At 40.4% G+C, this 72,089-nt stretch overlaps 1 pseudogene; it reads left to right on the forward strand.

Annotated features, from left to right (window-relative positions):
* The first annotated feature begins 756 nt into the window (after nt 1-756).
* On the forward strand, nt 757-59,114 carry LOC100589546 (annotated as a pseudogene).
* Nucleotides 59,115-72,089: the final 12,975 nt, after the last annotated feature.

The following is a 72,089-nucleotide window of genomic DNA, read 5'->3' on the forward strand; positions in this document are numbered from 1 at the left end:
ATCTCATGTAGGAAAAATGGTCCAAGTCTTAGAAATAGACCAAAGTGATTCCTGGTGTCCTTTCAGTGGAGGTCAGGACATTGTTAGCAGACCCTCTGGGATTTTCTAATTCCACAGGGCGTGCACTTTCGATTGCCTGTGTTTGTCTAGGCTATTATACAACTCTGTAGGAATAGGGTTTAAGTTATAGAAAATGGATAATGATGCAAATGTTTCCTGCCCATAGCAATGCAAATGATTCCCGTGCATGACAATGCAAATGAATTTTGTCTGGCAGAGAATATAAATCTCTGCAAATCAAAATCTCATTTTAAGTGGATTTTAATTAATGAGTTAAATAAAATATTTGACACATATATTTTATTTTTGTGATTTTACCTTTTTGAAAATTATGCTTTTGACCCTCAGGAAACAGGATTCCCAGAACACAGTGGACCCTTCCTGCTTGCCTGGTGACTCTATGCATGGTAACTGGAGAGCTTTTTAATAACCTCATTAGCACTATTGACACTTTGAGTACAGAGTGAAACAAAACACCAAGTTTCTCATATCTTATGCCTTTTATTTTGTAACATGAATGCTAGATTTTTTAATATTTATTTCTTTTAAGTTTAATGTTGAGAATGTGAGCTCGTTACTCCAGCCCAAGGAAACAATTGTCATGTCATTTATGTCTTTATCAAAGAACAAACCAGAATCCAAAACCACTCAGAACTCAGAGGACTTTGGTAAGCAGAACCTGCTTTCACTGCCGGGATGGGGGAGAGAGAAGGGAGTACAAGGGTTTCTCTGCGGAAGCACGATCCAGCCGAGGCTGATGCAGGTTTGTGGGAAACTTACACAACTGGGGTGGTAAGCGGTCCTCTCCAGGAAGAGCTGTAACCACAGGAGCATCTCAAACTGGGCCTACCCTATTGATAACAGAATGTCTAAATACCTTGTAGATATAACAGAGCCAAGACTGCAAGTCATATGGCCCAGGCATGTGCAATAGGAAAGATTTGACCTCTGACACCCAAAACCAACAATTCCTCCCCATGGAACCAGGAAGACCAGGACACAACCGGAACCTGAACATCAGAACCATTTCAAAAGCAAGGGAGTCTGACAGCCAGGAAGATCCAGGGCTAAAATCAGCCTCAACGTACCTTGCCAAAAATAGTCGCATTTGAAGCTCTCCAATCAGACCTTACCACACCAAAATCCTTTCCCTTGCCTTCCAATCCCTTGAAACTTGTCCCGGACTCAAATTTGGGAGACAGATTTCAGCCATGCCTCTTGTGTCCTTATTGGTCAGCCTCTCAATAAATCCTTTTTTATCTCAAAAGCTGGTGCCATAGTATGGCTTCTAATCATGTCAAGCAGTGAGCCCATTTGCTCAATAAGAGAATAATGCGAAATTGTCCATTTTTCTTCATACAGTGTTACACATACTTCATTAAAATTACTCTCCTCAAAATAATATAAAATTAAGAACGTAAAATTGCTAGAGCCTCTCCAAGGGCCTTGCAAGGTACCCTGTGAAAGTGAGGGGCCCTGAGCATAAGCTTCTTTGGCTTCCCCATTAAGTTTGTCTGAAGGTCTGCTAAGGTATGCCAATGCAGAGAACGTCCTCAGTACCTAGGAGTGCTGACTTCCTGCCTATCTCACAATTTTTATGTCATTCATTTCTGTGACTCCCACCTCTTTACAAAAGATATGTACAAGCTCCATGCACCTACTTTTTGGGGTTGACCACTTATTCCTATTATTATTATTATTATTATTCAGCCCCATGACTTCCTATATTATTCTTAGAGATCACTTGGGAACCTGATTATCTTGATTTTAACAGAATGAAGTTTTCAAAGCTGTTGACCTTTATAAAAATCTAGTCTCCATGCACCTATTTTTTTGGAATCATTTAAAAATTATTCTGAGCTTACTCTGCTTTCCTTTTTAGAGGCCTCATAGATACAGACAAAGACTCTTTGCTTGGCCAAACTCTACTCAGCCTTCTGAATATTCTTCTAGGCCCATCTGTGCACTTCCATGTAAAATCCAGTTTTCGCAAGACCCCTGCTAATTCAGTTTAGCCAGAATTCACCTTACCCCAGATATTCCCTCTTAGTAGTTTTCCATTTGCTGACCCCTACCCTGCTCCTTGGCTGTAAGGTCCCACTTGCCCATGCTGTACTCAGAGTTGAGCCCAGTCTCTCTCCTTCACTGGAATACCCCATTGCTATGGTCCCTATACCTATTGTGGTGGACCTGAATAAAGTCTGCCTCACTGTGCTATGACAAGTGCCATTAAATAATTTTTTTCTTTAACAATACCTATTTTCAGATGCCTGAAATTTTTTGGGGTTTTTTCCAGAGTAAAACAACAGATGTTGGTGTGGATGTAGAGAAAAAAGAATGCTTATACACTGTTGGTAGAAATGTTAAATCAGTACGACCTCTATGGAAAACAGTATGGAGATTTCTCAAGGAACTAAAAGTAGAACTACCATTCTACCCAGCAACCCCATGATTGGTTATCTACCCAAAGGAAAACAAATCACTATATATAGAGACACCTACACTCATATGTTTATTGCAGCACTATTCACAGTAGCAAAGTCATGGAATCAACCTAAGTGTCCATCAATGGTTAACTGGATAAAGAAAATGTGTATGTGTACACCATGGAATACTAGACAGACATAAAAAAGAATGAAATAATGTCCTTTACAGCAACATGGGTGAACCTGGAGGTCATTATCCTAAGTGAAATAACTCAGAAACAGAAAATCAAATACTGCATGTTCTCACTTATAAGAGGAAGTTAAGCAATGGTATACATGGATATAAAGATGAAAATAATAGATGTTGCAGATCCCAAAAGCAGGGAGAGCAGGAAGGGAGTGAGAATTGGAGAATCACCTATTGTGTACAGTGTTTACTATTTGAGTGATGGGTATACTAGAAGCCCAGACCTCACCATTATGCAATACATCCGTGTGACAAACCTGCACATGTACCCCCTGAATCTAAAATAATATTTCTTAAAGATATACAAAGGTATGAATTTTAAATATTATATGCATGGGTCATCACAGAAAAAGAAAGTGAGTCTTGAAAAGCAGTGAGATTTGAAAGCTTATATATTATCTTAAAAGGGGAAGGGGAGGGAGATATAGGTCACTTGGAGAGTAAATGATATTTAGGAAAGATGAGGGGCCGTAGAAGAAGAGATGGGAGATACGATCGTTTGGGACAATGTTTTTCTGGATTTAGTGTCAACTTCTAGTCTTCTCTGCTGTGAGAAGAGTCAATCTTCTCTGGTTGATAACATTTCCTGGAGAGGGGATCTATGACAATTGAGATCCTTTTGGAAGATCTGTCTTTAAGCAGATAAGGGGAGTTCAGAGAAAGCCTCTCCCTGAATTTGCCGTTTTTGAATGGCTTCAGCTTAAAATAATCAAAGAGTGGCATATTTTTGGGTGGCACATCCTGAATTACTTCATAGTCATGTTTTGGGGGGGCATATTCTGGTCTTTAACAATACAAGGAGGAAAATGCATGAGAAAAACAAAGAAATATCTGGGCTTTGAGAAAGATTTGGAAATAACGACAAATCAAATATCTATTTATTTACTTTACAAGCATTTGTTGATCTCCTTCTTGTGCCAGACAATAAACAAATAATTGCACTGCAGGGTTAATAAGCACAAAACTTATATGCAAAGCTCAGAGGCAGCCTAGAAGTGGGGTTGAGAGAGTAGTGGGTTAGAATGTGGAAAAATGGGTCAAATGGGCTTTGGGAATTATTCCATTAATTATTTAAAGAAGTTCTATAATTTGTTAATTATGTTACACTTGACTTTGGAAAATATATTTGACCAATGCTTATATGGTGCTTAATTGCTGTGTGCCAGTCACTGTTCTAAGTATTCTAACATTGTTAATTCAATTAAATATCCAATGGGATAGTATTGTTATCATTCCCATTTTACATATGAGAAAACTGAGTCTCTAAAGGTTTAGAAAGTATGATTCAGGGCCGGGTGCAGTGGCTCACACCTGTAATCCCAGCACTTTGGGAGGCCAAGGCAGGAGGATCACATGAGATCAGGAGTTGAGACCAGCCTGGCCAACATGGTGAAACCGCATCTTTACTAAAAATACTAAAATTAGCCAGGCATGGTGGCACGTGCCTATAGTCCCAGCTACTCAGGAGGCTGAAGAAGGAGAATCATTTGAACCCAGGAGGCAGCGGTTGCAGTCAGCTGAGATAGCAGCACTGCACTCCAGCCTGAGTGACAGAGTGAGATTCCATCTGAAAGACGAAAGAAAAAGAAAGAAAGAAAGAAAGAGAGAGAGAGAGAGAGAGAGAGAGAGAAAGAAAGAAAGAAAGAAAGAAAGAAAGAAAGAAAGAAAGAAAGGAAGAAGAAGAAGGAAGGAAGGAAGGAAGGAAGGAAGGAAGGAAGGAAGGAAGGAAGGAAGGAAAGAAGGAAAGAAAGAAAGAAAGAAAGAAAGAAGAAAGAAAGAAAGAAGGAGAAAGAAAGAAAGAAAGAGAAAGAAAGAAAGATTCAGACTGTAGGTGGTGGAAACAGGATTTAAACCTAGACATTCTAGTGTCAGGTTTCATGCTTTCACTGATGTGCTGTACTGCTATAAGAGCTTGAGTTTTGGCCGGGCATAATGGCTCACGCCTGTAATCCCAGCACTTTGGGAGGCCGAGGAGGGCGGACCACGAGGTCAGGAGATCAAGACCATCCTGGCTAACACAGTGAAACCCTGTCTCTACTAAAAAAAAAATACAAAAAATTAGCCAGGCGTGGTGCTGGGCGCCTGTAGTACCAGCTACTTGGGAGGCTGAGGCAGGAGAATGGCATGAACCTGGGAGGCAGAGCTTGCAGTGAGCCAAGATCATGGCACTGCACTCCAGCCTGGGTGACACTGCAAGACTGTGTCTCCCAAAAAAAAAAAAAAAAAAAGAGCTTGAGTTTTAACCTAACATATTTCTAGGGAAGTGCTTCTAGAACTTTAATATTCATGCAAATCCCTGAGGATCTTGTTAAAAAGCAGATTTGGTTTCAATAGTCTGGCTTGGGGTCTGATGTCCTGCATTTCTAACAAGCTCCCAAGTGACACCTGGAACACCAGTGTTCCAGGAACCATAATTCGAGTTTCAAGGGTCTAGGATCTACTGTAGTTTTATTTTTCTTTTTTAATAAAATATGCTCATTCATAGATTTTTCTCTCCATGTCTACTCCTGTGATTTCTGGGAAAATTATGCACAAACTTCACATTCTCATCACCACCATGAGTACTTGTGGCTCTAACCAACACCCTCTAGCATCAGCATGTATCTGTATTAAGAATGTGAATGGAGCAAGGGAGCGGAGTGAGGAAGATTGGTTGAGGTTAGGGAAAGCAGGAAGTCAAGAGAGAGGGGACAGAATCAGGAAAGCAGAAGAAAGAATCCTGGGAGCAGAAACACCCAACTCTTTTGGCAAAGCTGTGAGGCATGTGTGTATGTGTGTGTGTGCAACCGCTTCTGAGTTGTTATTCCGAAACAGATTGTCCACTTCCATAAACAAAGTATTGTATACATACCTGTTTCTTAATCCACTGAAAATGCTATTAATAACATCTATGAGGCCCTCGTGACTATCTATGCATCATCACTGGGCATGTATTCATTTCTTCTATGTGGAATACTGGAACTTAAATTGCATTCTCCCTTGACTAAGAGAACTGACTTTTCCACAATGTCTGTTACTTTACAAACTGCAGTTGTTTGAAAGTTTGATAAATGATTCTATAGTATCCTTATCTTGCCTATTAAATAGGTGGCCTCTCTGTTTCCTGGAGTAACACAAAACTTACCTCCATTCTTTGCCTACAAGTAACTTCTAAAGCTTTTGCAGAGAGGAAGAAGTCTTATTTCTTTTGGAGAATTTGAGTCATGGATCGCTCTCTCTAAGAAGCCAGTATAGGCTGGTGGGTTATTTTGCAATTCATGGCAAATTCCATAAATTTAAATCAAAGAAGATAGTCCCAGCTCAGAATAGCATTTTGATCTAAAAAGTGGTTGATTTATATTTGCTCCAAATGATATTGTGATAATATCATAGTAGCTAAGGCTCACAGGTGCTCACTTGGGGCCAGACCTTGCTCTAAGCACTTTGCACATATTAACTTCCTTGTGCCCAAGCATCGTCAGGACTGTTGCCCACGTACTCCCAGTTGTTTGGCATTCTAAAACAGCTAACCATTTCTAGTAATTCCAAATAGGGACACATGTTCTTTGGTTCACAATTACAGTCATTATTATCCAATTTTTTATGTGTACATGGAGGCACAGAGAAGTGAAGCAAATTGCCCAAGATCACACAGCTGGTAAATTTGAGAGCCAGAACTTGAAACTGGGAAGTTGGGATCCAGAGCCACGCTCTTAACCACCATGTTTTGTTGTTTCTCAAGAGTAAACTATGTCGTGAAACTGGAAAACAGTCCTTATCAAAAAGAGAAACGGTGGATGTCATTAATATGTAAGCTGTGCTTCGAAACCAACAAAGGTAAAATATTTAATGAGTCAGCCAAGAGTTTTACTAGTCAGCTGCAGGAAAATGCAGCCATTGTTTTTTGGAAACACAGTAAGAGCAAAGGTACCATGTGCCTGGCCTCAGCCTCTGCCTGGAAGGAAGGGAACTAGGAGGAAGACCAGAGTCAAGTGGAAAACTAGAGGAAGCGCGCCATCTCTGAGAAGCTTCCACCGGGCACAGTGGCTCATGCCTGTAATCCCAGCACTTTGGGAGGCTGAGGCGGGCAGACCACGAGGTCAGGAGTTTGAGAACAGCCTGGCCAACATGGTGAAACCCTGTCTCTACAAAAAATAAAAAGATTAGCCGAGCGTGGTAGCAGGCGCCTGTAATCCTAGCTACTCAGGAGGCTGAGGCAGGAGAATCGCTTGAACCCGGGAGGCGGAGGTTGCAGCGAGCGGAGATCGTGCCACTGCATACCAGCCAGGGTGACAGTGCGAGACTCCCTCTCAAAAAAAAAAAGCAACTTCATAGGGAATGGAGTGGCTGTATTTGAGGAGTCAGGGTGGTTTCTATAAGACAGACAATAAGAGATGGGGATTTGAAACTATAAGAGTTGGATATTTTAGACACTGAAGGAGGCAAGGTCTGCCCTGGGTAATTTGCCAGGATGAAGCCTTCCCTCCATGTAAATCCTCTGCCTCACTGTGGCCATTTCCCTCATAAACTCTTTTGAATTCCTGCCATGCTAGTAAACAGTAGGCATTCAGTTAATATTGTTCAGAGACAGCTGGTTATGGGATTTTGCTTTAGCCACATTTAGTCAGTGGGAGGTAGGGAGACCAAGCCATGAACTCACAAGGGGATAAAAATAGTGCTCATCTTAGCCATCTATTGCTGTGTAATAAATGACTCCACAATATGGGGGCTTAAACACATTCATCATCTCACAGTTTCTGTGGGTCAAGAGTTTGGGTGCAGCTTGGATGTGCATCCCTGGCTCAGGGTCTCTCACCAAGGCTGTAGACAAGGTGTGGGCTTGGGCAAGGATCGATCTGTTTCCGAGTTCACATGCAGCTGTCAGCAACCTCGGTCCTTGGTGACTTTTGCCCAGAGTCCTCAGTTCCTTTCCACATGGGTCTCTCCACAGCACCAGTTTCCCTTAGAGAGAAAGTGGGGCGTGATGAGCACCAAAACAAATCCTGAGCCTTTTTAGGCCTTAATCTCGGAAGAGTCATGCCATCACCTCTCCTCATTCTATTGGCTAGAAGCGAGTCACAGAAGCTAGCCTACACTCAAGGGGCAAGGAGAGCACAAGGGCGTGCTTACCCTTGGGGCACCTTAGACGCAAAGGAAGACAGAAGCAGTGGCACAGATTTGATGAAGGAAAAGTCTCATCCAACAGTAAGATTATGATTTTTGATACAGAATCCTTTCTCTACATATCTAAGCCACAAGAAGTCTGTCAATTAAGTTATACAAATATACCATAAAATGCAGTGACATTTTCTTCCTACAGGCGCCATTTGTTGTCCAATATCTGCAAATGCTGGGCAATTTTCCTCCCTGGATGTACCACATGACAGTCAGCATGCCACGACAGGTGTCCTACTGTTAGGTATGCTACTGGCATTTGGGGCATTTGTGTATATAAGGTGACCATTTATCATCCGTATTGGACAATTTTAGATTGAAGGGACACTCTAAAACTACCACAATCACAGGCAAACCAAAATGTGTAGTCATCCTCCTTTAGGCCAAGCCAATCTTCAAGGAGTCTCTTCTCTCTGCCCTCCTTCTTTTTCTCTTCTTCAGCCTCCATCTCACTCTGGTTGTTTTTCTTCCCTCATTTACTCCACTCTCTACTCTCTGTACCAACCTTTGTCAGACGGATAGATTGCAAAAATTCTCTCTCACTCTGTAGGTTGTCTGTTCACTCTGATGATAGTTTCTTTTGCTGTGCAGAAGTGCTTTAGTTTAATTAGACCCATTTGTCAATTTTTGCTTTGGTTGCAATTGCTTTTGGCGTTTTCGTCATGAAATCTTTGCCTGTGCCTATGTCCTGAATGGTATTGCCTAGATTTTCCTTTAGGGTTTTTATAGTTTTTGGGTTTTATGTTTAAGTTTTTAATCCATCTTAAGTTAATTTTTGTATAAGGCGTAAGGAAGGGGTCCAGTTTCAATTTTCTGCATGTAGCTAGCCAGCTCTCCCAGCATCATTTATTAAATAGGGAATCCTTTCCCCATTGCTTGTTTTTGTCAGGTTTGTCAAAGATCAGATAATTGTAGGTGCGTGGTCTTATTTCTGAGTTCTCTATTCTGTTCCATTGGTCTATGTGTCTGTTTTTGTGCCAGTACCATGAGGTTTTGGTTACTGTAGCTTTGTCATATAGTTTGAAGTCAGGTAGCATGATGCCTCCAGCTTTGTTCTTTTTGCTTATGATATTCTTGGCTATTTGGGCTCTTTTTTGGTTTCAGGTGAATTTCAAAATAGTTTTTTCTAATATTGTGAAGAATGTCAATGGTAGTTTAATGGGAATAGCATTGAATCTATAAATTACTTTGGGTAGTATGGCCATTTTCATGATATTGATTCTTCCTATCCATGAGCATGGAATGGAAAACAAAATGTTAAAAATATATTTCAATTACCACAGATAGACAGATAGCCAGATTGTTGTTAGACAGGTGAAATTAAGGAAACTACATTCACAAACTGAGTTATTCATTAAAATGATGCTGCTGCTTCCTCATTCCAATAATTTGGTTTCCCATTTATTGTTATTCTCTTGTCTTTCTTAGTAAATATCTGTTAACTCATTCTAAGAAAGCATGTATATGAACAGAAGAATATTTTCTTAAAACCAAAAAAGAAATTTCTTACAATCTTAATAGCAATCATTTCTGGATCCCACACAGAGAAGCAATCCACATGGAAAGTAACAGTTAAAGTTTTTTAATGGTCTTGAGAAACCATATGTCTTTTTAACTGTTTAGTCATTCAGGAAAGATGAGCACAAAAGTGTATTTTCTCTTTTTTCTCAACCCATCTAAATTGAATTGGCAACAAATATGAAATCCATTTCTCAGAGCTATTACAGAGTGCATGTACAGTATTATCAAATACAGTCTAGGCTGCTATTAGTTTTGCAGCAAATAAATGTTTCTATCATACAGTCCTTATCAAGAAAATTAAATAAAAGGACTGATAACTGGTGGCTAATATTCTTTCATGAGCCAGCTTTTAAATAGGTCACATTGTTCTTCACTTCATTGGAAACTGAAAATAGCTGCTATATCAGCAATGTTTGTGAAAAATAGCACATTATCTGGAACTGTCTGGGGAGGGGGACAGTGTATTTCTTTATAAATTAGACATCTAGTAGAACCATAAAGTTTTAAAATCTGACAGCGGCTTTATAGCTCATATATTTAAGCCCTTCATTTTCGATGTGAGGAAGCAGACATCCAGAAATATTAAGGGACCAAGTAAAACAACTATTTAGTATCAGAATTATGAGTTCATTAGTTAAAATCTCTATTTCATCTTAAGTACATTTCCTATATTTTTTTCTGAATGAAGACAGTGAGGAAAAAAGCATTTACCCTTAAATTTTTTCTGTAATAAGTATCCTTTATAAGTTTCCAGATTTTATCCCTTGATGAGTCTTAACTGTAATAAAAATCAATGAATCAAAACCAGAAAAATAAGACAGGTAAACAATTTTTATCAGATAAACAACTTTTCTCCCTACTGTCTTTTAAGAGACAGAGAAAGGAATCAGGGAAGGATTCTCTCTACCTGCTCAAAAGGGGACAATATTAGCCTCACTGGTACTGCCTTCCCAGAACCGACAGTCAAGCATACCCAGCCAAAAGCCAGGCTGCAAGAGAGACTTTTGAACAAAAATCAGATTTTTCTCTAGTGCCAGATTGTCTTTGACCTCTCGGCTGCTCATCATTTACTAAATACGTTACAGGTTGTATTTTGTGTATTTCAGGCTTGAAGAGGGCTGAAAGTGAAAGTTTTGTGTCCAGAACACATTAAATCGAGCTCCAATTTAGAACAACGTTTTTCCTGTCTCCTGCTTGCTGCTAAGGGCCATTTTGAAAAACAAGAAAATGAACAGCTGGAAGGCTAAGCAATTAGTATTTTTTTTCTTTATACTTGATCTCTTACATCTCAGCTCAAGGACATACAGGGAGACTCTGAGCTCTGCTAAATTAGTAGCTAGTGAAAGTCCCTTGATAAATTAAAAAGAAATGAATTAATATCAGTGCTTTGCAAGGTGAGGCCTGAAGCACCTCTCTGGCAGAGATAGCTTAGGATGACCCAGTTATGATGATAATGAAGGGCTGGATGGGATGATAGTCCCAACAGAATTTTAAAAAATAGAAGATTGTGTAGAAATGGTAACCCACTTATAAACAACAGGTAACATTCATTGAGCATTAACTGTCTAACAGACAATGTGCTAAACTATCTTCAAACATTATCTCATTTAGCTCATAGCAACCCTGAGAGATAGGTTTGATTAAGTAGTAGCTAAGTAGTAGCATCAGGGATTTGCATTCATTGCAGTCTCACTCCAGAGCTCACACTTTTCACTGCTATGCTATCATTTTGATAAGAAAGACATTTATCAGGCCAGGCGCAGTGGCTCATATCTGTAATCCCAGCAGTTTGGGAGGCAGAAGCCCGTGGATCACTTGAGGCCAGGAGTTTGAGCCCAGCCTGGTCAACGTGGCACAACCCTGTCTCTACCAAAAATACACACACACACACACACACACACACAAAAAAGGCCAGGCTTGGTGATGCGCACCTGTAGTCCCAGCTACTTGGGAGGTTGAGGCACAAGAATTACTGGAGCCGGGAAGGTAGAGGCTGCAGTGAGCCAAGTTCGCACCACTGCACTCCAGCCTGGGTGACAGAGAGAGACTTCATCTCAAAAAAAAGAAAAAAAAAAGACATTTATCAGCTTATGATGTGTTCAACGGTTTGTAATTATGCACAAAATCATTTAAAGACCAGAGTCAAAGAGCTACAGTGACTCCAAAAATATGAAGGAGAAGGCTCACAAAAAATGGGCTGAGACAGAGAGAGAAGCAAGTAGAAAAGCCTATGCGAGGCTGGAGGGATGATTTTGTCAAATGGTTTAGGAGAGGAGAAAGCAACAGCAATAGCCAGCATTTTATTATCATCAGAGACAGGAAAGAGTGAATGTTTCCTTTCCCCAGTGGCCCTAATTTCAGGTAAGTAAGTAGAACGAAACAAACTCACATGGCTGGCTCTCACTGCATGTCAACTTCATTGTTCTGGTATTAGAAAATGTAAGATCAGATTAAGAAGGTCTTAATCAGGTCTTAAGAAAAGGAAGGCTGTAGGGCTTTCCTTCCAGAATTCAAACTATGTGTTTGGGTATGGAAAATCCCCACTCTGGATTTCTGTCTTCTCACTAGAGTGAAGATGCCTGGCCCTTTGGTTTCTAAGAAGGTTCTGAAGATAGGATGATGTAGCTGGGAAAATGGTGAACAAACATTAGGAAAAAATCACTGCCTGAAGTTAAAATGAACCAAATTTTAACCTAAAAAAAAAAAGTCACCTATTTTATTTACATGAAAAGGCCTATTTCAGATAAAAGCAACAGCCTTTTCCCTCAGTTTGTGTTATTCATGTTTAATTTTTGGTTTGCACATCTGAGGAGTTCTAACATTTCATTTCATTTTGTGTAAACAGTTTCCAAACTTGGGTAACAGGGTTTCACTGCGGTGGAAAAGATGGAGCCCCCCACACACATACCATTCATTTGAAGTATTCCCAAGTTCCACTTTCCTCTGCAGAGCAGCTATTTAATTTGTGCAGCGGTGTTTGGACTAAAACATTTTGCCAACACTCGTACCAAATACTGACAGTTTTATTACAAATGACAAAATTAGAAGGCCACGGGTATCGACTTTACACATTTCCAACTTACTTAGCTTAGCATATGATAGTTTTCAGTTTGCTTCAATTCTTTATTTTTATAGGTTGAGAAATAGAAATATACATTGGATTATAAGGTGCCTTCCAGTGATCCCTTTGTTAAGGGAAAAGTTACCACATTGGAAATAGATCCTGTGTTCATTTGTGTATCTTTCTTTAATCATGCATTGTGGCTTTTGCTGACCTAAGAGAAGGCACATGCCTACAAAAGTTCCATCTCCACTACATAAACAGTCGAGTAGTCTTCCAGGGCATTCCTTAAGTCATTAATGACATTGCCCGAACTGAACTGAAGTTATATAATAATATTGGACAACAATATTACTATTTCATTTCTAAAAGCACTTAGCAGATTGGAAATATTTATTAATAATTATAGTTTGACCCAAATGAAATATAATTATTAATTTAAACATACAAAATGTAGAGGGATAAAGTGACAACAAATATGGGTTAAATGCATTCCCTGGGTCAGGAGCTCTACGGATGATCTGGACTCTGGATACAGTGGCTCTTGAGATACTCCTAAAACAACCGCCCCTTCCAGAGTTCACAGTGCAGACAGGAGGATGGCCGTTAAGCCCCCAGTGGCAGATCTGTGTTAAACGTGTCATCCAGGGACCCAATAAGCCAGGCACAGAAAAACAAGTTCTGTATGCGCTCACTTATGTGTGGAATCTAAAAATATGAGTTCACAGAAGCAGAGAGTGGAAAGGTGGTTACCAGGGGCTGGAGGGAGGGAAAATAGGGAGATGTTGGCCAAGGGGCACAAAATTTCAGTTATAAAATGAATAAATTCTGGAGATCTAATGTACAGCATGGTGACTATAGTTAATAATTATGTTTTGTATACTTGAAATTTGCTATGAAATATACATTGGATTATAAGGTGCCTTCCAGTGATCCCTTTGTTAAGGGAAAAGTTACAACATTGGAAATAGATCCTGTGTTCATTTAGAGTAGATCTAAAATGTTCTCACCACACACACACACACACAAAGGTGGTGATGGCTATGTTCGTTAGCTTGATGGTAGTAACCATTTCATAATGTATACATATATCAAAACATCACATTATACCTCTTGCATATATGCAATTTTTATTGTGAAAAAATAATTAAAAAATGAAGTTTGTGAGGAAGAGGAAAAAAAGTGTTGTAATGCAAGAAGCACAGGCATGCACAGGCTGTGTGCATAGTGATGAGAAAGAAGACTCTTAACAGAGAGCTGGAAGAAAGGGAAGGGGGTTCCTGCCTTCACTTGTGATCTGGAGAAGGATTCATGTGTATTACATAGATGCTGGTAACACAACTGAATGTGGTAAGTTCTGTGTGCTTTGATCACAGTTGTGAGAATCAAAGAAAGTTTCTTCTAGGCAGTGATAATTTGAACTAGACCTTAAGAATGGGCAGGACTTCCAGTAGAGCACAGACTCAGATGCAGTAAGAAACAAGGAGTGCTTAGGGCACAGCAGGTAGCACTGTTAGAGAGCAGAGCGCCTGCTGAGCGGTGCGGCTGCCAGGGTAGGTGTACTTGATTTTCAATAGGTATCAGCATTAAAGCAAAGGTACAAGTTCCTCATATGGCTTAGCTGTTTTAACCCATTAATTCAATATGAGAAAACCAGATTATTTTGCTTGCAAAAATCTCTAAAATCAAAGGTCTCCCAAAGGCACAATTAGTACTTGGAAAATGCCAGAAGCAATTCCTGTTCTCTTTAATGTTCCACTTGCCATTGGATGATGTACCAGGCATTCAAAGAGTTCAGTTGTTCTCTTCTGGTTGCCTGGGGTAAAAGAATGTAGGCACCTCTTCTGCCATTTGCTTACAACATTACAAGATGATTATTTTCTATTATAGAAGACAGAGAAGGCCTTGTCATGTATCGTAGCTACACCATACCTCAAGGTGTCTTTATAAGATGTTGTCTCTCTGGGGCAATGATATAGGCACTTTTCTGGCTGCAGATCATTTTAATAAAGTTCGAAATATAAGGCAGGGTGACATTTTACAAACCTTAAAACCCCAAAGTAGCTTTGTTCCAAATGAGCGGGCTTTATCTAAATGCCAGAACTCCAGATAATCCCCTAACTGGTTCAAGGATGGCTTTTCCCAGTTGAAATTATTCTGTTGCCAATAATAGACTTAACAAAAGTTAAACTTTTACATATTCATCATCTTGACAGTTTGCAGATGTTACAAATGTACATTCTTATGTTTTCTCAGTTAAGGTATTGGTCTTTCATATGGCTTCTGTATAAGATCACTTTATTATTTTTCTCTCAAACATATTGGTCTTTTTCAAATATGTACATCCTATAAGACTTCAACACATTTATATGAGATACTGTGAATTGATAAAGGTCATATTAATGCTTTCCTACAATAATTGAATACTTTTTTTTTAAAGCTGGGGGAAGTGGGGTTTTAAAAAAAAAGCAGACTTCTCGCCATTGGCACTTTGTGTGAGCCCATTACAGTTTGCTTTCTTGTAAGAGATTTCTGTAATGCTTTTTGAGTGCTATTAAAACTGACCTCTTCAGTAAATGTCAACTTACTGTCTAAAGGCAACCAAAAGAATTTTAAGTCAAATTATATTTCTACTAAAACTGAGTTTGCTTAGCTTGACTAGTGGAATGTTTTCTTTAAGAATTCTAAGTATTGTGGTAATATTGCAAAGTGAATACTCTCTCAGATTTTTCAAGAAGCTGTTCTAAGAGTGAATCTGTGGCCTCATGTTGTAAATCTGGGAGTAAGTCCCCCTTGTGGGGTCTTAAAGGATATCTCCAACTCTGGAGATCTCTCCTGTCTCCGACTTGGGAAATTACACTCGGATAACATGTGAAATAAAAACATTTGTTCTACTCATAGGTCATAGAGAAGGACACAGGCCACACCATGCCATGCAGGAGGCCATGTGGAAGAAGCACTAAGCCAGCGCTCCATGAAGCAGGTGGGGACACAAGCAAGAGGCATGAGGGAGTATTATTAGTGCTTTTAAATGTCACTAGTTCACAGTCAGAGGAGAACAAAAAGAGGAACTTGTGGCTGAACCAACCTTATCACACTAGTGCACCTGGGCCCTGGGTGGGGTGCTCATGGCCTGTGTGATGTTGAGGCCTGGGGAATATATGAAGTTTTTAAAATTTACAATACAGGCCTCTTTGGTGTAGACTGAAGTCACCAGCAGGGCAGGGGTGGGGAAGAAGTGGACCAGGACAGGGAGATGCACCCTGGAGAAGATGGGAGCTCTCACAGTGTTCTCTGAAGCTGGCAGTTTAGATGGTGGCAGCTAGATGGGCTTGGTGAGTGGTGGTCTGGGTTGTGGGGCCCCATGCATAGCCTCCACGGCCACTGTATTCATGGGCTCATGGAGTCAGCTCTAGAGGTGGTGAAGGATGGCGGAGCTGATGTCAATAGGCAGGGTGATTCTCTCTGCTCAGTCATTCAGCGCCTCTTCCGTGGACACTCTTGTGAGTGTTAACATGGCATAAAAATCTTCCCTTTCAGGCCCACTCCTTCTATCCATCCACATGCATCTATGATCTTCCAGTACTTCCCATGATTGTCATTATTTTCTAACTGTAGGCTGCATCTTCCCTCATTATAAAGTGAGTGACCAAGGTTGCTGCCTGAACCTCTGCCCATTAAGAGGATTTCCTCTCGCCACACTCTGCAAGCCACCTTTGAATGAGGCTGCAGCCCTCATGCACTTTCCATCTGCACCCACAGAGCAAGCCCACCTGCTATAAAGCAATGTGGGCTTTTCCTTCCTCCTGTAGGATCCCCTGTGTAGCTGGCATCATACACAAAAGGAGGGCTGTGCTGCGGGTGCCTTGGGGTCTGGGTAGACTGTCTGTTGGCTTGTGTCCACTAGTGCTGCTCTTATTCAATCCTGGATGTACTCCTTTAAACCAAATTAAAGATAAAAACACATGAAACAGTCTAGGCATGGTGGAACACACCTGTAGTCCACACTACTCATAAGGCTGAGGTGGGAGGATTGCTTGCATCCAAGAGTGTGAGACTGCAGTGTGCACAATCATGCCTGTGAATAGCCTCTGCACTCCAACCTGGGCAACATAGCAAGACTCCATCTCTGAAACACACACGTTCACACACACACACACGCACGCACATAACAAAATGCTCCCAAGTTTTTATTAGACCCAAATGTTTGCTGTTTATTATCAAAAAGATAAGATTTTCTTTTTAATAAAAAGAAAAACAGCTGGGTGCAGTGGCTCACGCCTGTAATCCAAGCAATTTGGGAGGCTGAGGCGGGGCGGGTGAATCGCTTGAGGTCAGGAGTTTAAGACCAGCCTGGCCAACATGGTGAAACCCTGTCTCTGCTAAAGAAAAAAAAAACAAAAACAAAAACAATTAGCTGGGCATGCTGGCAGGTGCCTGTAATCCCAGCTATTCAGGAGGCTGACACAGGAGAATCACTTGATCACTTGAACCCGGGAGGCAGAGGTTGCAGTAAGCCGGGATTGTGTCACTGCATTCCAGCCTGGGCAACAGAACAAGACTCCATTAAAAAAGAAAGAAGAAGAAAGAAAGAAAGAAAGAAAGAAAGAAAGAAAGAAAGAAAGAAAGAAAGAAAGAAAGAAAGAAAGAAAGAAAGAAAGAGAGAGAAAGAAGAAAGAAAGAAAGAAAGAAAGAGAGAGAAAGAGAGAGAGAGAAAGAGAGAAAGAGAGAGAGAAAGAGAGAAAGAGAGAAAGAGAGAAAGAAAGAGAGAAAGAGAGAAAGAGAGAAGAACACATAAAATAAAAGATACATCCAATGAAATTAGGGTAGAAAAGCTCCTGTTTATTGCATACAATCTCTTTTTTTTTTTTTTTTTTTGAGATGGAGTCTTGCTCTGTCGCCCAGCTTGGAGTGCAATGGTGCCATCTCGGCTCACTACAACTTCCACCTCCCAGGTTCAAGTGATTCTCCTGCCTCAGCCTCCCACGTAGCTGGGATTACAAGTGCCCACCATCACGCCCAGCTAATTTTTGTATTTTTAGTAGAGACGGGGTTTTGCCATGTTGGCCAGGCTGGTCTCAAACTCCTGACCTCATAATCCACCCGCCTCAGCTTCCCAAAGTGCTGGGATTACAGGCGTGAACCACTACGCCCAGCCTATTGCATACAATCTCTTTCATCTTTCCTTGCCTCTTACGAGTAGATATTCGTACCTATAAAGAAATCTGAATTCTAATAGAACAGTAAGTGCTGGAGTGCACATGGAGGAACTGATACATTAATCTTGTTGATCACTTCTAAAATCCTGTGTGCTTCACTACTGACTAGGAACTGTAGCCAATTAAATTTAAGCACACATATTTGTTCCTAGTTCAAAAAGAAAACAATGAGCTATGGAAACATTTCCAGTATAATCAAGCATAAATTTGCTGAAATGAACCATGTAGAATTTTTTTTAATAATGCAAAAACAGAGTCGGTGATTTCATAGTAATCAAATCTTTACAGCCTCTAAATTCTGCTCCTGTAATTGTAGGAGAGTAGATGAAGTATACAGAACTATAAATGAAAAGGGAATGAATCTTCCACCAACCACCTTGCTGTTCACATTGACAATTTGATTAATTGACAATACCTTTGGCCAAATAAAAACAATGGAATTGTAGAAAGACATATTCTTCTAGTCTTGATTCTGATGTTTCCCACATGCCTCTTACCACCAAAGAAACTACGCATCTCCACAGCATATATATACGTATCACAATGGCACAGAAACTCACACTGGAAATTAATTACTTTTCTGTTAAGGGTGTCCTCTTTCTTGTGCTCCTTCTTCTAAATACTCCTAGAAGAGGTAACATACATTATTATCATCTCATGAAAATTTGTTTATCAGATCCTTATTTTCTGTGACTCAGGTTGTGAGAGAGGAAGTGGGAACAACAGAAAGTGAAGACAGTGTCCAAGAAGAGGAAGTAGTGGCCTCAAAGACAAACAGCCTACTGCTTTTTCCAGCCCTGACAACCAGATTTGAATTGCTCACTAATGCATAAGTGAATGCATAAATTGCTTGCTTTAGCGTAAGCACAATCCCCAAAGTGAATTTTATTTGTTGCCACTACTAGCTACTCAGAAGGCAAGAAAGCACCCAATTCTTGTCTTTGTGACAAATTTGGGTATGCATAAACTAAGAATGCGTACAATAAAAGTTTCCCTGATGAAAAGGAAGAATGTTATTACTCTCTGCTATCTGATTTTTTCAGGCCCCAAAAAAGAAATTTTGATCTGACATATAAACCATATGTAATTCTTTCCTGGATCTAATGCAATTCACATGCACACCATGGAAGAAGCAGTTGAGTGGGTCTGGCTGATAGATGTAAGCAACACATATCCCCTCCTATGAATTGATTCTTAATTTCTCTCTAAGCAGGAAGACTGATATGGTGGTGGTGGTTTTTTTTTAGGCATAATGGTTAAAAGTTAATCAATGGTATCAGTTATTGATGACACAATGGTTATCTTTCCAAGAGATGAAAATAGATAGATGAAAGCAGACATCTGCAGCTGCAGATACAGACTAGCTGTACTAAATGATTCTATTTCATCACTAAGGAGGATGTGCCAAATAGAGCTGTACCCTGCAGCAACCTTTTCTGCAAGAGTTACTTTTGAATAAGTGCTCCAAGCTCCAGATTGACTATTGTTTGGGAATTTGGCCAGTTAATGGAGAGGTGGCAGGTTCTGATTTAAAAATAAGGTGTTCAAAAGTCATTATCCCATTACACCAGGCATTCCAGGCAAGTTTAAGTACACACCCTATGTCAGGATGATCTGGAACTTGCTGTGGGAAGAAATGGGTCCCTTATGACAGCTGCCCACTGAGCTCTCCCACCCCAAATCTGGTTCTAATTTCCCTTTATATTTCTGCCATCAACATTTAAAAGTTTTAAGAGGTAGTGATTTCTCTTCTAAAACACTGTCCTTGAAGTATATTTCTTTGGGCCTCACACTGCCTGTCCACCATACCACTAATGTTTGCTGACACACAGGAAATTCAGTTCAAGAGTAAAAGATTTTTGGATGCTAACCAATATTTATACTGCAACTGGGTATAAGTTTTTCAAAGGCCTCAAGAGTATGCATATTGTTGACCTATCAATTTTATTTCTAATAATTTTTCCAAAGAAAACAACAGAGAAAATTTGTTCAAGGATTTTACTATAAAAATTCTTATGGTAAAGTTGTATAATGTCAAAAAAAAGCAAATAACCTAAATATGCAACTATATGAAATTCCTAAATAATTTGTGATTAGCCCATACAGTAGAATATTTTGCTGTCACTTAAATAGTATTAGCTAAATCTTTAAAAATGGAAAAATATTTATAGTATAATATTAAGTTTAAAAAGAGCTCAGACTGCAACATTATGTTACTATATAAATCATAGGGGAGAAAAGACTGAAAGGACACACCCAAATGCTAAGAGGGATTACGCATGAGTGATGGAACTGACAAATACCTTTTATAATCTCCTTGTTTTTCTGTATTTCTCAGAAATAGTCTATAATGAATATGAATTAATTTTGTATTTAGAAAAAAATAATTTCTAAAACATGAAGTAAATTGGGGAGTGCAGATGTTAGTTGCTGGAAGCTCAGCGCTCCAGGAAAGCAAAGGCTTGCAAATTAAGGTGTTTATGCCAGACTTAGTAAACCATTAGGTGGAAATGTGTGCTGTTGCTGTTTGTGTTTTTAACAAAATGTAATTCTTCAACTACCTTAAGTGATTGCAAACAGACATGTTTTTTCAGGAAGTTGTGGATGATGAGTATTTAATGATGCTGATGAGTTGAAGTGAAGAGCATTAATGTCATAGAAGTAGGGAGTAGAATGGTGGTTACCAGAGGATGCGGAGGGAAGGGGGTAATGGTGAGATTGGTCAAGGGGTGCAAGGCTTAAGTTAGATAGAAAGAGTAAGTTCTGGTGGTCTATTGCACAGTATTATGACTAGAGTTTGCAGTAATGTATTGTATGTCCTCATCACAAATAAATTTATCAATGTTTAGGGTGATCAGTATGCTAATTACCCTGATTTGATCATTACACAATTTACACATGTATTGAAACATCGCACTGTAATCCATAAATATATACAATGATCATGTGATATGGTTTGGCTGTGTCCCCAGCCAAATCTCATCTTGATATATAGTTCCCATAATCCCTACATGTCATGGGAGGGACCTGGTGGAGATAATTGAATCATGAGGGTGGTTTCCCCCTCATCCTGTTCTGGTGACAGTGAGTTAGTTCTTGTGAGATCTGATGGTTTTATAAGAGGCTTTCCCCACCTCTTGCTCCGCACTTCTCCTTGCTGCTGCCATCTGAAGAAGGATGTGTTTGCTTCCCCTTCCATGAGAATTGTAAGTTTTCTGAGGCCTCCCCAGCCCTGTGGAACTGTGAGTAAATTAAACTTTTTTCCTTTATAAATTACCTAATCTTGAGTATGTCTTTACTAGCAGTGTGAGAATGGACTAATACAGTAAATTAGTCCATGGGATTGTACCTAGCAAAGCCAAGGCGGAGCTGCCCAAGGCCATAGGAGCCTACCTTTTGCATCAGCACATGCTAGATATGAGACATGGAGTCAAATGAGATCATTTTAGAACTTTAATAACTGCCCTATTGGATTTCGGGCTTGCATGGAGCCTGTAGCCCCACTGTTTTGGCCAATTTCTCTTATTTAAAATGGGTGTATTTACCCAATACCTATACCCCCATTGTATCTAGAAACTAACTAACTTGCTTTTGATTTTACAGCCTCATAGGTAGAAGGAATTTGCCTTGTGTTAGATGAGACTTTGGGCTTGGACTTTTGGGTTAGTGCTGGAATAAGCTGACCTTGGGGTACTGTTGGAAGGGCATGATTGTATTTTGAATTGTGAATATGTGAGATTTGGGAGGGGCCGAGGGAGAATTATAATTTGGCTGTGTCCCCACCCAAATCTCATCTTGAATTGTAGTTCCCATAATCCCCACATGTTGCAGGAGGGACCCAATGGAGATAACTGAATGATAGGGGTGGTTTCCTCCATCCTGTTCTCATGGTAGTGAGTTAGTTCTCATGAGATCTGATGGTTTTATAAGGGGCCTTCCCCCACCCATCACTCTGCACTTCTCCTTGCTGCCACCATGTGAAGAAAGACATGTTTGATTCCCCTTCCAGCACGATTGTAAGTTTCTTGAGGCCTTCTCAGCCCTGCGGAACTGTGAGTCAATTAAACCTCTTTCCTTTATAAATCATCCAGTCTCTGGTATGTCTTCATTAGCAGCGTGAGAACGGACTAATACCATATGCCAGTCATAAATCTTAAAAATGTTGACCAAAGATAAAATGTAGACAATAACACTAGGTTTGAAGGTGCTGTTCTCAGAATTACTGGGGATAAGAACAAAGGATGACAATTCCTTTGACCCCATATGAAGACTGACTTTTCCTCTGCCCCCACCACCATACTGCCCACACTTCCAGCTGCTCTAGGCACACATGCCCTGTCGACTGGGATGAGTAGAAAACACACAGCAGACAAGTCCCAATGCCCAAGACTAGGCTGTTTTGTCAAGCCATCTCCAATTCCTATGCACCAGTGGTGGTGGCCAGGAAATGAGAACTTTCAAACTCAAAGTGGAAGAGGCCGGGCGCGGTGGCTCATGTCTGTAATCCCAGCACTTTGGGAGGCTGAGGTGGGCAGATCACGAGGTCAGGAGATCAAGACCATCCTGGCTAACGTGGTGAAACCCCGTCTCTACTAAAAATACAAAAAATTAGCTGGGCGCGGTGGTGGGTGCCTGTAATCCCAACTACTCAGGAGGCTGAGGCAGGAGAATGGCGTGAACCTGGGAGGCGGAGTTTGCAGTGAGCCGAGATCACACCACTGCACTCCAGCCTGGGCGACAGAACAAGACTCCATCTCAAAAAAAAAAAAAAAAAAACACAAAATGGAAGAAATGTTCCTCACAATTTGAATGGCTGAAATGAAAATATCAACAATAGGAGAGCACAGCAAGAAGCAAAGGGACAATTGTAAGCAGCAGAGGATTGAGGTCCTTAAGCTGAGCTGAAATGGGGTCCACTTAGATTCAGAAAGCCTTCAGGCATGTGACCCAGGTCTCATCTTCCTCATCTACGAAGTGGAGATGATGGTTGATTCTCATTATTCATGGTAGTTACACTCTAAAGTGACTGCAAACACTGAATTTGTGAATACTGAGCCAGTGCTTTTATGGGAAATATGGGGTTAGATCCCTGCCAGCCTCTGGTCACATTTCCATCAACTGATCAATATATAACCTTTTTTGTAATGTGTGTTTCTGTTTAAACACAGCATATTGAATCCCTAACAAAGGAATTTAACCCTTACTCAGAAGTAAATAATGCTATTTCCTCAATAAAATGTTGCTGATTAGCTAACATTGAACAGCCACCAGCACTACAACTCCTGCCTGAAGGAAGCTTATCTAACATATGCATTTTCTCCATAAGGTACCTTACAACCTCTTGTGTTTAAAAACACCAGACGGCACTTCAGCACTACCCTTGGGGGCCATCTCAAACAGCAAAATCACCAGTATTGACACTGTGGTTTCAAATCAATTTTTGCAAATATGTAAGTTTGCAAATACAGAAGTGATGAATAGTGAAGATTGACTGTAATAATAATACAAGCTGTGGAGAGTAATGAAATAATCCATGTCAAATATTTAACAGCATGTGGTACATATGTACCAAATATGTGCTGAACAAATAACTGTTTTTGCCAAATATTTGAAGCCCCTATTAAGGTGTTAAGTATATAACCGCAAATATTACCATATACTGTAAATGGGTACTCTAGAAAGAAGACTACAAAAACAGCCTGTTAAAATTACCTGATAAACAGGTACAGTTTCTTTGCCACAACTTTTTAAAAATGACTTAAAAAAAAACACTTAAAATGAAGCTATCTATGCATTTTTCATAGCAAGTTAGCTGAGTTAAAATTAAGACCCTTGGGAGATCTGGAAGTAGGTAGGAATGAGGAGCAAATTAATTGTTTTGCAATAAAAACTGCTCCCCAGTCCTCCAATTCCTAACAGAGACAATTAACCCTTACTCAGAAGTAATAGTGTTACTTCCTCAATATTAACAGGATTCAGTAAAGGATGCTTCAGTGTATTTTTTTTTTTTACTTTAACAACCACCTTGTTTGGCATTTATTTTCACTTTGTTGTAATAGTAAACACAAGGGATCCCCTTTATTTAGCATAAAATTTCCTTGCCAGAAAGTAAATATTTGGTGATTATATAAGGAGCTATAAAAACAATTTCCTGGGAGATTTCTCCACAAAGATATTTACCTGCTTGAGCCAATGGATTGGGATGATTTGGAAATCAAACTTCCTTTCCGATGTGGCTAGGTTGGCATTTCCTTCTAACTCATCCTTCACAACTCACTACAACATTTGAAACCTCTTGTCTTTAGGATTTTGTGTTCAAAACTTCACTGAACTTTTTTTGTTTGTTTAATTTATCTAAAATATTAGTAATACTCTATCTATAGTATCTATAACATTTCTTTTTATTGTCTCAACTCCAAACCCACTCCTCCTGCATTTCTGGTTTCTGTGATGGGATCACCATTTTTGCAGTTGCCCAGGCTTGTACGTTGGGTTCACCTTTCACTTCTTCCTCTTTATTGCTACATGCCAAACTCACTCAACTTCTTTATCCTGAGGCTACATTATAGCATGCATTATGTCCATCCCCATCTCTTCATTTCCATTGCCCTTGTTCTAGTTGAAGTTCTCAATTCTTATTGCCAGAGCCAAGGCATTAACTTTGTAATCACCCTTCCATCTTCTTCCCCAAACCATCATACCTGTGGCTACCAAATTCATTTTTATAAAGAATTATTTTATTATCACCATGGGATGACACAGCAAGAAGGCCCTCCCCAGATGCCAGCCTCTCAATCTTGGACTTCCCAGCCTCCAGAACTGTGAGTCAATAGATTTCTGTTTATTAGAAATTCCTAGTCTCAAATATTCTGCTATAGCACCACAAAATAGACTAAGACAACCTCTCAAACATGGAGCTCCCTGTCTAAATTCTTTCCACATCTTGTTCTTTTCTATGGAACATATTGTCCACCAGGCAACAGTTGGAGTTTCAGTTCTTCAGCATGCGCAGGGCCACCTTGCCTTGAAGCACTTCAGATCTCCATATTGTAGTCATATAATGGTTCTCTCTTGGAATGAAGATGATTTTTTTTTTTTGCCACATTGTGTACTTACTCATGAACTCTTTCATCAGAAATGCTACAGTTTTATAACTGCTGTTTTTAGAGTCAAAACATAATCTTCCATTTTATCTAAAATATCCCCCTTCTATGGGTAAAAGAAATGTCTTTCTAAAAAGTAAGGGGTATTGTTCTCCAGTTCCGATATAGAAAATGATATCCTAACATATGTAACAAACCTGCACATTGTGCACATGTACCCTAAAACCCTAAAGTATAATAAAAAATAAATAAATAAATAAAAAAAAAAAAAAAAAAAAAAAAAAAAAAAAAAAAAAAAAAAAAAAGAAAATGATATCCTAAAGAAAAAAAAAGTGCTGAAATGTGGTTACTAAGAAAAGGCTCTCAGTTTTTCTTTCCCAGAGCACAGTTGAGGTATATTTGACATCTGTCCAACTCAAATTTCACTCCTTTTGAATGTCTCAGTTCCCATATTCCTTCCACAATGTAGACAAAAATCTCCATTTACCCTGTTGAAGAATCTCATACTCAAATCCTACATCAGGACAAAGCAAGGTTATGAGCATGGCTCAGAGCACGCACTGTGACCTCAGAAGGAAAGGTGACTATAGGGGCCTGGATTAGAAAAGATGTCAGGGAGGCGGTGGCATTTGAGTTAGGCCTGAAACAAGCATTAGCAGTGGAGCACCCAGAGTTGCAGGGAAGGAAAATGTAAGCAGAAGGGATGTAGCAGGAGAGGAACGAAGTCAAGATTTCTGGATGCAATGACAGAGAGCTGCAAGAGGTTGTTTTGGTCTGGCCCATGCTTCATGAAAGAAAATTGTGAGACATTTGCTATAAAGGAGGATTGTAGACTGGCCCATGAGGAATCTCACTGCCAAGCAAAGGAGAGGCAGCACTTTATTCTGTGGGCAATGGGGAGCAAATGAGAGACAAAACAGGCAGCATAAAAAAGAACTTAACAGATCTGACAGAGCTGAATAACACAATGTAAGAATTTCACACTGCAATCACAAGTATTAACAGCAGGACAAACCAAGCTGAGGAAAGAATCTCAGAACTTCAAGACTGGCTCTCTGAAATAAGACAGACACCAAAGAAGTACGGGATTATGTAAAGAGGAAAAAGTTCAGAATCACTGGCATCCCTGAAAGGGAGGGGGAGGAAGCAAACAACTTGGAAAACGTATTTCAGGATATTGTCCATGAAAACTTCCCCAAACTTGATAGAGAGGCCAACAGTCAAATTTAGGAAATGCAGAGAACTCTTGCAAGATTCTACACAGGAAGATCATCCCCAAACACGTAATTGTCAGATTTTCCAAGGTCAAAATGAAAGAATGTTAAAAGCAGCTAAAGAGAAAGGGCAGGTCACCTACAAAGGGAACCCAATCAAGCTAACAGTGAACCTCTCAGCTGAAACCCTACAAGCCAGAAGAGATTGGGGGCATATATTCAACATTCTTAAAAAAAAAAAAATCTTCAACCAAGAATTTAATATCCAACCAAACTAAGCTTCCTAAGCAAAGGAGAAATAAGATCCTTTTCAGATAAACAAATGTCAAAGGAGTTCGTTACTACCAGACCAGCCTTACAAGCTATCTTGAAAGGAGCATTAACTATAAAAAGAAAAGACCACTACCAGCTAATACAAAAACACACTTAAACACACGAACCAGTCTCACTATAAAAGAACCACACAAACGAGCCAACATAAACAGCTAACAGCACAATGACAGGATCAAATCCACATATATCAATACTAATCTTGAAAGTAAATGAGCTAAATGCCCCACTTAAAAGGCACAGAGTGGCAACCTGGGTAAAAAAGCAAAATCCAATGGTATACTGTCTTCAGGAGACCCTTCTCACACATAATAACACCCATAGACTCAAAATAAAGGGACGGAGGAAAATCTACTGAGCAAATGAAAAACAGAAAAAAAGCAGGGTTGCAATCCTAATTTCAGACAAAACAGAGTGATTTTCTGAAAAAAATTAATAAGCTAGATAGGCCACTAGCTATACTAATAAAAAAGAAAAGACAGAAGATCCAAATAAACACAATTAGAAATGATGAAGAAAATGCTACCACTGATCCCACAGAAATTAAAAAAAAAAAAAACAACCATCAGAAACCACTATGAACACTTCCATGCACACAAACTAGAAAATCTAGAAGAGATGGATACCTGGACACACACACCCTCCCAAGACTGAACCAGGAAGAAATTGATTCCCTGAACAGACCAACAATGAGCTCTGAAACTGAATCAGTAATGGATGATAGCCCCGCAACCAATAAAATATCAGGACCTGGTGGAATCACAGCCAAATCCAATAAGATGTATAAAGAAGAGCTGGTACCATTCCTGCTAAAACTATTCCAAAAAATTGAACAGGAGGCACTTCTCCCCAGCTAATTCTATGAGGCCAACACCATCCTGATACCAAAACCTGGCAGAGAACAACAAAAAAAGAAAACTTCAGGCCAATGTCTTTGGTGAACACTGATGCAAAATCCTTAACAAAATACTTGCAAACTAAATCAGCAGCACATCAAAAAGCCAATCCACCACAATCAAGTAGGCTTCATCACCGGGATGCAAGATTGGTTCAACACATGCAAATCAGTAAATGTGATTCATCACATAAACAGAAATAAAGATAAAAACTGCATGATTATCTTAATAGAAGCAGAAAAGTCTTTTGATAAAATTCAACACCACTTCATGTTAAAAAGTCTGAATAAACTAAGTATTGAAGGAAGATATCTCTAAATAGTAAGAGCCATCTATGACAAACCTACAGCCAACATTATATTGAATAGGCAAAAGCTGGAAGCATTCACCTTAAAAGCTGGCACAAGTTTGGGAGGCTGAGGTGGGCGGATCACCTGAGGTCAGGAGTTCAAGACCAGCCTGGCCAACATGGCAAAACCGTGTCTGTACTAAAAATACAAAAATTAGCTGGGCGTGGTGGCACGCGCCTGTCATCCCAGCTACTTAGGAGACTGAGGCAGGAGAATCACTTGAACCCCGGAGGCAGAGGTTGCAGCAAGCCGAGATCATGCCATTGCACTACAGCCCAGGCAACAAGAGTGAAATTCTGTCTCAGAAACAAAAAACAAAACGAAACAAAAAACTGGCACGAGAAAAGGGTACCCTTTCTCACCATTCCTATTCAACAGAGTATTGAAAGTCCTAGCCAGAGCCATCAGGCAAGAGAAAGAAATAAAGGGCATCCAAATAGGAAGAGTGGAAGTCAAACTATCTCTATTTGCAGAGATGATTCTATATCTAGAAAACTCCACAGTCTTGGCCCAAAAGCTCCCTCAGCTGATAAACTTCAGCCAAGTTTCAGGATACAAAATCAATGTACAAAAATCACTATCATTCCTATATACCAACAACAGCTAAGCTGAGAGCCAAATCAAAAAGGCAATTATATTCACAATTGCCACAAAAAGAATAAAATATCCAGGAATACAACTAATCTGGGACAAAATGCCTAGGAATAAAATACTTAGGAATACAACTAACTGCTGAAAGAAATCAGAGAAGACACAAACAAATGGGAAAAGCACCCCATGCTCATGGATAGGAAGAATCAATATTAACATGGCCATACTGCCCAAAACAATTTACAGATTAAATGCTATTCCTATCAAACTACCAATGACATTATTTACAGAACTAGAAAACACTATTTTAAAATGTATATACAACCAAAAAAGAGCCTGAATAACTAAGGCAATCCTATACAAAAAGAACAAAGCTGGAAACATCATGTCACCTGACTTCAAACTATACAACAGGGCTACAGTAACTAAAACAGCATGGTACAGATACAAAAATAGGCAGATAGACCAATGGAGCAGAATAGAAAGGCCATAAATAAGGCTGCACACCCACAGCCATCTGATCTTTTACAAAGCTGACAAAAACAAGCAATGAGGAAAAGACTCCCTATTCAATAAATGGTGTTGAGATAACTGGCTAGCAATATGGAGAAGGTTGACGCTGGACCCCTTACTTACACCATATGCAAAAATCAACTCAAGATGAATTAAAGACTTAAATGTAAAACCCAAAACTATAACAACCCTGGAAAGAACCTAGGCAGTAACATCCTGGATGTAGGAACAGGCAAAGACTTCATGACAAAGACACCAAAAGAAATTGCAACAAAAGCAAAAATTGACAAGTGTAATTGAATTAAACTTAAGAGCTTCTGCATAGCAAAATAAACTATCAACAGAGTAAACATACAAGCTACAGAATGGAAAAAAATATTTGCAAACTATGCATCTGACAAAGGCCTAATATCAAGCACCTATGAAGTATGTAAGCAGATTTACAAGAGAAAAACAAACAGCCCCATTAAAAAGTGGCCAAAGCACATGAATAGACACTTTTCAAAAACAGGCATACATGTGACTAACAAGCATATGAAAAAAGCTCAGTATCACCAATCATTAGAGAAATGCAAATCAAAACCACAGTGAGATACCATCCTACACCAGTCAGGATGGCTATCATGAAAAAGTCAAAAAATAACAGATACTGGCAAGGTTGCAGGGAAAAGGGAACACTTACACACTGGTTGGTGGGAGTGTAAATTAGTTCAACCATTGTGGAAAGCAGTATGGCAATTCCTCAAAGAGCTAAAAGCAGAGCTGCCATTCAACCCAGCAATCTCATTACTGGGCATACACCCAAAGGAATATAAATCATTCTACCACAAAGACCTATGCAAGTGAATGTTCATTGCAGCACTGCTCACAATAGCAAAGACATGGAATTAACCTAAATGCCCATTAATGACATATTAGATAAAGAAAATGTGGTATATATACACCATGGAATACTACACAACCATAAAAAAGAACGAGATCATGTCTTTTGCAACAACATGAATGGAGCTGGAGGGTATTATCCTTAGCAAACTAATGCAAGAACGGAAAACCAATACTGCATGCTTTCACTTATAAATGGAAGCTAAATGATGAGAACTTATGAATACAAAGGAAGACACTGGGGCCTCCTTGAGGGTGGAGGGTGGGAGGAGGGAGAGGAGCAGAAAAGATAGCTATTGGATCCTGGGCTTAATACGTGAGTGATGAAATAATCTATATAACAAACCTGCAGGACATGACTTTACCTATGTATCAAACCTTCACATGTGCCCCTGAACCTAAAATAAAAGTTTAAAAAGTTTAAAAATTTTTTTAAAAAACTAAAAGCCAACGTCTTTTTTTTTTTTTTTTTTGAGATAGAGTTTCGTTCTTGTTGCCCAAGCTGGAGTGCAATGGCACAATCTCAGCTCACCACAACCTCTGCCTCCCCGGTTCAAGTGATTCTCCTCCCTCAGCCTCCCGAGTAGCTGGGATTACAGGCATGCGCCACTACACCCAGCTAATTTTTTATATTTTTAGTAGAAACGGGGTTTCACCATGTTAGCTAGGCTGGTCTCGAACTCCTGACCTCAGGTGATCCACCTGCCTTGGCCTCCCAAACTGCTAGGATTATAGACGTGAGCCACCACGCCCGGCCAATAAAGCCAAATTCTGAAGTAAAAAATATAAAGAAAAGTAAAACTAAAAAATAACCCAAAGATTTCTCAACAAATCAAAAGTTCATAGAATTGTAGCAAAATCATTTTAACATTTTTCCGGAGGAAAACAGAGAATGAAAGAGAAAAATTAACTTTCTCTAATGTCACACAGGTTATATATATCAGATAATATGCAAATGTTTATTTTCCCAACAGCCCTATGAGATAAACATTAATATCCTCATTTCAGAGGTTCCAGAAAACTTGGATAAACTTTTCCAGGTCATTGTTAAGTATGGGAATTTGAATTCAAATCTGTGATTATCTGACATGAATATTTGAATGATTAACTGTGTGCTGTCGTGTCTCCCAAGTAGTTATTGACAGAATGGGTGTTGGAATTAGGAAAAAGATAATTTTAATACAAATCGGGGTTTTGTATACGTAAAATAGGACATATTTAGGGGACATTTCTCTACTACCAGCTGCTCAAGGTAGCCCTATGTGTGTGATGGAGGAAACATGGGGCCCACTGAGGTCCACCTTACAAGATGGCTCTGAGATGAGATGAATCAGATGGGGAAGAAACTCATTGCTCAACAGATTTCAGCATTATTTCCTAAAACTAAGATCCAAAGTTTAAAGTGGTAAACTTATTAAAACAAGCAGGCAGAAACTTCAGGCCTCAAGTCATTACAACCTCTCACCCTCCACCTGCAGCTAGAAGTAGAGGGGTATAGCTGTTGCTGCTGTTGTTTGATATTATTATTGTTGGCGACTTTAAGTGAAACAATGTATAACATAATCAATTTTCCCATAAGCTAATTGATATAAACAAGAGTTAGGCTGAGTGGAGTGGCTCACACCTATAATCCCAACACTTTGGGAGGCTGAGGTGTGAAGACCACCTGAGCCCAAGAGTTCGAGACCAGCCTGGGCCATGTGGTGAGACCCCCATCTCTACAAAAATTAAAAAAAAAAAAAATTAGCCAAACATGGTGGTGTGTGCCTTTATTCCCAGGTACCACTTGGGAGCCTGAGGCAGGCGGACCCCTTGATCCCAGGAAGTCGAACCTGCAGTGAGCTATGATCACACCACTGCACTCCAGACTGAGCAACACAGTGAGACCCTGTCTCAAAACAAAAATACAAGAGTTAAGTTTCTGTGACAAATTCATGGTCACAAACATCACCAAACTTCTAAATAAAGACCCAAAACACCTCTAATATTAACCATGGGAGCTATGCATACATTTGAGAAAGATTAATAAAAACAAGAAGGATAATTTTTCCAATTTCTCTTCAATCTGTAAGTGACGACAGTCATGGTGGTGATGAGTTAAATCAAGAAATAAATGTTTGAAAAGCGAAAATTGTCAGGAGCACCTCCTCCCACCAGGCAGTTCAAAACCAAACCATCACAAACGTGGCAACTCCCAGAGAGCTTTCTTCCTGCATCATTTATTGTCGTACATTTGTATTGATTATTGTAGACTTTATGCATTTTTATTTGACAATAATTCATAATTAATTCATTCATTCTCCAAACTGTTTATTCCAGTTCAAGTCTGCAGGTGGCCAGAACTTATCCCAGTGGCTGTTAGGCAAGGTGGGAGCCCACCTGGACAAGACATCATCCCATCACAGGGCGCACACACACACACACACACACACACACACACACACACACTCTTACACTGGGACCACGTGGACACGCCAGTTCACCTAACTTGCACATCTTTGGGATGTGGGAGGACACCAAAGGAGCTGGAGAAAACCCATGCAGAAAGCGGAGAAAGAACATGCAAACCCCACACAGCTGGCGGCCCTGGCCAGAAGTCTGTTTTTTGTTTTTTGTTTTTTCTCATCAACATCATAACGAAACCACTTTGAAAGAAATAATGTTATTTGGAAACCTGCTATGTGTGTTAAGTGCTTATTATACACAAAATGTAAAGCATTATATTCTTCACTAATTTTTATTTTAAAAACATAGCTCCCATTCCAAATGAGGCTGTAGTACAATTCTCTGAAGATTAAAATGAATGCACTTAGGAAATATATACCAAAAGAAGCAGACTTTGCTGTCAGCCCCAAGTATCTGAATTCCAGCAATGAACAATTTGGATGTGAATTCAAAGGAAGTTTATAATGTTGAGAGAAAATAGCAGTGCAGCTATTTTCTGGGAAGCCCTAAAAGCCTGCTTCTGAAAATTTCTTTCCTTTTTGACATAAAATTAAATGAATTGATTAAATTCTATGACTTGGGACATTTTTAAAAAATCCAGATGAATAGCTGTTCCCTTTTCCTTCTAAACTGAATTGACTGCTTTTTTGTGCATGCAACTAGAATTTTTTTAAAAAACTATAATTGTATATAGTAAAAGACTTTAGGCAGATCTCCGTTTTACATACTCAGTTGCTGATGTTTTATATCTATTAATTCTCAGTCACTGCTCTGAATTTAGCCATTATATCCAACTTCACTATATTGCAAATTCTCCAAGACATGAGAGAAAAATATTAAAATTTCCCCCTGATTCAAAGTCCTCTTTGAAAAGTAATATTAAGAACACCGAAGAATTTGGTAAGTAGAAATGAAATATGATCATTTTTGTTACCTACAAGATATGATGTACCTCCTAAAAATAAAAGTATAGCTAACTTGACTCTTGAGTTAACTTAAAAATGTTACAACCTGTTTCAATTCTCCATTACCCAATCTCAAAGGTGAATTAATATACCTTTAATACTAGGGACTAAAAAGAAAAAATAGAGCTACTTATCTTGAGTGTCTGCACAAACAGACAAAACAGATATCGCTACTCTCTTGTTGAGTTGGTGGCTGAGGTTTGGGCAGGTTACTCAACTTATGGTTTGGGGGAACTGGTTACTCGGCTTGTTGTCTAATTAGATCTCAAACAGAATCTGAGCAAGTCAGATGTGCAAGAAAGAAGCTCTGCCTCCAGGCCCCACTGTAAACCTTCTCGAAGTGCTTCCTCCGGCTCCATCTCCTCTGCCACGCCCCCAGTTCCCGTCCATCAGGGCAAGACTAGCTTTCCATTGGTCCTTGTCCCCTAAGACAGAAAACTTTCCTGTATTATTGGGAAGAAAAGACTTGGCAATGATGCAAATCAAAATATTTATCTAGCCAGTAGGGAATTATCTGTAATCCATTTACCTTTTAAGCCAAAGAACACTTAATAAGCCTTGGACATCTCTTATTCACTATTGGGGAGAAAATAAAACAATGTACTAGAAAAGCACCATACACAATCTGAGATTTGCTGAGTCTCTTTATTCCCAGCTTCCAAATTTAGATAATTACTCACAAAACTTTACATCGATCTATCTACAATATTTGCAAGATATGTAATGTTTCCTTTTATTGTATTAATTTATTAAGTTATAGCTTTCATATTCCAATGTATTTTGTATTTACAACACTCTATAAAGTGTCTACTAGATTCTGTTTGTCTCCAAGACCAGGTACGGGCAACCACTATATTTATTTTTTATTGATATGACCACACCAAGATAGGCAATGAAATATAATAGCCAGAATGCTTTCTATTATCCCCCAAAAGAGAGGAAATGGTGAAGGGTTTCAGTGCTATAATAAGAAGGCTAAAATAGCAAAAAGCTATGTAAGGGATGGTCCTTTACCTCTGAGTTTTGTGCCAAGGTAAATAAAACACACTAAGTTACCACTACTACTGTCCACAATAGTTGGTAATTAAACGTAAGGAAGAGTTGAGGTGGGGAATTAATTTCAGAATTAAATATGTTAAAGGAATGTGGACGGTGGGGAACACATAAGAGATGTCATTTGTCACTAATGTGCTGTCACAGGAGGAGAAAATCAAGAACATGATAATTTCCAAATTACACTGAGATATTGGAGATTTCTCAATTTGTTTTCCTTTTTGTACTCCTGATATCTTTTTTTTTTTTTTTTGAGACGGAGTCTCGCTCTGTCGCCCAGGCTGGAGTGCAGTGGCGCAATCTCGGCTCACTGCAAGATCCGCCTCCAGGGTTCACGCCATTCTCCTGCCTCAGCCTCTCTGAGAAGCTGGACTACAGGCGCCCGCCACCACGCCCGGCTAATTTTTGTTTTTTTAGTAGAGACGGGGTTTCACCATGGTCTCGATCTCCTGACCTCGTGATCTGCCCGCCTCGGCCTCCCAAAGTGCTGGGGATTACAAGCGTGAGCCACCGCACACAGCCAGTACTCCTGAAATCTTAACTGACCTTGAAAGTTGCATTCTTCTTGCTGTTTCTTCTTGGGAAAATTATTGCTAACTACTTTTTCTATTTACAAACTTGTTAGGTTAAAACAATACATGTTGAAATACATGCAAAAAAAAATCAAGAACAACATTGTTCCCAATCCACTCTTCATTTCCTTCCTCTTCTTATCTCTTCCCTGACTCATTTACTTCTCATTTTCCTTTGATTATCATGTTCTAGTCAATCATGAAGGAACAACGTATTTCATGCTTTAATTTGTTTTCACGCACTAGTCCTGTTTTTGAAAATTGAATAACTCAGTGAAAGAAAAAAAAATCACAACCCAAACAAGGCAAATACCCAAACAAGCAAAGTAAGTAAGTAAGTAAGTGAATAACACCGTAGAGTCGGTTTTAGGAATTTTTTTGTTGTCAGTTAATCCTGAGAGGTAAATTAATTCACTTTCATGCCTTTCGTTTGTACATCTGTAAAATAACTTATAGTACTTTTGTGAGTTTCTGTTTGTAGAAAGTCTTACAGAATCATGTACTTACCATTTACAGTACAAATAACTGTGCTTGACTCTCTGAAACATCCAAGAGGCAGGTGTCCTCATTTTCTCATTAAAGAGCTGTGTAGACTGAGGCTATAGAGATCATGATTCTGCCAGGGCCACCCAGTTCAGAAGGGCTGGCCAGTGTTGAGACACACTTCTGATTATGCACCTTGGGTTCTCTTTACTGTACCACACTACTTCTAAGAAGTGGCTGTTAATCATCACATTTTCCCATGTTACTGAGGGATCACTATCTACTTTTTAACCGACGTGGCTGTGAAAAATGCATGAAAAATTTGCCTTGGCATCTCAGCTAAAGAGAAGAGGAAGGCACATGTTTCAGCTTGGGCTGCCATAACAAAATACCACAGGCTGGGTGGCTAAAACAATAGACATTTATTTTTTTCACAGTTCTGGAGACTGGAGAGTCCAAGATCCAGGAACAGCAGGGTTCAGTTTCTGGAAACTTCCTGGCTTGCAGTGGCCACCTCTTGCTGTATCCTCACATGGTGGAAAGAAAGCAAGCTCTGATCTCCCTTTCCCTTCTTATAAAGACCCTAATTCCATCATGAGGGTCCCACCCTCATGAACTCATCTAACCCTAGTTACCTCTCAAGGGCCCCCACCTCCTAAAACCAGCACACTAGGGGTTAGGGCTTCACACCTACTAATTTTGGGGGAACCAAAATACTGAGTCTATAATAGTAGATTTAATGCAAATTATCTGCATGCTAAGTTATAGAACAAAATAATTACTAGAATTATAGAAAGTGAACTCAGAAACCATCTGGCTCAATTTCTTTACAGGAGACAAATGGGAAATTAATCAATCTGTTCAACCATGGTCAATTTCTCATTTGTATTTGATTCTTTCTTATTTTCCTGCTACACCTCACACCACAATTACCTTCATATACTGCCTTTCTTCTCTCCTTATTAAATCCCTCAGTTTCCAGCAGCCTGACTTACCTCTCCACCATCCTACTGGGGTGTCTACTTAGCCAAACTCATTCTCCAGAATGAGAACCAATGAGACATTGTTTTCTCTAGAAACCATTCCCTGAACCCCAGACACGTAGAATCAAGATCACACGCAGTCTGGCCACTCCCGAAGAGTGAGATGAACTCAAAGCCCCTCACCATAGATCATGGAAGTTCTGCCAGATGCCCCTCGTACCCCCAAACCCAGGTTATCTTCAATGTCCCAGAGCATTATGTTGTCAGCAGCTGAAGCTCGAAGCTCCTGCTGCCACTGAATTAGCTCAGCTCAGGGATCGTCACGCTGAGCTCTGTTGCTCTGAGCTGTTCCAGCTCGGACCTAGGACGCAGATTTCTATTTCAACTTCCACTAAACGCAGCCCCACTCAAGATATTTGTGTAATAGAATACGTTATTGGTGAGGATTTAACATTAACTACCAGGGGGCATGCAATAGGCCACAGCCACTGCTGAAGTCAGGCTCGGCCTCCAGCCATGTATCCAGCTCTCCTATTTCCTTCCTTCACTCCGTCCTCCCAGTGCCCAGCTCAACTCCCAACTGCATCTCGTCCATTCCTTCATGAAAAGTTAACTATCTCTTTCTCTTTTATTTTTGTTAGAAACACTGTCTCCCTATGCTGCCCAGGCTGGACTTAAACTCCTGGGCTCAAATGATCCTCCTGCCTAAGCCTCCTGATTAGCTGGGAATACAGGAATGTGCCACCACATCTGACTTAACTAACTCCTTTGTCTCCTTGGCTGCTACTAAACCATGCCCTCTTCCCACATCATAACTCATCTTCCACTTAAAGACAGTTCTCTTCCTAAGAGCAATTCTGGTCCCTGCTCTGAAGAAATAAATGTTCCACACCAGGTTAAGCAATTTGGTCACGAGGGTGGAACCCTTGTGAATGATATTAGTGCCTTTATAAGAAAAGACATGACCAGACATAGTGGCTCAAGCCTGCAATCACAGCACTTTGGGAGACCGAGGCAGGCAGATCACCTGAGATCAGAAGTTCGAGACCAGCCTGGCCAACATGGTGAAACCCCGTCTCTACTAAAAATACAAAAATTAGCTGGATGTGGTGGCACATGCCTGTGATCCCAGCTACTCAGGAGGCTGAGGCAGGAGAATCACTTGAACCCAGGAGGCGGAGATTGCAGTGAGCAGAGATCGCGCCACTACATTCCAGCCTGGGCAACAGAGTGAGACTCCAACAGAAGGAAAGAAAGAAAGAAAGAGAGGAAGAGAGAAAGAGAGAGACAGAGAGAGAGAGAGGGAGGGAGGGAGGGAGGAAGGAAGGGCACAAGATAGTTGAGCTGTCTCTCTGCCATGTGAGGATACAGCAAGACAGCCATCTATGATCAAGGAGGTGGGCCCACACTAGACACCAAACCTGTGAGCCCCTTGATCTTGGACTTCTAGCCTCCAGAACTGTGATAAATAAATTTGTCTATAAGCCACCCAGTCTACGGAATTTTGTTATAGCAACTTGAACAGAGTAAGGGAGTGGGGTGCAGAGTCTCTTTAGATGCTGCTAAGGAAGGCCTTTAATTGTCACATTTTAAATTGTTATTGCTAATCCGAGCCTGCCATTTTCTTTCTTTCATGCATCAACAGTGTCCAACAACAGCTGTCCAATTCCATTTTCCTTGTATGTTCTATCTCCTCCCACTCCCATTCTTTTCAAATGATGGAGCTATCACACAGCAGCATCCCCTTCCACCTGTACTCCATTGTAGCTCAGCATATGTGAGTGTCTCAGCCATCACATGCTGCAGCATGCTAGGGGCACCAACACCTTCCCTGCACCAGGGCTGGCTCTTCATTGCCAGCTGGCCAGTGGCTGACAAATTCCAGTGTCCCATTCTTACCATCTGCTTCTAGGACGCTCCTGGTACGTGCTGCCTTAGGTTGGATTTCCTAGAAGAGTCAGAGACAAAATGTAGGTGAATGTGATTTACTGAAGGAGTACCCTTCAGGAGAAATTGGAAGGGGTGGGAGAGAAGTAGCATAAGGAAAGGGAAGGAATAGAGCAAGGCTGTGGTCTCAGGACAAATCAAAACTTAGCCTGAGCCCTGTGGGGATGGGTGTCCAGGAGCATCGTTCCACGCAGAGCTGCCCTACCTTTGAGGCAAAGGGATTGGGGTTTGTACCCCTATATCAGTCATACCCCAATCCTGAGATATTGGGTCTGGAGTAATATGTATTATCTGTGCTTTAAGTCAGGCAACCTCAGACCTAAGCTTCTACATTTTCCTAGGTCCTCTTCCTGTTGGGTTTTTAATCTGCATCAAATTACTTATCCATTCTAAACTTTAGCTACCATTTCTGAAAAATGAGGATATTAATTTCTATTCAAAAGGTAATTGTGAGAATGAAAGAAGCTAATTGTATAGAACACTTGCACAATATACCTTTATGAGTGCAGTAGTGAGCACCAGCAAATGCTAATTCCTAATCCTCTCACCCAGTCCCAGTACACTGTTATTTGATTTGGAGCAAGTTAGTTAACCTTTCTGAATATCGATAAAATATGTCAGCTTTTCTTTCCTATGAATCTTACAGTATTCTTGTAGCACTGAAAAATACACACACACACTGATATGGTTTTGCTCTCTGTCCCCAACAAAATCTTATCTCAAATTGTAATCCCCACATTTCGAGGGAGAGGCCTGGTGGGAGGTGAATTGGATCATGAGGATGGTTTCCCCCATGCCGTTCTCATGATAGTGAGAGAGTTCTCATGAGACCTAATGGTTTTAAGTGTGGTGCTTTCTCACTTTCTCTCTCTCTCTTTCTCTCTCTCTCTCTCTCTCTCTCTCCCCTGTTACCTTGTGAAGAAGGTGCCTGCTTCCCCTTCACCTTCCACCATGATTGTAAGTTTCCTGAGGCCTCCCCACCCATGTAGAACTGTGAGTCAATTAAACCTCTCTTGTTTATAAATTACCCAGTCTCAGGTAGTATTTTTATAGCAGTGTAAAAAATACACACACACAAGTACTTTTTTTTTTTGTAACGAAGTCTTGCTCTTGTCATCCAGGCTGGAGTGCAATGGTGCAATCTCAGCTCACTGCAACCTCCGCCTCCCAGGTTCAAGCGATTCTCCTGCCTCAGCCTCCCAAGTAGCTGGGATTATAGGCGCCTGTCACCACGCCCGGCTAATTTTTGTATTTTAGTAGAGACAGGATTTCACCATGTTGGTCAGGCTCGTCTCGAACTCCTGACTTCAGGCGATCCACCCGTCTCAGCCTCCCAAAGTGCTGGGATTACAGGCGTGAACCACTGCGCCTGTCCACAAGTACTTTTAAAACTAAAAAATATTAAAATTTAACATTCTGTTAGCCTCAAAAACATTTGCTGTTGAAATCTTATCCAGGAAAGTTAGCATATTTATTTTATCATAAACTTTTCATTGAAACTTAAGATTTGCAAGCTTGATTTTCCCATCATTATTCTGCTGATATGATGCTATATCATATGAATGGAAACAAGAAAAAAGCTATAAGGTATATTCTGCATATAATAATAAAAGACTCTGAGCCTCTGACTGCAAATATAAATAATTCTTTAACTCTTAATTTTAAATCAAGGTAAACATGACTTTATTTTCCTTGAGTGTATTGAGAGTCCAGCTACAACGTATTAACTACTGAATTGTTCCTGTGTGAATGAAGTACCATTGGTACAATTTCTTACCTGTTTTATTAGAAATAAACAGAATGATTTGTTTATGTTTTTAATTCTCTATTCTAAATCGTACAAATACAAGACAGAAAATGCAAATAACTACATCATAATACCTTTTATTAAGTGTGGACTTAATATCTTTTGTTAAGTGTGAACAGATGCGTGCTTACATATTCAGTTCTACATCTGACAAGGTGTTTTGTTCAAAATTATAATCTTATAAAAGGGTGTTCCTATTTTTGAAATTTTCCTTTTATTCTTTCTTAAGGATTAAATCCTTTCTTGATATGGTTTACTTTACTATCCGTCTTCCTGGTTGCTTAATAACAATGACAGAGACTACACGAAAAGAAAAAAGGTAATATCACTGACAAAGTGACATCTGCAAAAATGTCAGAGTAAGGATCTCCAAAAATTTTCTCCTCCACAAAAATAACGAGAAAACTCACAAAAATTGTCAGAATCAAGGCCAGGTGTGGTGGTTCATGCCTGTAATCCCAGCACTTTGGGAGGCCAAGCTGGGAGGATCACTTGAGCCCAAAACAAAAATTAGCCAGGCATGCTGGCGCACACCTGTAGCCCCAGCTACCTGGGTGGCTGAGGCAGGGAAACTGCTTAAGCCCAGGAGTTTGAGGCTGCAGTGAGCCAAGATCTTGCCACTGCACTCCAGCCTTGTCTCAATAAATAAATAATCAGAATCAACTTTTTCAGAACACTAGAAACTAATCAAAGGCCTGCAGCAACCCAGGTAGTGTTTATTCAAGAAATGGCTGAATCTCATGAAGAAAAGTGGGCTTTGTGATGACTTAACTTACTCTATTCCCATCTTTCCGTCCCCAGTTCCACAGTAACCTTGAAAACTAAAAGTGCATTACCACAGTGAAAATCAATAGCCTGGCAGCTACAGGAGGAGGCAGAAAAGGATTAGATCTCCTTTGAAGCCCCATTCTCAAAGAACTGTCATTATTTGACCTGTCCAGTGGTTCCCTGGAAGATCCCACTCATAAAGCCTTCTTTATTTGACCTGTTTCATAGCTGACCCAGTGTGAAAAGCACTGGTGTAAGATTGCAGCTGCCTTAGGTGGTAGATGATACTTGAGACAAACAATGACCCAACTAAAAAGCTTTAAAAGAAGAAAAGCTGGGAAAAGAGGTGTTCATAGAGGCTTTAATAAGCTCTGACATATTCCTGGGAACTTAAAAGGTCAAGAGCTTGCCCAGAATTGTGCATATGCTCAGGAAAGACCTGAGAAACAACTAAGTCCTTACGTCTGGCTAACCTTCAGGCTCTGCATAAGCAGGAAATGAAGGCTAAGGCAGAGCTGTCAACTGCCTGACTGAGTGCTGAAGCCTTGCTTCAACACACAGAAACCCTTGGTGAAAACTGGTAGACTTACTGGTTTCAGGCATTTAAGAAAATTTCTGTTCAATCATTAGCTGACCACTAAGCTAACTGAGCAGAGACTTCAATGACCACATATGACAAAGAATACACTCTCAGAATTTGATCAGAAAGGTCACTAAACAAACGACAACAACAAACAACCCTGGAGAGGGAGGAGAATCCAGAGTTTGTGGAACTGAAAATGTTCAGTTCTCAACAACAAAATTATAAGACATGGAAAAAAACAAGAAAGTATTCCTCACACACAGGGAAAAAGCAGTCAATACAACCTGTCCCTGAGGAAGCCCAGATGTTCCACTTGCCAACAACGATTTTAAATTAGCTATTTTAAATATGTTTCAAGAGCTAGAGGAAAGCATGTCTAAAGAACTAAAGGAAAGTGTGGGAATGATACCTCACGAAATGAAAAATATCAATAAAAAGATTAAAATTATTTCTTTAAAAGAGAACCAAAAAAATAGAAGTTCTGAAGTTGGACTAAAGAGGTTCAACAGTAGTTTTGAGCAGGCAGAAGAAATAATCAATGAACTTGAAGATAGGTCTATTGAGATTAATCAGTCTGATGAACAGAAAGAAAAAAGAATGAAGAATAATGAAGGGAGCCTCACTGAGCTGTGGTATGCCATGAAGCATGACAATATATGCAAAATAAGGGTTCCAGGAGAGGAGAGAAATGGCCAGACAGAATATTTGAAGAAATAATAGCTTAAAACTTCTGAAATTTGATGAAAACCAATACTACACATCCAAGCTCAATGAACTCTAAGCAGAATAAAAATAACATTGGCAAGGAATTAACTTTGTTAGAGATTTAGTGTTTTGTAACTGTGTGTTTCTAAGAAATTCTCATTTATAATTGAGTTACTTGATTATTTTTCTCTATGTCATATCACTCCATGATAATGTAAAAGGGAAAGTGTTTCTGATGTCTAAAATCTAAGTTGGGGCAGGGCACGGTAGCTCATGCCTGTAATCCAAGCACGTTGCGGGGACCAAGTCAGGAAGATCACTTGAAGCCAGGAGTTCAAGACAAGCCTGAGCAACAAAGCAAGACACTGTCTCTACGCCCAACCCAACCCCCCAAAAATTAATTTGGTGCAGTGGTGCATACTTGTAGTCCCAGCCACTCAGGAGACTGAAGGAGAAGGATCACTTGAGCCCAGGAGTTCGGAGGCTGCAGTGAGCTATGAGCACACTCCTGCATTCCAACTCCAGCCTGGGTGACACGGAGAGACCCCATCTCTAAAAAATAAATAAATAAATAAATAAAAGTAAAATTGAAGGTTGTGAAGATAGGGGAAGAAGGCATTTGGAAAAGAACAGAAAACAGCACTAGTCTTCAAGCCCATATATTATTAAAAACATAAAATAAAAAGTAAATTAAAGCATAAATGTGCATACATATGCCATAGTTAAATATTTAGGCTAAGTCTGAGCTCAAATTGGTATGTTTTTTAATAATACATAAATAAGTTCATGGACCATGTCTTATTTGCTTAGCACTGTTGCTATCAAGATTATGGTCATAAGCTAGAAGTCCAACATTTTGCTTAAAGTTTTAGAATTCTCTTTATTAGGATGCTTAATTTCAGTGGTAATAAGTTTAAAATAACATAATTGGGAATCTTTTTATTCTCATGGAAAACTGCTATTTTTGAAAAAGGCTAATAAATCTTAAACAATTTAGATAAGAGTACAGAGCTGAAAGTCATAAATTCCCTAGGAAATTTGTGATTCAAAATGGGATAATTGGCCAGGCATGGTGGCTCATGCCTGGTATTCCAATATTTTGGGAGACCCAGGTGGGAGGATTGCTTGAGGCCGGGAGTTCAAAACCAGCCTGGGCAATATTGCAAGACCTTGTCTCTAAAAAAATAAACACATAAAATTTAAAAATTAGCTAGGTGTGCACCTGTAGTCCTAGCTACTCAGGTGCACACTCAAGGTTACAGTGAGTTATGATTATGTCACTGCAGTCCAGTCTGGGTGACACAGTGAAACCCTGTCTCAAAAAAAAGGAAAATGGGATAATTAAAACTAAAAATCAATTTTTTGAAATTATAAAGAACATTTACAGAGGGTGAGTCATTCATTTTTAGTTTTTACTATTTAATCCTGACTTTGTTTTCCTCCCCAAAATTAAAAGCTATAGAGAATATCCTGAAAAACCCTTTTTATTGTTTTTTAAACTTAAAGTAATTTCAAACATACAGAAAACTTACAAGAATAGTACAACAATGCCTGTATATTTTTCACTTGGTTCCCCCAACTATAAACAATTTACCACACTGGTTTTCTCATTCTCTCTCTGTCTCTCTCTCTTCTGTCTCTCTTTCTCTCTCTCTCTCTCATAAATATAATTTTATTCTGAACCAGTTGAGAAGGAATTGCAAATATGATATCCTAATTATTCTAGTGGGTATTCAAGGACTTTATTCTATATAATTAGAATATCACCATATCTGTCATGAAATCAATACGTTACTATAATCTAATCTACAGACCTAATTCACATTTTGTCATATTTCTCAATAATTCTCTTTATAGGAAAAAGAAAATTTTACCAGTGCAGGATGAAATCTCAAATCATGTGTTACATTTAGTTGTCAACTCTTGTGTCTTCTGCAATTTCAAATGGCTTCTCAGTCTTTTGTTGCCTTTCTTGAACTCGAATTTTTGACAAATACAAGCCAGTTATTTTGCAGAATATTATTTTTGATTAATATGATGAAATAACTTTTAAAATAAATTAACAATGGAAAGGAACTTCAAGATTTTATAAATTAATCAGCACTCTCTATATATCCTATATCTCACCTCTATGCGGCAGCTTACACAAGAAAGAACACCCCACCCTTGAGAGAAAGAATGGGGCAGAGAGATAGAAGAGTGAAAAGAAAAAAAGAGAGTTGTGAGAAAATTAAAGCAATCGGAGCATTTTCAGGACAAGAGAAATAGCTTTTCTACAGCCACAGCCTTTTATTTAATTCATCAAAATCTCATAAATTTTAAATCGTAAATACAATTCAGCGGAAGTAACCAGTAGCTATGTATAAATAGGCCACTGTGGTCAAAGCTCAGTGTATCTAGGTATCTATATTTCTTTCCAGACTTGAAATTCTAGCTTCATCTTTACATTTTACATAACCTAGAGTGTTTGCAAAACCAAACTATGTTTATTATTCCATTTTCCCTGAAGAACAATTTTCACCTTATTAGAACTCATGTCTTCTCCCTCTTCATTGTCTGATTTCCAACTGGTAGTCCCAGCAGTTTAACTGTGGGCAACTCAGTTGTTTCATTACTGTAGTGATCATTCCAGGATCTTTTATTTTCTTACTTCTCAATAAACGTAATTCAGCCAACAGGTAAACTTCTCTTGCATGCAATCATTGGGTATTGATAATTATAAGTATTATTTTCTGAAGGAAATTATATTACATATTTGTAGCATCAGACTACAAATTTTTCAAAACTATACACAAAATATAGAAATGCATTTGCAGCAGTGACATCAAGGTTCACATGCTGTTATTTCTAAAAATTATACAATGATTTGATCAATGTGGCAGTGCTTCATTCGACTCCCATTTTTTCATGAATCCTATAGTTGGTAATATATTGCTCACTGGTTTTGCTTTACCAAGATTTTGTAAAAACTTTGAAGCATTAGCTCTGAATTAGAAGGAAACCTCATAAGTCAGAATTCTATTTTAATTAACCTAAAAGGATATATAGGTTAATTCTTTTGAATTTCTCTTGTAAAACATGTGTATTCTTTTTTCTATACTCATTTATCACGCAGCTCATATAAGAAAGAGATGAAATAATATAGCAGGCAAGAGCTCTAAACGTGATTTTATCCAAGACCTTCATTTGAAAGGCAAATTGAGAGAGGCTCAGAGAAACTGTGTGTCCAGGCTTGCTGACATCAGGTCTACGATCCTTGCTGCTATACTACACACAAACGGACTTGCAAGTCTTCTTAAGATGATATGTTTCATGCACAAAAAAAGCATCAGCACAGACTGTGTCCTGTATATCCTTGACAGAACACAGGAACATCCTCTGCTTGAGAAGGTTAAGAACATCCTCTGCTCCCGATGAGTGCATTTGCGGAGGGCTGAGAAGACAGCCAATCAACTGTGGCCATCACAGCCAGATCACTGTCTTACAGAGCCAGATTGTGGGTAAGCCCTGGTCCTGCTAGCCTTCTCTAGCCTCACTCCTACATAACATCTAACAAATATTTTATGAATATCCATGTGATGGGAAGGCAAAGTATTAGCCTGCCCAGAGGGCCTACGAGTCTCCATCTAGTTCTGCAATACTTGAGACCACTTCCTGTGCCAGGATGCAAAAACTGAGGTGGGATGCAATTTTATCCAGCCATTGAAGAAATTTCAATAAGACCTTATTCAAGAGACTTTGGCCACATAAAAAAATGCAATAGATATTTAAAATTCATCTAAGGATTTAAAAGGAAAGGAAAACCAATAAAAGGACAGAATCAGAATACAAATATAAGGTAGAGAAACCAGATGAGAGGTGGAAAACTTAATCAAATAAGTTGTAGTTTTGTTTGTGTGATTGCAATTCATTAAACCAATTTTTTTACTGACTGATGGGCTTGCCTTTGCTGAACTGATGTGATCAGACTCTTTCCTTTTGTGTCATACAGGCAAGATATACAAGGAAAAGCAAATTCATTATTTAAACATAAGAAATATGTTTCAGCAAATTCGTGTGTAGTTAACATTTACTGAGTACTTCATATTACTGAACACCCTGCCTGGCTCTTTCATGTGTGTGATCTTATTTAACCCTCATGACCATTTAAAGAAATATGATTTGTATTTCATGTGCAAATTGGGTGCTAATTGCTACAAAAGTGTTACAAGTTAGGGTTGGAAGAAGGCATGAAAGATACATTAGACATTTATACATGGAAGAGTATGCACCTTTGTATTGATTATCTATTTATTGCTGCATAATTAAGTAACTTAAAACTTAGTAACTTAAAACAGTGATCATTTATTATCTCCAATAGTGTTTGTGGGTCAGGAGTTCAGACAGGGCATGTGGGGATGCCTTATGTCTTCTGCACAATGGGGCCTCAACTGGAAGACTCGAAGGGTGAGGCTGGCATCATCTGAGGCTCATTTACACATCTGGTGCTGAGGCTGGCTATTGGCTGCAGATCTAGCAGAGGCATGGACTTCCTTACAACATAGCAGCTGAGTTCCAAGGGTAAGCATCATGGGAGACAGAGACAGAGAGAAAAAAAACAAAACAAAACAAAACTCTCCTTTTTGTGATCTAGCCTCTTAGCCTCAGAAGCCACATGGGATTCCTTCCACCATACCATGTTGGGGCAGTCAGGACATGCACAAGACTATACCCCGATTAAAGAGTAGAGAACATCACTCCCGTCACTCCCAGCTCCTGGTGGGGAAGTGTCCGTCAGACTGCAAGAAGAGCATGTGGGATGGGATAAATATGCACATGTGGCCACCCATGGGATATACAATTATTCCCACATTCTTACTCTCTGGTAAAACTCTTAGGGTGAGCCCTGGATTTAGTCAACACCAGGAAATATGTCTCATGTCAGGCAGCCAGAGAAGGGAAGTGTAAAGGATTGTTCTTGATTGGGGGATCCAAGTAGTCTTCACAGAAGAGACAGTATTTGAGCTTTACCCTGATTTGGAGGATTTCCGTTCATTTATTTACTGAGTGCCTGATGGGGTATATTGTTGATAACATGCTAAGTGCAGAACATATAGGAAATTCTACTTCCCAAGGCACAGACTGAGGACAATCTCACAGAGAGGGCTGCAGGGCTGACCCCTGTGGTGAGCTACTCACCAGCACCTTTGGTTCTTTCCTTTCATGGGAACACCCCTGCCAGCCTTGCTAGAAGCCAGCAGTTTCCCAGAGATCCTGACCCACACTTCCTGGCTTCCCTTTATTCTCTACCACAGAGGACAGAAGTACCTTGGGAGACATATCAATAAGCAATTTGGGGACCAAGTTAGAAACTATTTTATATCACTAAGGGAGAAGAATCCTATAAAACATAGTAGATAGACTAAAACAGTCTATTTGTAGATTATTGAGTTCGCATTTTTAAAACCTTCAAAAAAGATAAATTTATTGGAATGTGAATTCAGTATTTAAAATATATAAAAGCAAATATTTTTCTAATTTCCGTTTCCTTTTATTTCACTCTTTCCTATTATTTATCTCTGTCTCCCCATGGGGTTCCACATAGAACACAGATCAAAAGCTTTTACTCATTGATGGAGATATATGCAGAAAAATCAAATGACACACAAAATAAACTAGAAATGTCAAAGCCATCATTATGATTTTCTAAATCCCATCACTTATTCTGTCGCTGAACAAGTGAAACTTTTAGCAATGGTAGGGCACTGGTTTTTTTTTAATAGCTCCAAGCCTTATATGTTATTACAGAACAACTTCCTAAAGTAGGATATGTCCCAGATTTACACATCAATGTTTCAGGAAAGAAATATTTACTATTTAAAATCCATATGCATATAAAATAGCTGACTTAGAGAACTCAGTGTAAGTTCCATGTCTCTTCTTTGATAAGGAAAAATTGACCATGATTCAATTATGATTTCTTTTCTCATATATATGATTAGCTCATAACTTCAGACTTATTTTGAAAATAATTGGATAAATTTACAGTTAATAACTTTGTAAATTTTAGTTCTACTAGAGAATCAAGGCCTTGTTACTTAAGAAAAAAGTGATTCCAGGAGGTTAAGAATTTCACTGGGTGCAGACAGGTCTCCAGGTTGTAAGTGAAACCCCTCTTGAGAAGAACTGGCACGAGGATGGCAGGTGGCCCCAGCACAGAGGCAGGAAAGAAGTCTGTAGGCTGGAGCTGCTGCCAGAGTTTGTATGGGCTCCAAAAGTGGTGTCAGTAGCAAATAGTCAACAAGTCTTAGAAACTGATAAAGAAAAGGCAGGAAAAGTAAAGAAAAAGGGGAAGAAGGTAGAGAGTTGAGCCAAGTGAGAATTACTGTCAATAATAAAAGTGAGGTTGAGGCTTTGTTGGAAAATCCTCCCTTGTGCTCTAATGGTATTTTCTTGTCTCTCCCAGCACCAGACAGCCTCTCACTTCCCCAGCCTGGGCCTAATGTCCCAAACGCTTTCCCTTACAACATGCCTTGTTTCACATTCCCTCCTTCCCATGTATTGTTAGCAATAGCCAAGTCTCACCATGTTACCTTCATATTTATCTAATCTTCAACAAAAGACTCTTGAAAATACAAAACTTTCATCCTCAGGGGTAAGTTTATATCATGGTATGTCAGTCTTTGTAGCAGGTTGGTGAAGACGGAGTTTCCTTCAAAATCCACACTGAATTGCTTGCTACATTTGTATATTAAAGCATGTCTCCTTAGGCCAGCCCAATTTGCCGTTTAAAATAGAGCAGTCCAAACAGTAGGTAAGTGTGAATCCCTCACTCAGCCATCCGTCTGCAATTATAGCCCATCCCGTTAGAAAGCATCTTCATCCCCAATTACTTCTGTGATGTGTTTTGGGGGGGTGGGGGCTCATATCCTGTCTGTGCCTGTCATTTTATTGCTATCTTGTTCCTGGTCCCTTTAGTGAGGGACACAGCCTGTTGCCTCCAAGCTATGAAGGCCCCACCCACTGTCATGAATGCTGGAGTCACTTCCTACCACTGGGATCGTACCCTGTGGACATTTTAATTGGTTCTAAACCCAAAAAAAATGTAATTAGTTCTGTGCTATTTCTTTATTTGTACCTTACCTACTTCCAGAAAGATTTAAAATTTTAAAAATATGTACAAGGAAACTAGATAACAAGTAGGAAGTGAGTTTATAGAAACAATGTTAGAAAGAGAAAAATGAAGCCATAAGTGAAATTAATGCATAGAATGCATGCCATATAATCACGTGCACTTGCTTGGGATGGCCTGAATATTTATCTCTGAGCTGTCTAGCAGCCACTTCAAAAAAAGTGAATCATAAACAAAATCTGTTTCATCCTCAGTATCTGAAATCTGAGAAACATCTCCTATGGATAGAGCTTTATAAGGAAGTTTCTCTTTAATTTAGTATCCTTAATCTTTACCATTACTCTTATAGTAAAAACAAGAATATTCATAAGGTCATTTGTAATATTGCTTCAAAGTGTATTCACGACATGTTATGTAAACAGAGTTCAGTAATTTCACTGTAGGAGGAAAAAAACTATAGGTTTAAGTTTCAGACAAAAATCAAAGTGAATGTCTAGGAAATGGCCTGCAAATTTTTCAGGCATAATTCCATAACTTCCATAAATCTTATTTCAGAGTGCCCTAGAATCAGGGTAACCCTTCTTGACAAGGACTTAGACATGCAGATATTCTGTGTTGCCATTTAAAAGCTGACACATATACTTCAGGCTCAGTCAGCTGAGCCAGGAGTGAGGTTAACAGATTATTACAAGTTGAGCCAGGCTCAGTGGCTCACATCTGTAATCGGGAGGCCAAGATGGGTGGATCGCCTGAGGTCAGGAGTTCGAAACCAGCCTGGCCAACATGGCCGAGACCCCATCTCTACTAAAAATACAAAAATTAGCCAAGCATGGTGGTGTGTGCCTGTAATCCCAGCTACTCAGAAGGCTGAGGCAGAAGAATCACTTGAACATGGGAGGTGGAGATTGCGGTGAGCCCAGATCGTGCCAGTGCACTCCAGCCTGGGTGACAGAGTGAGACTCCGTCTCAAAAAAATAAAAATAAAAAAAAAAGAGGCACCTAAAAAGGTCACACACAGAATAGAAAGCCTCAGTGCCTACACGGAGGAGGGCAGAGAGTACAGGGGGACACAGACAAGGTTTTCTACTCTAATACACAGAATAAGAAGTAGCTGGGTCTCAAAGCTCTGTTATTCAGAACATAGAAACAATAATCTTTGCAGGGAAAATGATTTACCAATATCTCAGCAAAACAAAAAAAAACAAAACCACCTCATTAAAACACCAGTTAAGCACCCAACTTTAAGTAGTGTAAGTATCTATCAAACCCCTAAGATCATTGGCTGAATTGATCTCAATGTAATTAACTGGATTTACCTGTTTTATAGGGTTGTTAACTATAAGCCAGTTGTAGGTTGGAGGAGTCTATTAAAAATTCAGAGGTTTTTTGTTTCTGAAGACCCTCTTTCTGGAAATACTTTCAAAGGGAAGCCAGTTGTCAACTAAGGTCATTCATTGTTCATAAAACTAAACCACATGATCTGCATATAATAAAATGCTTAGACTTCTTTTCAGGGACAAAGGATGTGAATTTTATTGAGTCCTTTTCAATTTAGGTATAGTCAACTGAAAAGTAGGCATTTTGTTTCTATCTAAACTTTCCAAAAAATGTAAAACCCTTGCAAGCCCAATAAAAAGTGAGTACTTTTATTTTAAAGCATATTAGCAATTCAAATGTAAAAATTGCATGTTAAAAGAAAAGCCATAATAAAACTCATCAGAAGGTGCTGGTAAGATATTGTGGTTTGACTTTGAGCTTAAGAAAATAAAAGAACAAACTAGTTCCAGGGGAAAGAAGGGCTGTTTGTGTATTTTATTGTTAACTATTTTGGCAGACCGGAATGTTTCTTTGGTGACAAGCTCAGAGCCATGCCAATCTGCAGTTAGACCACTCCCTCCCCAGTTTCATCAAATTTGTGGCCCAAAGTCAGAGACTTGATAAGGCCCTCTTGGTGGGGAAAGGGCTTAACCTTTAATCTATGAACCTGCTAAACTGCTTGAGAACAGGATGTGTCAGCTTTCTGTTATTTGATCCCATTTCACCATCTGTCCATCTTTACCCATGCAAAACAGAAGAAGCCAATGTATCTTAAATACGATGCCCTGGGAAAATGTAAAACAGAAAGATGGAAATTGACCCTCTATTTGTGCTTCCATCTGCAAACTCTTTCATTCTGGCATCAATTATGGAGCCAAATTTCTATTCATCCCAGACAGCTCTACCATTATCTCAGTATCATTTATTATACGACTTTTTTTTTTTTTTTTTTTTTTTTGAGACAGGGTCTCCCTCTGTTTCCCAGTGGTGCCATCTTGGCTCACTGCAGCCTCTACCTCCTGGGCCCAGGCAATCCTCCCACCTCAGCTTCCAAGAGTAGCTGGGACCACAGGTGTGTGCCACTGTGCTGGCTAATTTTTGTATTTTTAGTAGAAAGGGGTTTTGCCATGTTGGCCAGGCTGGTCTCGAACTCCTGGCCTCGAGCAATCCACCCGCCTCAGCCTCCCAAAGTGCTAGGATTACAGAAGTGAGCTACCACACCCAGCCACTTATTATATGACTATTAAAGCGAGATATTTCAGATTATGAAACTTTGTTTCCATAAGAGATGATTTCAACATCATTTATGGTTTATGGCTTAGGAGGAGGAAATCACATAATTTAGTCTAAGCACTACAGATATAATTTTATTCTTGCCAGTAAAGAAACTGAATAGTGAGAAATTCAGGCTCTTTCTCCAGACCCCCCAGAGAAGGAAAACATTTTCAAACAATCCAGAATAAAGCCACCAAAATGGGTTCAAAAAACACTGGAGACACAATGACAAAATGGAAAACAGCATTGTTCCTTAGAAAAATGAACCATCAAGCTGTAAACATCAAATGAATAGTTTAATGTTGCTACTCTAAAATGTGTATTACAAGATGAAACAGGAATCTTGACTGAAAATATGGATAAAATCTGGAAATGTAATGAACACAATATTTTGCAAAGTCATTTTAGATGAAGGCCTTCAATAATTACAACTTCCAACTCATAGGCTGTAGTTAAAAATCCATGACAGGACTAACATCAGCCATCCCTGACGCACTTCCGATTGATATGTAAAACCCAAGACTCTCATACTCCCTCCTCAGATACAACTCATGCCGAAAAAATAAATGTCAGGAGAGCAGAAGACCTTTCAACTAGATAGAACACTGTGTTAGAATGGGAATTAAGGGAATTTGATTCTGACATGACCCCATCAAATCCCAAACCTCATTTTGCTGATAGAGATCGAAGAAAAAAGCAGAAAGGTTGAATCTACACTTGTGTGCTAGTAAAAATTCCATTGCAAGTTTTACAGCAAGAACAACTGACATTTGGGAACATATAGGGAACGTGGCTGAAATGCCAAATAGAAGTCTGCAAAATTAAACTGACTTCCAGCAGGTATGTAAGCAGCCATAAGCAGAGTAAAAACTCACTATTAGGAAATCCTTTCTTCCTATCAGCAGCTTATCTCTACCTGAACCATCACACTTGTTAAACGAGAATACCATATTCAACAAAAAATACCTACAGCAGGCAAAGTTCTGACAGCTGAGGCCCAGTGTTCCCATGAAGATCTTAGTCTTAGCAATTGTGCAAAATGCAGTGCTCAGACTGGGGTAACATGAGGTAAAAAGAGGTTGTGAGCTTTATGAATTATTTTCTAAACTAAATCATATTTCTGTTAACAGGCTTTTAGGTCTTAGTTTTCAAAATGTTTCAAGAATGTTCAAAAACTTTCCATTTTTCAGTACTGGGTAACTTAAGAAGAACAGCACGTTCGCATATACTCAGATTGCTCTTACGTTCCTATGGGGTGCCGATACCCATGTCAGAGTTGAATAAATAATTTTACAAGTGAAACTTATCTGAGTCGCTCATAGTTAATATTGTTCCCAAGTAATTAGCCAAAAGAAAGAAGTAGTTGTTAGAGTGTGTTATGGAAATATTTATTTAGCACCCAACAAACCTTGCTGCATGGCTATGTGTTCGGCCCTGGTGCTCTGACAATGAGCCCCTTCCCTCAGTGCCTTAGGAGCTGCTTTGCAGACAGACACTAATCATGTTCAGTGGCAATGACAACACAGCGTTGCCTCCTTCTTGTAATCAACACAATCCTGTCTCTTATGAACAAAGGAAGAGGGCAAACGCGGTTAAATAGGGATGGCCTAGAAATGACATACAAAAATAGACTTAACATGATTTCCGTAAATAAAATAGGACATTGAGAGCAAAGTGCTTAATCTGGAGTTTTCTAGGAGAAGGATCTAAATCTGTGGTTTCAGCTCTTTGCACAACCCCATTACCAGCTAATGTCACCCAAGACCCAGCAGTTGAGATATGAAAGAACATCTTAAGAGGTAGGAGGCAGGGAACTTCAGAAGCCTTTTGCCCAGTCAATAACAAAGGAGAGAGGAGGTAGGTGTTACTGACCTCCAGGAAAACCACTGAGAGACATGTTGGTAAAGACATGACAGTCACTAAGCAAACTTAAGGCTAAACCCATTTAAAATCTAATAAACACCAAGGAGGGCTGTTGCTCTGGACTTTCACAGCTTCTTAGAACCTGCAACTTTTTCAGGTAGCTAATTGCTTCTTCCTGTCTGCTTCCCCAGAAAGGAAGCCCCCAAATGCCCCAGAAGAGAGACCTAAGTAAGTGAGAGAGTATGTTCCAGAAGACACTCAGGAATTGCCCCGAGCATGCCTTGTGTCCAATGTGCACTTAAAATGTGGCTATTGAGTAATATAAAGATGTAACTTACATGTAAAATATACACCAGATTTCAAAGACTTAATATGAAAGAAAAAAAAAACAAATATAACAGAAAGAACAACAGATACAGAAGTGAGCAAAATAATATTTTTCCCCCAAAAGGTACATACCTTTTGGTGTGGAATAGACGGAGAATAAACAAAAACCAGCCAGGTGCAGTGGCTCGTGCCTGTAATCCCAGCACTGTGAGGCCGAGGTGGGAGGACTGCTTGAGGCCAGGAGTTCAAGATCAGCCTGGGCAAAATAGTGAGACCCCAAATCTAAAAACAAAAGCCAAAACCTGCGTAGCATAATGCCAGGTGAGGAAAAGTTTAGAAAATATAAAGTGGGCAAAGGAATAGAAAAGAGTGCAATCAGGGAACACTGCTTCAGATAGCAGGGCCCAGGACAGCCTTTCTGGAAAGTTGACACTTGAGCAAAAGCACAGGATGCCCCATCTAACACCCTTGAGTACAAGGACAAATACCAAGCCTTCATGCACCCCAGCTGCCATCCAGAGAGGCACAGTGGTGGCCATCTCCTTGACACTGGCTGGAAACACCCCGGGAAGCAACTCAGCAATTGTCTATAGTTTTCACACTCTGCAGTCCTCTGGAGAAAATAATAGAGGAAGCTACAAAAACATCTCACCCTTGAAAAGACTGCCTTGTGGCCCAACATTAAAACATTTTCCTAGATTTACTAAAAGCAAAAGACTGACTAGAGCTTTTGGTGTCCCCTGTCCTAGACACATGCCTATGCTGAAATATTTTTCTCAGTATTAGAAATAATAATAATTGTTATAATTTAGCTAGTTAAATTTTTTCCTAAAAAATAGAAGAAATAACCAAGCAATAACCAAAGTTTAATGTGATATGTTCACTAGCATTATTATTATTATTATTATTATTATTTTGAGATAGAATCTCGCTCTGTCGCCCAGGCTGGAGTGCAGTGGTGCAGTTTCGGCTCACTGCAACCTCTGCCTCGTGGGTTCAAGTGATTCTCCCGCCTCAGCCTCTTGAGTAGCTGGGATTACAGGCGCACACCACCACACCCGGCTAATTTTTGTATTTTTAGCAGAGACGGGGTTTCACCATATTAGTCAGGCTGGTCTCGAACTCCTGACCTTATGATCCACCCACCTCAGCCTCCCAAAGTGCTGGGATTACAGGCGTGAGCCACTGCGCTCGGCCCACTAGCACTATTTTTAAATATATTTTAAATTTTGATGAAGCTAATAAATGTTCGAATTTAATAAGATAGAAGAGTTTAAAATGAAAAACAACAATTCTCTTTCTCAGGCCTCCACAATCTCAATTCAATGTATCAGAGGCACTATATTAACTATGATAATTTTTTTATTTTTAGTTTTTCTGGTAGTTACCCGCTCTCTAAATAACAGGCTTAAATCACTATAGTTTGATATATCAAGTCTTGACACCTATGGACTTTCTTTTTTTTTTTTTTTGAGACAGAGTCTCGCCCTGTCGCCCAGGCTGGAGTGCAGTGGCGCAATCTCGGCTCACTGCAAGCTCTACCTCCCAGGTTCACTCCATTCTCCTGCCTCAGCCTCTCCAAGTAGCTGGGATTACAGGCGCCTGCCACCACGTCCGGCTAATTTTTTGTATTTTTAGTAGAGACGGGGTTTCACCGTGGTCTTGATCTCCTGACCTCGTGATCTGGCCGCCTCGGCCTCCCAAAGTGCTGGGATTACAAGCGTGAGCCACCGTGCCCGGCTACACCTATGGACTTTCTAAGGCACTATAGCCTTCCTCTCTCCTCCCCTCCTGCCACTGGAGGTAAGAATCGTTAGTTCCTCTGTTGATTATCTTTTAACTTAAATACTGCATATACATATGCAAATATCTCTTGAGCTCTCACGTGGTAAAAAGGGATTATTAGTGGTCTTTTTCTTTCTTCTTTTTTTTTTTTTTTTGAGATGGAGTCTTGCTCTGTTGCCCAGGCTGGAGTGCAGTGGCGCGATCTCAGCTCACTGCAAGCTCCGCCTCCCGGGTTCACTCCATTCTTCTGCCTTAGCCTCCCGAGTAGCTGGGACTACAGGCGCCCGTCACCACGCCCAGCTAATTTTTTTTTTTCATTTTTAGTAGAGACGGGGTTTCACCGTGTTAGCCAGGATGGTCTCGATCTCCTGACCTCGTGATCCGCTCGCCTCGGCCTCACAAAGTGCTGGGATGACAGGCGTGAGCCACCGCGCCTGACCTTTTTCTTCTTTTCTCCCCACCTTACCTTATAACTTCCAGCACTACTTTAAGTACCTTGACTTACTTTTTCTTGTCAGTTTTGACAACACTTTCTTTTTGTGTGTGTATACATAATCAAGTCTTCTTTCCCTTGTTATTTGATCTGAAAATTTGAAAATCAGCAAACAGTATTTCTGTTATTATGACTATGTAATACTATTGACTGTGCCGCCAAGTATTATTATTACATTCCAAATTTTCGTGTTCTTTAAGAGTTTGTCCTCCTCCTCCTCTTCCTCCTCCTCTCCCTTTTCCTGTTTCTCCTCTTTCTTCTGCTTCAATTGCTTCTTTGCATTGCTTGCGTTTATCAAATCTTTATTTTTCCAGTTTCTCAAAGATCCCACAAATCGTCATCCTCCCATTTTTCCAGATCTTTCCCTCTTTGTGCCTCCATCTAGACTGAGGGTCTGCAGATGTGCTCCTTAGCTATGATGCGGGAACCTCACTTTGTTATTCATCTGAGATGGACCCCATGCCTTCTTTCTTGATTTACTCCCTTCTTTAGCTGGACCATGTCCTCCAAGTAACTCCCTAAGAAACTATATGGAACAAGTAAACCTAAATCCTACATACCTGAAGAGCTGTTCATTCTACCTTCATTGTTGATTGAGAGCTTTGCTGAGTATAAGATGTGAGATTGAAAATAGTTTTACCTTGTAATTTAGAATGTGCATTCCAGCTGGTTGCAGTGGCTTATGCCTGTAATCCCAGCAGCTTGGGAGGCCAAGGCAGGAGAATCGCTTGAGGCCAGGAGTTCAAGACCTGCTTGTGCCATGCCCAGGAACTCAAAGCTGCAGTGAGCTAAGATCGCATCACTACACTCCAGCCTGGGCAACATGGGGCGGCTCTGTCTCTTAGAAAAGAAGAGAAAGTTCATGCCAGTATTTGTTAGAAATCCAGGGTTGCTGAGGGGAAGTTCAAAACATAGTCTGATTTTTGTTCTTTTATTAGTGACCTTGTTTTTTTGCTTATTTGTTTTCTTTATCTCTGGAAATTTCTTGTTCTCTTTTAATATTTTTCTGGAAATTTTACAGTGGTAAGTTGAAATGAGTCTATTATCTATTCATTGTTCTGGGAAACTAGTATCATTCAGTTATAGGAAAACCTCTTTTGTTATTTCTTGAAATATTTCCTCCCACCCATTTTTTCTGTACTGTCTTCCGAGACTCCTGTTATAGGTTGAGCATTCCTAAAATCCTGAAAATCTGAAATCCAAAATGCTCTAAAATCTGAAACTTTTTGAATGCCAACATGATGCCACCAGTGGAAAGTTGAAAGTTTCACACCTGACCTCATGTGATGAGTCGCAGTAGAAACACAGGCACATAACACAAAGTTTATTCAGCATTTCCAGAGGGAAAAAGATCTTCCCAGCTCCCTTTAGTGTCATTATCTTTTCCGCACACTCCCAGAATCCCCCATGCAAGTACGCCCACAGGAAGATAAAGGCTCACCTGCCAGTGGTTCGCCACCAAAATACAATTGCGTTTGTTTTTAAATGTGCCAATTTTAGTTGCTATTTTAATTACAAAACAAACATGTTATATACCCGTAAAATACGAAGGCAAAAAATAAAAGACAAATCGCTTAAAAATACTGTCAAATCAGTTTGGTGATTAGCTAGAAAAATTGGCATGGGAGAAGTTTTAAAAATCTAAAAAGATTCTGCACTCAGCCAGGCCTGGTGGCTCACACCTGTAATCCCAGCACTTTGGGAGGCCGAGGAGGGCAGATCATGAGGTCAGGAAATAGAGACCAGCCTGGCTAACATGGTGAAACTCCGTCTCTACTAAAAATACAAAAAACCAGCCGGGCGTGGTGGCAGGTGCCTGTAGTCCCAGCTACTTGGGAGGCTGAGGCAGGAGAATGTTGTGAACCTGGGAGGCAGAGCTTGCAGTGAGTGGAGATCTCGCCACTGCACTCCAGCCTGGGCAGCAGAGCAAGACTCCATCTCAAAAAAGATTCTGCACTCAAATTCCATTGCAGGTGTTCTTATATCCCAGACATTTTAGAAATTATAAATGAGGCATTATAGATGTATTTTATGCAAAAAAAAACAAACAAAAACTACAGAACTTCCAATCAATGAACTCATAATCAAAGAAGAGCTCTGGACTTATATCAAATGACTGACTAATGAAGGTAGTATTATATATGTGGGAATGAAGTAAAACTTTGTGAAGTGATAGTTAATTAAAATATGGCAAGCATTTATTACAGTAACTGACACACCAACATTACATAAATCGTGGGCATTATTGTTAGTTAAAGTTTTTTTTTTTAAAGGGAGCTGAGGGGAGGGGGCACTGCGGCACAACTGGCTTGAGTGATTGCAAACAAGATGGAGGACCCCAACGCAGACACAATTCTTTCAGACTTTCCTTAGCGGGCAAGATGCCCTTGTTGTGTAAGATGTAATTTCCCGCCAAGGAAAGTCTGAAAGAATTGGAGAAAAAGGCGAAAGAGTGGCAGTGTGTCCTCTAGCAGTCAGTGGTAAAAACATATGAAGACATGACTTTGAAGAGCTGGAGGGTCATGAAGACAAATGTAGTAAGCAGAATGAACGTGCTATTGAAATGCACAGACAGCAGAGACTGGGTGAGTGGAAAGTAATTAAACAGAAGAATAAATGTGGAGAAGTCTTGGAGGTCTCAGGAAAGGATTACGTTCAAGAAGTTACCTGGTGAGGGTTTGTGGGTCATCTTGCACCTTTACAAACAAGGACTTCCTCTCTGTGCCCCGATCAATCAGCGCCTCAGTGGACTTGCCAGGAAGTTTCCTGATGTCAAATTTATCAAAGCCATTTCAACAACAACCTGCACACCCAATTATCCTGATAGGAATCTGCCCACGAAATTTGTTTACCTGGAAGAAGATATCAAGCCTCAGTTTATCCGTCTTCTGGTGTTTGGAGGCATGAACCTGACAAGAGATGAGTTGGAGTGGAAACTGTCTCAATCTGGAGAAATTAACACAGACTTGGAGGAAAACCCTAAGAAACCAACTGGAGACATGTTGCTGTGCTTAGTGTGGCACTCTGTCCTCATGAAGAGGGACAGTGAGTCCAAGGGTGGCTGAGGCTGCAGCTGCTGTAACTTGCTGACTTTCTTGTGACAAATTGTCTGAATTTTTTTAAAAAAGGAAAAAGAAAGAATAAATCCTTTTGGTTTTTAGTTTTGTATAGATTATGTTTCAAATCTTTACATTTCAGAAGTAATCATTGCTGGAAATTTTGTTAATTTTTTTGGAACTCTTTTTTTGAATTGTAGTATTTCCTTTAAAAACATTAAAACCAGCTATTGGTATTAAAAAGAAAAAACTCAACACTATTCCAGGCCCTGGGCATACAGTGATGAGAAAAACAACCCAGGACCCTGCCCTGTGGATCTTACCATTGAGAGGGAGAGGCAGACATTGACCAAATTATCAAATAAATCCTTAATTACAATGTCTGAGAAGGGCTATGAAGGAAAAGTACAGGAGGAAATGACAGCACACACTGGGGTCCTGGTCTACAGGGAGGGTCACTAGGAAGTCTTTGAACTGAATTTTGCATCATGAGTCAGAGTTCACCAGACAAGGAAAGGGCAGGTTCCAGGCAGAGGGAGCAGCATGTTCCAGTACCCTGCAGCACGGAAGATTGGCCCTGGGGCATCTGGAACACCCCAGCCACATGCTGAAGTTTGAATCAGTTTGGAAAAACGATGAATGCAGTAGAGTTCATGCTAACATCTTTTATAGATTGTCTTTCTGACCAAAAATATATGTTTAAGTCTTATGTACATTTTTCTTCCCATCATAATTATAAATTCAAGGAGAAAGTAAGGGAGGAAAAAAAAGAAGAAAAGACAAAGTCATGCATGTCTTGGATGTTAAAGGGTAAGTCATAATTTGTCTGCTTCCTCCCCGGTAGAAAGAAGTCCATACAGTTAATTGTGGTCATGTGATTTAGAGAGGTCAGAAGTGTCCATTTTTATTGACTTCTTAATGTGTATAATTCTGGCTTAGTCTGTAATCTTCCACAGTGGAATAATACTTAAGACTTCTATTTGTTTTCTTTCCATTAGTTGCAGCTGTTTTTCTACTGTTATTTTATTCAAGTAATTAACACACTGATTTATTTTGTCTTGGCAGCCTGGAGCAACAATGCTGAGAGTACACATTTTTATGTCAAACAAACACACAGACCTTTTGAAAATGAATCACACTGGATTCCTTCTTTCCAGATTCTCCTGAAGTCAAGTGATAAGAATTCTGGGGAATTCATACACTATTGGCCAAAAAGGTTTTACAAACAACAATAATCTGCATAAACTCTTCACTCTTTAAGACCATTCGTCTTAGTCAGCTGATTTTTCTCAGAACACAACCAGTGTGATAAATGTGTGCATGTTCATATTTCAGCCAATGAGGAAGCCTGAAAAGCCGTGGCGCTAAAAGTGCATTTCCCATAGTTCCTTGTTGTGAGATCATAAGGGGAAGATGTCGTATGGTGGATAAAATGCTCTGGATCTTAACTGAGACTAAGTTGCTAAGCAAGCCAGACTTTAAGATTCAGAAAATTTACTCCGGACAGCAAATCTTAAACTTACAATGGTCTTAATTAAGGACCAGTGAGTTAAATTGAGTGTTTAGAGGCCAATTTTTTTTTTTATTTTAAATAAAGAACATTTGTTCGGTGTGATACTGCCAACAGGATTTTATTCATTGTACTGATCTCTCTTTACAACTCTGCCCAAGTAAACCAGCCAAATCTCCGTAGTCTATTCCAGAATCACACTGGGAACACCAGCATGAATTAATAGGAAGTCTGAGTTACACAATAATTTGTGAATAGCACCCCCTTAACTGCCAATAAGAATTTGCAAAAATGCTAATGGCTAACCAGGTGTGGCCTAGAAAAAAAATGTTGATCTTTTAATGCAAAAATTCATGTCCAGCCAAACCAAAGGAACCTTTTTCAGGAGTCATGTGGCCTGGCTTCTCAACTCCGTTTTGTGGCTTATTCTGTGTGAGCTTGCATGAATCAGTTGACCTTTTTATTCCTCCATTTTCTCATCTTTAAAATGAGGGGGCTGTGCTAATCATCTATATTGTTTTTTACTCCAAAATTCTAATTTCAGATCTCTACATCATTTCAAGGAGCACATGGTCTCTACATAAATGGATCCTACTAAATTGATTCTCACAAAACGTTAAAAAGTTTACTTGTTTAAGTAGGTTAAACATCCCCACATTAGGAACTCTGAATCACATTCTCACTATTAATTTTCTCATAAATAGCACAAAAGTAAGTTGCAACCCAGTTTTGCCTGCAATATCATAAAATCTAAATTAGTTGAATTTAAACTGGTGAAATGTGGTGAAATGTTAAGTGTCATTTAAAATTTAAATTAATTGTGCATGTTCTGCCTTGGGCCCTTGTCTCTTTCTCTACACCATCTGCCCAGGAAATTGTAAATTGCCCAAGTTTCCACAGATACTCACAACTCCTGAGAGTCTAATTCCAGACAATTTCTCCCCTGAGCTCCAAACTAATGTTTAATACTAATAATTTCCACTCCTTGAGTGCTTCTTACAAGTCTGGTACTGAGTATGATTCTAACCACGTCGCCTCTACCTTTATAATACTCCCACTAAGTAAACAATGCTGTCTCCATTGTCGAGCTGGAGATCAGAGAGGAGAGTGATCAAGGCACACTTTGATCACTTGTCACTTGTCAAAGCCATGATTGTAATGCAAGTCTTCCTGGCTCAGACATCCATGCTTTTTTTTTTTTTTTTGAGATGGAGTCTCACTGTCACCTAGGCTGGAGTGCAATGGCATGATCTCGGCTCACTGCAATCTCCGCCTCCTAGATTCAAGTGATTCTCCTGCCTCAGCCTCCCAAGTACCTGGGACTACAGGCATGTGCCACCACACTCAGCTAACTTTTGTATTTTTAGTAGACATGGAGTTTCACTATGTTGACCAAGCTGGTCTCAAACTCCAGACCTCATAATCCACCCACCTCAGCTCCCAAAGTGCTAGGATTACAGGCGTGAGTCCCTGTGCCCACCCCAGACATCCATGCTGTTTCCATGGTTCCATAAAGGTGAACGACATCAGTAGAAAGGCAGGATATTAAACCATGATTACTGTTCCCAATCACAGTCTTCTTCTGGGCATAGAGAAGTGGGGGTTGGAGGAAAGGCACCAGTCCAGTGAGGATGAGGTATGGAATCTGAGGTCAAGAGCAGTGGCAGGCAGACTGAGAAGGCAGTTCTGGGCAGGAATGGAACAGCTTTGAGGGCCAGGACAGGGAAAGTCAGCTGCCATAATACATCATGGGGTTGGCTGGTTGCAGTGGCTCATGACTGTAATCCCAGCACTTTGGGAGGCCAAGGCAGGTGGATCACCTGAGGTCAGGAGTTCGAGACCAGCCTGACCAACATGGTAGAACCCTGTCTCTACTAAAAATACAAAATTAGCCAGGTGTGGTGGTGCATACCTGTAATCCCAGCTACTCAGGAGGCTGGGGCAGGAGAATCACTTGAACCCAGGAGGCGGAGGTTGCAGTGAGCTGAGATCATGCCACTGCACTCCAGTCTGAGGAACAAGAGTGAAATTCCATCTCAAAAAAAAAAAAAAATCATGCGGTTGTCAAGAGGGAGCAGCGGGTGATGCCTATCATCTGATAGGAAGCTATGGAATAGATTTCATATTTTAAGAGAAGCATTGTGGAAGTTACTTTAAAATTGTTTTGGGAGATTTTTTTAGGGGTCTTGCTCTGTTGCCCAAGCTGGTGTGCAGTGACACTATAGCCTCAAACTCCTGGGCTCAAGCAATCCTCCCAACTCAGCCTTCGGAGTAGCCAGCACTACAGGTGCATGCCATCACATGCAGCTAATTAAAAAAAATTTTTTGTAGAGACGGAGTCCCACCATGTTGCCCAGGCTGGTCTTGAACTCCTGGGCTCAAGCAATCCTCCCACCTCAGCCTCCCAAATTGCTGGGATTACAGGTGAGGGGCACTGTGCCAGACCTGAACAGCTTTTAAAGTTAAAGTTGGATTATCTCACTCTTCTGTGCCGTACTGCTCCCTGACTAGGGTCAAAGTCTTCCCGGTGGTGGTGAGACCCTGCCTGTCCCTGCTGCCCATGATCACTAACCTCATCTCCTAATAAGGCCTTCGTCTCACCCTGCTCCAGCCTCACCAGCCTCCTCCCCTCTCACATCCAGCAGGCACACTCTAACTCAAGGCCTTTGCACTGCTTTTCCCTCTGCCGAGAACACTCGTCTCCCAGGCATTTGTGAACCTCACTCCCTTGCCTCCTTCTGGATGTTGTTCAAATGTCTCCTCTGCAGTGAACCATATCCTAGACCACCTTATTGAAATCTGCAAACCTCCTCCTTTCCTGTGCCATACACAGATGCCTTCCTCAATACACTGTTGCTCTTTCATGTTTCTCCAAAGCCTCGTTACACGCTCACAGACTGCTGTGGGTTGAATTGAGTCTCTCCAAAAAATGTTGCAGTCCTAACCCCCAGAGCCTGTGAAGGTGACATTATTTGGAAAGAGGGTCTGCTATGGTTTGGCTGTTTGTCCCCCAAACCTCATGTTGAAGTTTGACCCAGTGTTGGGGATGAAGCCTGGCGGGAGGCGTTTGTTAAGTGGGGACAGGTCCCTCATAAATGTTTGGTGCTGTCCTCACAGTGTTGAGTTCTAGCTCTGTTAGTTCCCATGAGCACTGATTGTTAAAAAGAGCCTGGCACCTCCTCCCCTCCCTCTCTTGCTTCTGCTCTGGCCATGTGACCTCTGCAAGGCTCCACTTTGCTTCCTGAGGCCTCACCAGAAGGAGATGCTGACACCAGGCTTCTTGCACAACCTGCAGAATTGTGAACCAAATAAATCTTTTTTCTTTATGAATTACCCAGCTCAGTATTCCTTTGTAGCAACACAAAAGTGGACTAAGACAGGATCTTGGTAGATTATCAACTAAAGATAGGGTCATTAGAGTGAGCCCTAATCAAATACAATTAGCGTCCTTATATAAAAAGAAATTTGGATACAGGGACACACAGGAAGAACACCACACAAAGGTGAAGGCAGAGATCTAGGTGATGCTCCTACAAGCCAAGGAACACCAAGGATTGCCAGCAAACCACCAGCAGCTGGGGACAAGACCTGGAACAGATCCTCCCTCACTGCCCCCAGAAGGAACCAACCCTGCTGACACCTCAATCTTGGACTTCCAGCTTCAGGAATTATGAAACAATAAACTTCTGTTGCCCGAACAACACAGTTTGTGGTACTTTGTTATGGCAACCTTAGCAAACTGAAACATACTATATCATCTGCCTGGGTTTTTCATTTATTACCTGTCTTCATCCCACTCCACCTGCTGCCTCCACAGGTGAGCTCTACATAGGTAGGGATTTGTTTTTTGTTTTTGCTCTTATATCCCAGCAGTACATATTTGTTGAATGAACAAACAATTGCCCCTCACACCACATTTCTAGTCTTTTCTCCCACCTCTCCCCAAGACAAAGTAATTTCAACTTTTTCTGTAAATACCATGGACTTTGACACCTCCTTAACTTTGCTGAGGTTTTCTCTGCCTCAGATGGCCACTTGCCCTTCTCTCCCTGTCAAGGTCTCCTTATCATTTAAGACACATCCATGTCATTCCTTCAGTGACAAACTCCCTTCCATCCCCTTTTCTGTTTTATTATCCACTGTGGTTGTGGCTCTTTGCCTGTAAACAGTGGCCTCCTTGAGTTCTGGGACCATATCCTATTAATCTTTTTAGCCCCAGAACCTGGCCCAGTGTCTGGCACACCAGAGGTGCTCAGTTAGTGTTTGCTAGATTGAATTAAATCTGTATCCTGCAGCTTTCTTTCTTGCTGCCCTTCCCTAGACTGCTAGCCACAGCAGGGTGCAAGAGGATTAGAAGGAAATTTGCAGAGCAGAACTCAGATTAGGGCATTTGAGCGCTATGGGGCTGCGCCTCTCTGCAGAGTCTTTGTCTTCGTGCAATCTCATGAGAGCTTCCTAAATTGGAACAGTCGGCGATGTTGTATCCAAATCACTCAGCTAAGCCTTCAGAGGCATTTGCCAGAAATCACACCAACATAAACAGCTCAATCAAAGAAGGGGTGCAAATCCTTCTCCTTTTTATAAAGTGGAGTGAGTATCCTATTGGAAAAAAAAAAAAGAAAAGAAAAAGACAGTCATTTGAGACAACACTTCCCAGGTTGCTGGGCAAGAATATGCTGGCTCTGATTACAGGTAATAGTCCTGTCTGTTTTCCTTTCTGCCCTAGTTCTTTCCAGTGGGTGGGATAAAGACCCAGTGTTTTCACCCATCTTTGTAAAAAGGATAAACCTGAGCCTCCTCCAGAAATGAAGCAGGCATTGTGGGATATTTTGGGTTTTGATTTTTTTTTTTTAAGAGATGGGGTGTTGCTATGTTGCCCAGGCTGGAGTGCAGTGGCTATTCACAGCTTCTATCATGGTGCACTGCAGCCTCAAATTCCTGGGTTCAAGCGATCCTCCTGCCTCAGCCTCCAGAGTAGCTGACATGACACTTACAGGCACATGCCACCAAGAAGGTGAAGGGTGTGTTTGGTCAACATTCATTTAGACTATTTGAATATTCACGTGGGTGTGATCTGAAAAGCCTAGAACAGGCTCAGCTTCCCAGAAATTCTAACTGAATGGAACTAAAATATTGAACATGCATTCTAAGGACTCACTATTTTTTGTCAGAGGGTTATCTGCCCCTCTCTGCTTTCCAAGAGGCATTCACTCTCAGAGTCTTGCAGTCATGACTAGAACAACAGAATAGGCCCTAGGAGACACAGAAAATGCCAAATAACATAATTTATGTCTTCACTCCTTGTGGGTACTGTCATAGCTAGGTTAGCTTCAAATTCATAAGAATAAATAACTTCATTAACTCTCATTGTATGCATTTAATTGTAACCTGTTTTAAAATGCCCAGTTAATTGTATTCAATGGGTCATTCAGTTATAGACACAAACTACGAGCATATTCAGTGCTCAGGTCTGTGCTTTTCTTTACGTCCATCAAAAAGGGTGCCCCTGCCAAGCATGATGGCTCATGCTTGTAACCTTAGCACTTAGGGAGGCCAAGGTGGGAGAATTGCTTGAGGCCAGGAGTTCAAGACCAGCCTGGGCAATGTAACAAGACCCTGTCTCTACAAAAAATTTAAAAATTAGACAGATGTGGTGGTTCATGTTTGTAGTCCCAGATACTCAGGAAGCTGAGGCAGAAACATCACTTGAGCCCACGAGTTCAAGGTTGCAGTGAGCTGTGATCGTGCTAGCCTGGGAGACAGAGTGAGACCCTGTCTCAAAAGGCGGGGCAGAGGGGCGGGGTGGGTAACTCCTGTTTTTCACTTCTTCAGTAGAAACTGTATTTTGAGTACACATAAAACCATTCTATTTTTCACTTTCAGTAAAAATTCAATAAATTACATGAGATCTTCAACACTTTATTTAAAATATGCTTTGTGTTAGATGATTTTGCCCAACTGTAGGATAATGTAAGTGCTCTGAGAGTGATGAAGGCAGGCAAGGCTAAGCTGTGATGTTCAGTAGGTGAGGAGTATTAGATGCATTTTCAACTTAAACAGTGTGTTCAACATACAATGGGCTTATTGGGAGATAACCCATCATAGATTGAGGAGCATCTGTGTATTTTGTGTTTGTGGCTAAAGAACTGTCCTCAAATTCTTAATAATTCAATTCAGCCCTTCACTTGGTCCCCTAAATATCTGTCACTGTGGAGACAGATATTTGCATGCATGATCAATCTTTGGGTATTGGTCCCATAAGACTTCAAGCTACTACTACTATTACCATTATTATTATTATTATTAATTATTATTATTATTACTAGTATGGCATGGACAGGCCTTTGTCCAGTGGGACTGGTGGTTCTTAACAAGTAGCTAATCACAGTCACCTTTCAGATCAAAGAAAGGCAGTACCTTCTCTCCAGAAATGCTTCATATGCTTCACACGCTGTTTTATCTATAATTTTAGGAGGTGCAAAAAGTTAATATCCCTCTAAAGCAGCTGTCAGCAAACTTTTTCTGTAAAAGCCAGATAGTAACTATTTTAGACTCTGTAGGTCAAGAGGTAAAATCTTGGACATTATGTATGTACTTATATAATAAGAGAAAAAATAAATTCCCACACACTTTAATTGATAAAATTCAAAATATAGTAATAATAATTGAGTGTAATCTTTCTGCAATACAAGTCTTCTAATGGGAAGAATGGACGTGGTGGGGAAGGAAAAACAGTTCACCTAATTGTGATTGGAAGTTAGCATTCCCTATCCCCTAATCCATGGCAGATGTTTGCTTCTAGGAGTGATTCTCAGCTTGAGGGCCTTAGGAGTGCAGGCAGTGGGCTGGATTTGGCCTAAGGGCTGGTTTGCTAATCCCTGCTCTAAAGAGCTAGAGACTGAGGTCTAGACTATTTTCAGGAGACCCTGCTGCGACTGTGCGTAGGGCTGACCCTAACTAGATGCTGCTCTTGGCTCTGGACCCTGGTGACAGGAAACAGGCCTACACAGCAGCAGCCTCCAGAGCCAGCAAGGATTCCTGGTACAATGTTCTCGCAGCAGGGCTGGCTGGCTGCTAAATTGGGGCCACATTCCCACTGCTTGGAGCTGCAACCAGGAACGCGCGGTATACTAAATTCTATTAACCTACATTCTATGACCTCCATAAAACTTTCTCTATAATCAGCAAGAATAACAATGCATAGGGAAAGAAATTCCTTTGCCCGGTGTTTGAAAATTGAAATGTAAAAAGCACATCAATGGATAAGGCTTTTTAATGAATAAAATTGTTTTCTTAATCTGCAGTTATCTTTCAATCAATAGTCACTTTCAGAAAAAAAAGACCATCTTGAAAATTTTTTAAAGCTTAGAATAAATCACGATAAACTAATCAAGAGGCAGTGTTCAGCAAAAACGATTATGTGAAAGCGTTAGTCTTCTCCTCATACAGTTCATCTTTTCCTACTTAAAACATTCCGTGGTAACAGTCAATCACAAGAGAAATGTAATTCTATATAATGTTTTCAGGCCTAAAATGTATGAAAAGCTTAGGCCACAAAGAAGAATCATAAAATGCATTTCATCGTCAGCTGGAACCTATCATTTTATTTCAGTAATGGTTAAATAAATAAATAAATAAATAAATGCAACTCCCTTGATTCTAGATGGGCAGCACGGTTTTTGGCAAACTTGGTGCAAGTTCTCCACCTAGTGGATATTTTGAAAAGTGTAATAAAATGTAAATGTGCATGCCTGTTTGTGATGCAGACACAGAAATAGACACCAGGAGTAGTGGTGACCAGAGTCCATATCAGTCAGTGACATCCTATCAGGTGTTCATCTTTTTTCCTTCCTATTTTTTCTCTTCCACCCAGGCGCTACAGAGTTCAATGTGATCCACCTGCCCGAGGCGGTCGCTTAGAGGGATCGCGCCAGCACTGGGATGGCCAATGACAAGGCTGGCTGGCTTCTGCGGAGTGAGCCCTTCTCTCTTCCTGATTGTTCAATGCCTCAGGCATGGTGGATGCTCTCTGGCAGGCTCTGATGAGAGAAACCAAGACCTTCATGCCAGTGCCCAGCCACTCGCTTCTACCCCAGACCTGCTTGTCCCTTATGGTCCAGGCTTTCTCCTTGCAGGCCTAGGCCCACCAGCCCAGCCGTCTGCCCCAGTTCAGGAATCCCTGCCACTCTCCTTAGCGCTCAGTTGATGATGAGGCGCAATGCCCAACTCACCACCCCTTGGCGTTCCTGTTACCTCTGTGTTTCAGGGCCAGCCTGAGAGAAGCTGCAGTGCAGCAGCAGTCCAGTGTCGGCTTGCATCTTATCCCACGCTGACCCATCTACAAACTAAGCTTGGCCTTTCTCCTCCTCCACCAGCGATCAAGAAGGACCCCCGCCATGCAGACAGAGTAAAAAGAGGAAGAACCGGTATGCCCGCGGTGAAAGAATGGGGGTCTGAAATCCCGCCGTGGGGTGTTTTTTTTTCCTACTCTATTTTTCTCAAAACTTTAAAAATGAAATCTCACCTTTTGTACCTCAAACTGATTCTAGTACTAGAACTCCTATGCTAGGTAATGAAATGGGGAAGAGCGTGAGTATAGGAAGAACAGGAGAGGGATACGAAATGATCGAAAGGAAGAAATAGCTGCATTGGAGGATGTGCGTGGGCCATATCTGGAGAGAGGATGAATGAGTAGAAAATAGAGAACTTTCTCCACTTGCCTTCCATTCTTCATGCTTTTTAAACTTTTTTTTATTTTTAGAGACAAAGCCTTGCTTTGTCACCCAGACTGGAGGGCAATGGTGCAATCATAGCTCACTACAGTCTCCACCTCCCAGGCTCAAGCCATCCTCCCACCTCAGCCTCTTAGTAGCTGAGACTTCAGGTGCATGCCACTATGCCTGGCTATTTTTTTTAAAAAGTTATTATTTGTAGAGACAGAGTCTCACTGTATTGCCCAGGCTGGTCCTGAACTGCTAAGCTCAAGCAATCCTCCCGCCTCTGCCTCCCAAAATGTTGGGGTTACGTGTGAGAGCCACCAAGCTCGGCCCATCATGCTTTTTTTTTTTTTTTTTTTTTTGAGAGAATCTCACTCTGTCACAACCTCCACCTCCTGGATTCAAGCAATTCTGCTGTCTCAGCCTCCCAAGTAAGTGGGACTACAGGTGCATGCCACCACGTCTGGCTAATTTTTTGTATTTTTAGTAGAGATGGGGTTTCACCATATTGGTCAGGCTGGTCTCAAACTCCTGACCTCAGCTGATCCACCCACCTTGGCCTCCCAAAGTGCTGGGATTACAGGCGTGAGCCACCACGTCTGGCCTACACCACGCTTTCTGATTTTCTACCTTCCCCTTCTTCTGAGATTCCTTTGGTTCCTCAGGACCCTAAGGGCCGGAGCGTCCCAGAGCACAGTTCCCAGCACACTTCTCTTTCCTTTCAACGCTTGGTGGTGTCACCCCATATCGTGGCTTTAAGTATCTTCTCTAGGCTTGTAAGTCCCAAATTTACATCTCCAGCTTAGACCTCCCCTGTCCTGCAGACTTGCATACCCCACTCCCTCCTCGTCGTGTCATCTGGATGGCCTGCAGGCATCTCACAACACAGTCGTCTACAACTAAGCTTCTGATGCCCCCAGTCTTCCACATCTCAGTAATGACTTTATTTTTTCCAGTTGCTCAGGCCAAAAATGTGGAGTCATCCTTGACTCCTCTTTTCCCTTCACTCCCACATTTGATCAATAAGCAAATCCTGTCAACAGTGTCTTTAAAACACAGGCAGAATCCAACCATTTCTGCAGTGACCGTTGTGGTTCAAGCCACCATCCACTCCTGTGTGACTATTACCTCTGAACAGATCTTCTTGCCTCTCCCTTTGCCTTTTCTGTCTATTCTTCACAAAGCAGCCAGCATTGTGCTGTTAAGCAGAAGTCAGCTCGTGTCAGCCTGGAGTGCTGGTGCATGCCTGTACTCTCAGCTACTCAGGAGGCTGAGGCAGGAGGGCCGCTTGAGCATGGGAGTTCAAGGCTACAATTAGCTATGACTGCACTTGTGAATAGCCACTGCAAGGCCGGGCCCGGTAGCTCACTCCTGTAATTCCAGCACTTGGGGAGGCCAAGGCAGGCAGATCACTTGAGGTCAGGAGTTTGAGACCAGCCTGGCCAACAAGATAAAACCCCGTCTCTACTAGAAATACAAAAAAAGAAAAAAGAAAAAATAGCCACTGCACTCCAGCCTGGGCAACATAGCAAGACCCCATCTCTGAAATATAAAAGAAAAATAATGAAAATATATATATGAAATTCAAAAAAAATTGTTGAGAGAGGGTCTCACTCTGTCATTCAGACTGGAGTGCAGTGGCACGATCATGGCTCAGTGCAGCCTCAACCTCCTAGGCTCAAGTAATCATCCTGCCTGAGCCTCCAGAGTAGCTGAGACTACAGGTGCATACCACCACGTTCAGCTAATATTTTTATTTTATTTTTTGTAGAGATGAGTTCTTGCTGTGTTGCCTAGGCTAGTCTCAAACTCCTGAGCTCAAGCAATTCTCCTGCCTCGGCCTCCCAAAATGCTGGGATTATAGGTGTGAGCCACCGTGCCTGGCTTAAAACAAATTTTTTTAAATCCTATGTTGTTACCTGGGCCTGTGATGCACCCAACCTGACCTCTTTGTTCCTGAACAACGCAAGCAAGTCCTTTACACCTGCCCTTCCTGCCACCTGCATGATCTGCCCCAGGAGTCTGCAGATCGTTTGCTCCTTTCAGATTTTTATTCAAATTTCAACTTCTCTGAAAGCCCTCCCCAATAGTCTAATCTAATAAAATTAGATTACATCTAATAAAATAATCTAATAAAATTAGACCCAATTAAGGTCTAATTTTAAATTGAAAAAAAAAATGCCCCACTGTTCTTCGTTGTAGTGGGTTGGATGGTGGCTCCGCAAAAATATATCTACATCTTAACACCTAGAATCTATGATTGTGCCCTTATTTGGGAAGACAGTCGTTGTAGATTAAATTAAGTTATGGGTCTTGAGATGAGATCATCTCAGATTATCCAGGTGGACCCTAAATCCGATGTGTCCCGATAAAAGACAGAAGAGAAGACACAAAGACCCAGAAGGAGAGGCCATGTGAAGATATATCACTATCCAACATAAAATTTATTTATCAAGTTTATTGACTTTCTACCCTACTAATCTATAAGCTAAAGAAAGCAGAGATGAACAGTTTTGATCACTGCTGTATGCCCAGCATCTAGAACAATATCTGGGACCCGATAAGTGTTCCATAAATATTCATTGATTAAGAAAACAAATAGATGAATAAATGAATGAGTGACAGGTCCCCAAATACAGCGTGTGAGTAAATAGGAGAATTGTGGATCTATTGATAAACACATAGAAAGAAATCGTAAACAGGATTGAGATGGGGCTAGCTACACAAGGTCTACTTGGCAGTTGGTTGGTTTGCTGT

This window comes from Nomascus leucogenys, chromosome 16, assembly GCF_006542625.1.
Source record: "Nomascus leucogenys isolate Asia chromosome 16, Asia_NLE_v1, whole genome shotgun sequence".
In the NCBI taxonomy this organism is placed as follows: Eukaryota; Metazoa; Chordata; class Mammalia; order Primates; family Hylobatidae; genus Nomascus; species Nomascus leucogenys.